Source organism: Tenrec ecaudatus, chromosome 2 (genome assembly GCF_050624435.1).
Source record: "Tenrec ecaudatus isolate mTenEca1 chromosome 2, mTenEca1.hap1, whole genome shotgun sequence".
NCBI lineage: Eukaryota > Metazoa > Chordata > Mammalia > Afrosoricida > Tenrecidae > Tenrec > Tenrec ecaudatus.
In genome coordinates, this window is record NC_134531.1 from 258621361 (window position 1) to 258693449 (window position 72089).

The following is a 72089-nucleotide window of genomic DNA, read 5'->3' on the forward strand; positions in this document are numbered from 1 at the left end:
TCCGGTTGTTCCTCCTTGGAGGTGGGAGACACACACTCTCTCTGCTCAGTCCCTCGGAGACATTGCAGCTGACAAGACCCATGGAACTATGCTAGTGCTCTGAGCTGTAGAAGCCACCTGGACCTACCCTGATGCAAGCAGACTTCTGAAGCTGCAGAAATCATGTAGAGACCCCAACCAGCACTGCTTACAATGCCACTGGATCCAAAGACTTTCTACCCACTGGCCTGCGATTGTCCTGCATTTGGCTTGTGTTTTGTGAAAATGATGAGGATGTTATAATTTGGTATTGGACATATGGGCTAATATTTGACTTAAGGGCTTGCTCTGGATTGGGTTAGGTGGATTTATGGGCTTGGACTAGTCTGGGTTGGGATGCTGTCTTAATGTACAATTACCCTTTGTGTAAGCTCTCTGTTATATACATACACGTTTCTGTGGATTTGTTTCTCTAGTCTACCCGGACTAACACAGGTTCTTTAGTCCTCTTGTTTCCTTCATCTTGTTAGGACTTTCAGAACAGTGTTTAATAAAAGTCATGATCATGGGCATCTTTACTTCTTTCAGTTCCCTTAGGGAAGGCTGTCCCCCTCCCCCATTGAGTATACTGTTGACTGCTTTCCATGGATGCCCTTAGTTATGTGGAGACATTTTCATCCTGTTCCTATTTGGTGAGAGTTTTTATACAGAAAGAGTGTTGAATTTTACTGAATGACTTTTCTGAGAATGTCTTTCCTGTGCTAATTGATAAGAAAAAAACACCACTTATTTTCCTTGGTTTGTTTATGTGGTGCTTTAGGAGTATATTGATTGATATTCTGGTGCAGATGCTCCCCTGTTGTTATGATATGAATCCTAGTTAATCATGGTCTCTGGCTTTTTGGGCAGCCATTATTTTGTTGAAAAGTGTCATAAAATACTTTTAAATGTAATGTTTTATTTACTTTCTAAGTATTTGTTGCTTTCTTCTTATTTATCGTGTTTTTCATTTGTAGCACTACACTATTATTGCCAGAGAAGGTACTTTGTATTACTTTAATCTAAAAGAAAATCTGAGTTTTGTGTCTTAGCATATAGTCTATTCTGGAAAAATGATTCATGTGTGCTGGAAAATAATGTGTATTGTTTTGATACTGGGTAGAATGTTCTACATGCCCATTTGTTTGGACTAAGTTATGGTCTTATTTAAATGCTCTATTTCCTTAGTTATTATCTTTTTAGATGGTCTCTGTGCCCTTGAAAGTAGTGTGCTTCACCAGCCTGTGGGATCACAAGGTGCCAAAAGGATCAGGTATCAGGCATCAAAGAACAAAAAAATCATATCATTGAGAATGAGGGGCAGTGTGGAGTGGGGACCCAAAGCCCATCTGTAGACAACTGTATATCCCCTCACAAAGGGTCATGGGAAGGAGACGAGCCAGTCAGGGTACAGTGTAGCAACGATGAAACTTACAACTCTCCTTTAGTTATTAAATGCTTCCTTCCCGCCCTCCCCCCAACACACAAACTATCACGATCCTAATTCTACCCTACAAATTTGGCTGAACTGGAGGATGTACACTGGTACAGATAAGAACTGGAAACACAGGGAATCCAGGACAGATAATCTCTTCATGACCAGTGCTGAGAGTGGCAATTCCAAGAGGGTGGAGGGAAGATGGGGTGGAAATGGGGAACCGATTACAAGGATCTGCATATAACCCCCTCCCTGGGGAACAGACAACAGAAAAGTGGGTGAAGGGAGACATCAGACAGTGTAAGACATGAAAAAATAATAATAATTTATAAGTTATCAAGGGTTCATGAGGGATGGGAGCGAGGAGGGAGGGGGGAAGGAAATGAAGAGCTGATATGAAGAGCTCAAATAGAAAACAAATGTTTTGAGAATGATGATGGCAACAAATATACAAATGGGCATGGCACAATGGATGTATGTATGGATTGTGATAACAGTTGTATGAGCTCACAATAGAATGATTTACAAAAAGAAGAAAAAAAGAATTTTCTAATTGGACATCCTGGTGGCCAAGTGCACAGTTGTCAGCTGGCAGATCTGGGCCTGCACCGACCAGCCACCCTGCATGAGAAACACGCAACAGACCACGTTCTCAAAGGCTCTTATTCCCTGGGAACTTCATGGGGCTGCAACAAGGCCAGCAGGAAGGTTTTCTAACAGTCATGCTGATCCAGTAGCATTGGGCTTGGCTTTCTCTCCTGGGAAGCACTAGAGAGCCCTCTTATTCTTATTCCACTCCCGACCCCTGACCCCCACTGCTGGTTTGGGGATTTTGTAAGCTTGGTTTCTATACTCAAAGTAGAATATAGGGAAGGGTTTTTGGAGATGCTGTTGAAACTGGTGGGAGTCAACTTTATTATGGAGACATTATGGGGTTCTCTATGATTTTTCTCTCCCTGGCACTCCACATAGACACTCCCACAGGGTCTTGGTAAGGGCCCCATTCTTTTCAGTCAGAAGTATTCACCTCCCTTGTTTTCCTTGAATTTCCTCATGGTGCTAGTACCCACCCGTCACTGGCCCAAACAAGATTCAATGGTAGTCGACCATGGCACAAGAGTCTCCTTTTGCCTCTTCCAGTCATGTGTTCCATGCAAGTTCACTCCCACTTTATGACAACATTCTCAGATTAGCTCCTTTTGTGTCCTGTGTTTGGAGTGTTACCAGACCTGGTTCCCAAATAGTTGCAATCTGCGATCCCTCCTGATGATGGCAGGTAAGATCACCGAGCTTCTGACCAACCCCATTGCTTTCCTTCCTGCTCTGCACTCACTTGGATTCTCCAATACTTCAACTGCTGTCTGGAGCTCTGAGGTCTCAGTTTGTACTTGTTTTTAGTTGCTGTTCCATGGGATAGGTGCTGAGGCAGAAAATGGGAGTGTTTACTCACTTTGGCATCTTAAGTTATCTATATGTGGTAAATCTTATTGTCTAGGAATGGAAATATGGAGGAAAGGATTGTACATGCAAGTGGAACCCTTATATCACTATTTTTTCTTAGAGAAAATAGAATATATTCTATGCATAAATGATTATTTGTCCCAGAAATTCTTTTTAATAAATAAATATACATAGAGAGGTGATTTTCAGGTCATATTCCTTTGTGTTCATAAAAAGAACTTTGTAGATTTTTATACTTTTTTATATAGTAGTGAAAAGATAAGCTCTAAGTGTTAGAGAAGGCAACTAGAAAATAGGGATTTAGAAGATATCTTAGAATTTATCTAAATGACTGAGCCTCAGAGGGAAATGAACATAGGTTCATCAACTTTTTCCTTTCAGCTTCTTCTCTAAAAAAAAATTGAAAGAAAGGAAGGAATATATGTAAAAGTAGAGAGAATATTATAAAATCCCACAGTTTTATATATTAGGTACTTTCCAAGTGTGGTTAAAGTACACGGCAAATGGTGGTGGTGACACATATTGAAATTATAATAATTTGGCCATATTGCATTAAATAAATGTATTTTAAAAGAAACATACTCTTTTACTTTCTGCCTTTTATCATACAACTACTAGAAAATTGGAATTTACAGATATGCATAATTTTATATTTTATTTGGGTAGCAATGGTATAGAAAACCCTATTGCTTATTCACTTATTTCAATCATCATCAACCCTTGGATCAACTTGTTTCCTTTATATTCCATGAATTTTAGAACTTACTATGGTCATACAGATAATTGGTCTCAAGTTTGGCATGAAATACTTGCTTATTGGCTATTTTTCCCCATTTCTCCACTTTTAAATGGAATTCTTTGGGTCTATGCTAGTTGATCAACTATATCCTATTCATTTAAGATTAAATTCTGTGGTTTACCAAATTTGACAGGATTTCAATGTGTTAATTCATTTCCTTCACAGACTATTAACTTAATTGATAAAAGTTGTTGAATCAAATCTTCCATTTATTTTACTATGTAGTAGACTCATTTGTAAAATATTGCTCATCTTTGCAAAATCACCTAAGGGCAGTAAAGAAGGTAGTTTCTTCTCAGTTATAAATCTCTTTTTTCTTTTTCTTGCAACATTTTGTTATTCTCTTAAACTAAATGTTTTAAAAATATATTTATATATTAATTAATAAATTAATTCAAAATTTCAAAATTAATTAAAAATATTTATCATATGTATATACTGCTCCCTATGTGTATTATATGGTACCATTCAGAGAGTATTAAATTTTGACATGAGAAAAGAAAAGAGGAAGCACACATTTGTTTTGAGACAAATTGGTTCTAAAATATCAGGGAGAGACCAAACAGAAATGTCTGAAGATTAGCAAGTGCTGAACTACAGGGTATATTGTTTTCTATTTGAACTTTCTCTTAAGTAATAACTCCTTGTGACAAAATAATAATAACTTATAAGTTATCAAGGATTCATGAAGGAGAGGGATGGGGAGGGGAAAAATGAAGAGCTGATACCAAGGGCTCAAGCAGAAAGAAAATGTTTTGAGAATGATGATGGCAACAAATGTACAAATGTTCTTGATACAATGGATGTATGTATGGATTGTGAAAAGAGTTGTACGAGTCCTCAATAAAATGACTTAAAAAACCCAAAACAAAACAAACTATTTATTAAAGTAAATATGAAATCACCAGAAATATGTACAATTAAAATGCTGCATGTGTTTTTATGTTCCTTTATATATGTTAGGAAATGATAGGACTTTATGTTTCTATAAAGAGTTACAATTTTTTAAACCCACAGAAGCAGTCCTATTCTGGCCTATAGGGTTGCGATAGGCCCTTAGTGTTTCAAAGATAGGAACTGGAAGCACAGGAAATCCAGGACAGATGATCCTTTCAGAACCAGTGGTGAGAGTGGTGATACCGGGAGGGGGGAGGGAAGGTGTGATTAAAGGGGGAACCTATTACAAGGATCTACATATGAACCACTCTCTGGGGGATGGACAACAGAAAAGTGGGTGAATGGAGACATTGGACAGTGTAAGACATGAATAATAATAATAATTTATAAATTGTCAAGGGTTAATGAGTGGGGGGCAGGGAGGGAGAGGGAAAAATGAGGAGCTGATACCTAGGGTTGAAGTAGAAAGGAAATGTTTTGAGAATGATGATGGCAACAAAGTAAAAATGTGCTTGATATAATGGATATATGTATGGATTGTGATAAGACTTGTATGAGCCCCCAATAAAATGATTTTTTAAAAATCAGGGCAGAATTAAACAAGTGGGAAGACAAGAGAACAATGCACAAAATCACTGAAGGCAAAAGCTGGTTTTTCAAAAGGGTTCTTACAGACCCCTGCAAGCCTAACAAAGGAAAGGAAGGTGCAAACATCAATAGCCAGGGTGATGGATGAAACAGGGGAAATCACAACAGATCCCACTGAGATGAAAAGGATAATCACAAAGTACTATGAAAGTCTGTACTCCAATGAATTCAACAATGTGGAAGACATGGACAAAAGCTTTGAAAAATCAATTCCTCCCTAGATTATCCCAAATAGAGGTCAAGAGCCTCAATAGACCCACAGCAAAAGAAGAAATACATATAATTATGAAGGAATTACCTACACTAAAAGCTCCTGGACCAGATGGTTTCACAGGAGAATTCTACCAAGCATTGAGGGAAAAGCTGACACAGATCCTCCACAAATTATTCCAGACTGTAGAAAAGGATGGCCAATTCTGAAATTCATTTTATGAAGTCATTATAACATTGATACCCAAACAGGGCAAGGGTCCCACAGGAATAGACAACTATAGACTGATATCACTAATGAACATAGATGCAAAAATCCTTGACAAAATATTGGCCAATAGAATACAAAAGTATATCCACCAGCAGAAGAACATTAGTGGTATCTGATTTGGAGAGGAGGAGGTGAAACTATAGCTATTTGTAGATGACATGATTGTATACATTGAAAATCCCCAAAGTTCCACAACAGGAGTACTTAGAGTGATAGAGGATTATGGAAGAGTGGCAGGATACAAGACCAACAAACAGAAGTGTATTGGTTGGCTACATACGTCATACAAGATCACGGAAGAGGAAATCAAGAACGCAGTATTCTTTACAATAACCAAGGATAAATGGAAATATCAGGGACATATTTAACAAAAAAAGACTAATAAAAGGAAAACGACAGGATTTTACTATTGGAAAGAAAAAGTGACCTCCGCAAATTGAAGACTATCCCATGCTTGTGGATTGGAAGAATTAATATAGTAAAGATATCAATCTTACTCAAGGCACTTTATAAGTTTAATGCTAACCCAATTCAACTATCAACAACTTTCTTCAAATAATTGGAAAAAACTGACCACCAATTTCATATGGAGAGGGAAGGAGCCCAGAATTATAAGAGAACTACTTAAAAAGAAGGACAACGTTAAGTGTTCACCTTACCTTACTTTATAATCTTCACCTACTACATGGCCACAGTGGTTAAGAGAGCATGATACTGGAATAATGACAGATACTCAGATGAATGGAAAAGAACAAACATCTTAGAAATAAAACTATCATCATATAGACAACTGGCCTTCCACAAGGGCCCAAAAAGCATCAAGTGGGAGGTGGATGCCCTTTTTAACAAGTGGTGCTGGAAACAATGGATATCCACTTGTAGAAAAATAAAACAAAACCTTACCTCATCCTATGCATAAGAACAAACTCAAGGTGGATCACTGACCTAGAAGTAAAATCCCCAAATATCAGGACCATCAACAAAGAAATTGGGACAAATCTAAAAACCTTGGCTCAGGGAATACATAGGCTAACTGCAAAAGGGAAGGTTGCACACGTAGGTGAACCTGAAATTGACAAGTGGGATATACTAACGATAAACCACCTATGTACATTGAAAGACTTCATCAAGAGAGCAACAAGAGAACCCACAGACCGTGAGAGGAAATTTAGCAACGACACAATAGATAAAGGGCTTATTACTAAAATTGATAATACCCTCCTAGCCTGCAAAAAGAAGAAAGCAGCTAACTCCCTGAGAAAGTGGGCAAAAGACCCGAAAAGAAGGTTCACTAGGAAGGAGACTCAAATGGCCAATAAACCTGATAAAATGCTCCAGATCATTAGCCATCAGAGAAATGCAACCATTAAAATTAAAAATTAAAACAACCATGAGATATCACCTAACACCCTTGAGGACAGCCCACATCAGAAAATCAGAGAGCAACAGATGTTGGAGTGGAAGTGGCAACATAGGAACCCTCCTCTACTGCAGGTGGTCATGTAGATACATACAGCCTCTGTGGCAAACATCCTGGTGATATTTAAAAGCAAATAGAAACTGACTTACCTTATGACCCAGCTCTCCCAGCATAAAGCCAGAAAAGGTAAGAAATAGACCACGACCAGTCATTTGCACCCCAATGTTTATTGCAGGACTATTCCCAATTATAGGGAATTGGAAATAACCTGTTTCCATCGATAGACAAGTGGATCAGAAAACGGTGGCACATACACACAATGGAGCACTACGCATCACTAAAAAACGTTGATGCTCCCATGAAGCATGTCGTTTCAAGGGAAGGGTTGGAGGCAATTTTGCTAAGCAAAGTCAGCCAATCACAAAAGGACAAGTACAACACACGTCCAGTGATGCAAGTATAATCAGCAGAATAGGTATAGAAGAAAAGCCACCAATCGCACACTACACAGATTGAGGTACATGCAGTCAGGTGGGGGACAGGCCAAATCCAAGAATGTACATGTCATTCCAATGTAAAGAAGGGGAAAGGAGGAAAGGGGGGGGGGGGAGAAGAGGAAAAAAAGGGTGGGGAGACTTTGGCCCTGGGGGAACAGGGTACTAACCACCCAGTGGGAGAGTATTGGTTATGTCTCCACAGAATTGGGTGTGTGCATCCAGAACCCACACAGTGCATCAAACCTTTAGGGCAACATAACCACATGAAACAACTCATGAACAGAGTGGCCTACAGGGCCGGCCCCAATCAGAGCCAAACTTACCCACTCCTTAGAAGTATGTGCTACAAAAGACAACACTAAACCTAGAGGTTGGGTAGAGGGGCTGGCCTGCCATGGCCACATGGAAGCAAACCAAGAAGGAAAAAGTGTGAGGTTCTAGTCCCCATATCGGCATGCCAAGCCCTAGGGACGATGTCCCTGCGTGGAGTTGCTAAGGCACTAAGGAGGACTGTAGGGCTGACAACAGCTCAAGACATGATGCCTGACTGGAGCATACAGAGGACAGTAGTCGGGACATACTGTGGGGAGTGAGTCTAGTCTGAATCCCCCACAACAGGGCAAACCAAGAAGGGAACCTAACAGATCAGCAATGGGAGCAAAGCCAAGACAAAGAGTTCCTGAGGAGTCTCCCAGTAGACTTCAGGCTAGGAGGGCCAGGTCCCAGAACCCCACCTGCTCCGGTGGGGAGATAGTCATAAAGGTCAGTGTTCAGACCTGGAATTATCCATCCTTTTTGTTAGTTATTATTATTTTTCTTTATATATATCATATATACTTGAGTATAAGCTGACCCGAATACCAGCCAAGGCACCTAATTTTACCATAAAACTTCATTAAACATGTGCTGAGAAACTCGGCTTATACACGAGTATATGCAGTATATATTTTCTATTTCTTTTTCCTCTCTTTTTATTCAATTTGTTGTTTTATTTTTGTTTGGTCTTCGTAATTGTTGGTTTGCCTACTTATATAAGATAGGCATGGGAAGCAAGCTTGAGGAGAAAGCAACAGGACTGACAGTTCTGGAGTACCTGGAGGGAGAAGGAAGAGGAGGAAGGGATTGGTGAGCAAGCAACGCCATAGACAGGGGAACAACTAGGGAATTAAAATCAACAATGAGGAGGACATAGTGATCCTGGGGGTGTTGAAGCAACAGCAATCTAGCTGAGAGGAATTGCTAAGGGGCAGAAGAAGGGCAAATGTGATGGTGGGGCAGGAGGAAGTTAAAAGGAAACAGAGGAAATATCTAAGAAGCAAATCTATGGATAGAGGTATAACCACAGGCATATACATATGTAAGTGTATAAATTGATAAAAATAGAGGTATTGGCCTTTGTACATATCATATATTTATATGGCAATACATTGAGGAAGTGGACAGACTTTGGGCTTCTGCTCAAGCCCTCCCTCAATGCAAGAACACATTGTGCTCACCCTTGTGACATGATTGCTGAAGACAAAATGGGGGCATAAAAAATGCGGCGAAGAAAGCTGATGGTGTCCGACTATCAAAAGATATAGCATCAGGACTCTTAAAGGATTGAAGTTAAACAGGCGGCCATCTAGCAGAGAAGCAACAAGCCCACATGGAAGAAGCACGCCAGCCTGTGCGGTCATGAGGTATTGATGGTATCAGGTAACAGGCATCAGAAGACCCCAAACAAGCCAAAAAACACAAACAAAATCAACATATTGTTGAGAAATATAGGGATCAGAGCAGAAACCCCAAACCCATCTGTAGACAATGGGACATCCCTTCAGAGAAGGGTCTCAAGAAAGGATGAATCACCCAGGGTGAAGTATAGCACCCAGGGTGAAGTGTATTGATTAAACACAATATTCTTCTGGTTCCTTGAGGCTTCCTCCCTCCCCACTATCATGACCCCAATCCTGCCTTTCACTGTGGGCTAGGCCAGAGCATGTAAACAGGTACAGAGAAGAGTTCATGACACATGGAATCCAGGTCAGCTAAACCCCTCACCATCAGAAATGTGAGTAGCGATAACTGGAGGGTAGAGGGAAGGTGCAGAGATGGGGGGGAAGCCATGGGGGGGAAGGGAGACAGCTTTCAGTGTAAGATATGAATTAATAATAATTTATAATTTATAAAGGGGTCACACGGGTGGGAGCAGGGGAGGGAGCTGATACCATGGGTTCAAATAGAATGTAAATGTTTAGAAAATAATGATGGCAACATATGTACACATATGCTTTATACAATTGATGTATGGATTATTGTAAGAGCTGTCAGAGCCCTCAATAAAATGAGCTTAAACATTTTTTGCATTCATATATGAGAGAACATTATATCAAGAAGTAATTATGCATCAATAAAACATCCCAGCCCAGTTCAGATCAAGTCCACAAGTTTGATACTAACCCAGGATTTCCTCATCAGACTCACAGAACACATGCAATGATCCTGAATGCCAGACTATCACAGTCCAGTGAGTGGAATTTCCTGTGGGTCTAATGGCAGTGTACACATCTCCAGGGCTCTGGCTGGCATCATTGCAACTCCAGTGGCTTGTCAAAAGGAATGTGAAGCAAAAATAGTATCACATGTCCAGGGAGGAAAAGAGGAAATCTCCCTGAATCCTTACAAGAAGGCCATAATTCCACCCTTCTAACCTACTTCTCAAGTTGACATGAAATTATGTAACTACCACAACTGGCAATGAGTTTGCTTTTGTATAATGTTTGTTGTGGTTATTATTTTGAGCTGTTTGGCATCCTCATTTGAAGGTATATGAACAAGGACCTATTGTGGTGAAGGAAGAAGTTGAAGCTGCACTGAAAGCATTAGCCAAAAACAGGGCTCCAGGAGTTGATGAAATACCAATTGAAATGTTTCAACAAGCTAATGAAAGACAGGAAGCACGTACGTGTCTGTGCCAGGAATTTTGGAAGATAGTTACTTGGTCAACTGACCCATGCAAAAGAGAGGAGACCCAACAGAGTGCTAAAATTATGAAAAATATCATTGATGTTGCCTGCAAGTAAATTTTTGCTGAAGATCATCCAATACAGCTGCAGCCTTGACAGGGAACTGCCAAAGGTTCAGGCCGGATGCAAAAGGGGACATGGAACAAAGGATATTACTGCGGATATCAAGTGGCCCTTGGCTCGAAGCAGAGAACAACAGAAAGAGGTTTACTTGTGTTTCATTGACTATTTGAAGGCGTTCAACTATGTAGATTATAACACACTGTGCATCAGTTTATCTTACCAAGGATAACCTTGAAAAGAATGGGAATTCCAGACACTTCATTGTGCTTATTTGGAAATTGTACATGGATCAAGAGACACTTGTGAGGACAGAACAAGGAAACAGTGCATGCTTTAAAATCGTGAAAGGTGTGTGACAGTGTTGTATCCAGCCTTTCACCATAATTATTCAATTATTCAATGAACAAATCATCAGAGAAGTTGGCTCATATGAAGAAGAATAGGGCATCACAATTGGAAGAACACTTATTAACAGTCAGATGTATGCAGATCTCGCTTGCTGAAAAAACTCGCTTGCTGAAAATAAAGGGGACTTGAAGCACTAACTGATGAACTCAAGGACTGCAGCCTTCGGTAGGGATCACAGCTGAGTAGAAAGGGGACAAAATCTTCACAACTGGGCCGACAGGTAACGTCATATTAAATGGAGACAAGATTGAGTTGTCAAGGATTTCTTATTTGGATCCACAATCGAAGTTCATGGAAGCAGCAGTCAAGAGGTCAAAAGATGCACAAGACTTCTTTAGAGAACTGACAAGCAAGGCTATTACTTTGAGGGCTCAGGTTCTCCTAACCTAAGCCATGGTATTTTCACTTGCCACACCTGCATGTGGAAGCTGAATGTTCCATAAGGAATGCCAAAGAAGAATTAGGCTGGAGACTACTGAAGGCGCTCCCATTCCCACTTGCCAAGTCCCACTTGTCATTATCCTTGTGGATTTCCCAGCCTTGCCCACGCATTCGTAAGATTCTTTTATTAAACCCATCTCAAAATATCCTAATCAGAATGTACTATCTCTTGTGGGATCTGGAAAGTGTGATTAATTTCTCACCAGGCATTCCATGTCTGAATTCTAGTGTGAGCTTGGGGTCTCAACTTTTTACCTTAGGAGCTACATTTCAATGTGGAAAAGGAATTATTTTTCCATTAAGAGATTACAAGTAAAGGCTATGGAATGACACTTCTCTCATATTCTTTTCTACCTAAATAATAAAATGTATGCATCCCTGGATTGAAAAATAAACAGTAATATTACAGACTACTAAAAAGTGAAACACTACTTAAGGTATAGTGACAATAAAATGAAGGAAGGAGGTGGCAGCTGCAGCCCTGACATCAGTTTCTTTGGATTTCACATTGACGCCACAGACACACTCGGCCTCAAATCACTAGCAGCAGTACTAAGTCCTAGTGCACTTAAGAGCTTCAGGTTTCTAATAAGCATTTTCTTCAAAGCAGTGGCTTGATTTTCAGTGTGATTTTTGTCAAGTACATATCATATCAAAGGATAAGTGTTTGCCAAAGCCTTCCTTCAACCACAAAAAGGGGAGTTTTGTTTGAACAAAGTCAAGTTGCACTGGCCGGCTCCCATGGGGAAGATGAAAGAAATGACTAGGTTTCCGGTGAACTCTGCTGTTGTTGTTTGGATCCCTCAAATATTTTAATCAACATGAAAGGACTTGCCACACTGTGAGAGCAGCGCAGTCTGAGAAAGCCATTTCGAGGCTGCCAACCAGATCTGCAGCTAAAAACGTCATATTTGTCTCTCGTGTCAGACCAGATTCATGAGGGCTGATTTATCAGGCAAGAATGCAGGCATGGAAAGATGGTCAGATTACCTTCAAAATGTATTTTCCTACTATAGAATCTTGCTATGCATTTTGTGTGCTTAAAGAGACAAGATAGCAACTGGAAAGACTTTCTGTGGTCTAGTTACAAAGTAGCATTGAAGCAATCATGATATAAATGGTATATATTTTGTATATGTACAAAGTATATGAATCCAAAATAAGAATTTGAGAATCAAAATTGATATCAATGGTCCATAAGTTACACTAGATCATGATATAAATGGTATACATTTTGTATATGTAGAAAGTATATGAATCCAACATAAGAATTTTATATGAGAATCAAAATTGATATCAATGGTCCATAAGTTACACTATGAAAATATTCATCTTAATTTATTGCTGTGTATTGTTTTCTTATTCAGATACATTAATAGACAATAAATGTTTGGACAAGGAAAGAAAAATGGACTATTTCAAACACATGTTTTTTTGAAATGTTTAAAAAAGTTTTTCTTTTATTATTATTAATTAGGAATCAATGCATATTTCATATTCTATAGTTCAATAATATACAACATAATTGTACATTTGCTACCACAATCAGATTCCAAACATTCCTTTTCTACATGGACTCCTTAACATTGTCTCCTTTCACTACCCTGCCACCACTGTACCTATCTCTCCCTGAATTCCTTATTCTACTTGCTATCTATATCTCTTACTGCTTAAGAAAACAAACAGAATTAGACACAAGGCAAAAATTTTGGTAATGCTCATTCACAAAGGCAAAACTCCACTTGTAGAACTGAGAAATATTGTATCTATATAGGTTCATCAATCCTGGGTTTCATATATCGAAACTGCAAAAACATATAACACACTTCAAGAGGGTCTCATCTTTTATATTTTTATTCTTTATCTCTTGATGGCTATGTGGATGTTGCAGAAAAGCTTAAGTCAAGTGATATTTTAATTTATGGGATATTCTCAGCACTGGGGCCAGTCCTATTTCATTTATTGAAGTACTTCCTTTATTAAAAAAATTTAGGGCAAGTAATCAGTGTACCATATAATCCCATGGTTTGAAAACATTAAAAGTTGTTGTGATATTGTCACCACAATGTTAGATAATTTTCTTCATTTTTGTATCTGTTACTTTTAGCTCCCCATTTCCCCCAACCTTACCTGTCACAACCCTACAAAACTATCAGTCTAGTTGTTGTCTCTGTAGATTTACCTAGCTGAGTTTCATATAAAGAAAATAATCTTCAAAAACCACCGGCAACTACATAATAAAACAGAAAATTTAAATTCAAAAGAAAGCAGAAAGTAATAAAAATTTGAATGAATTAAATATGGGTCAAAAAGGAAAGTAAATGGTAAAATGTTAAATTGTAATATCACTGCATCTGAAGTAATCCACTTTCCAATGAACTCTATCTGACTATTATTGTCCATGATCACTGGCCCAAGCGGGTTCAACGGAGACTTAATTCATGAATCTGCAAATGGACTTGAGCTTTCACTGCCATCCATAGCCTTCTGCAAACCAGGTGCTCAGAATGTAAACTCTACGTTAATTCCATCCTCTGGTCTTGATTTTATTATTTACAGCCATTGGATCACATGGGCTGGTGTGTTCCTCTTGTGTGGAATTAGTTGACACATCATTTAGATGTTTTAAGACCCGCCTAGGCATTGTCCTTTCTGATAGCCTAGCACCATCTGCTTTCTTCACCACATTTTGCTGTAGCATCGGTATCTTCAACAATCACTTCATGAAGGTAAATTTAAAGAAGGGCCATAGCATAAGAACTAATTGATCTTGGGTTAGGGTTTACAATTAAGTGTGACCTCATAATCCATTTGTATATAAGGTCTTTATATATCCTTGGTCTACATGAGAGATAATATTTTCAGCTTTTGATAAATAATATAGGTTATTTTCAGAGGAAATTTGTTAATTCTAATATTATTATCATTAATTTACCCAATAATGCAGAATTTCAAATATTAGTGAGCAAAGAACAAATCTACATATATAGGAAAGCTTGTTAGACTGAAATACATGTAATGTTTGTTTACACAGATTAAATATTTAAGTGACTGTACACTGCTTAAGAAAACAAACAGGATTAGATACAAGGCAAACATTTGGATAATGCTCATTCACCAAGACAAAACTTGGCCTGGAGAATTGAGAAATGTTGCGTAAAACAAATAAAATATGAAAATAGAAAATATATGTTGGTAATAAGTTGTCAGTTATTGGACAACCTTGAAAGCAAGATATGTGAACCAAAATCCAATGATTTCCAAGTCCACAGTGTTTGGGTAGCAGTCATCTGTTTCTTCTCAATCCAGGGAATTTCAGCTCTCAGCCCAAAATAATTCGATATCTTTGATGGATGAAGCAAAGAATTAAAAAACTAGAAACCCGACATTAAATAGAATTACAGAAAATAAACAATAAAATCACAGAATCAGAGAACACGGTAAAAAGCACGGGAACAGAATTGAAGAAAAGGGAAAACCAAATACCAGATGAGTATTTCAAATACAACCAATGAGAGAAATGATCCACCAAAAAGCAAAGGAATCTAAGGAAAACCTAAGAATGATGCAGGACACCAGAGCAAGAAGGAGCAAAAATATACAGAGAAAATAATACAAGGATTCATGGAAGAGAATTTGCCAACACCATAAAGTAGGAGAAATTAAGTTTTAAAAGGCTGCCAGAACACCAATCGGTTAGATCTATAAAGAAAAACATTCTTTCATGTCATAGTCAAATTTTCCAACATCAAAGAGAAGGAGAGAATCATAAGACTAGCAAGGGAAAAATGCAGTGAACTACAAAGGAAAACAGGCTCAGATTAATCAGCAGAACCCAGGCAGAAAAGAAGACAGAGGTGTGTCACATACAAAATCCTGAACAAAAGAAAAAAAAAATCCACCAACCAAGGATTGCGTTTCCTTTGTTCTTAATACTCAATCTGCTTCTTTACAAAAGATAACCATAATATAACTATTTTTGTTTGTAAATACTTAAAGTATCTCCCCCCCTCTGTGTCATATATCTGTATCTGTTGCTTCATGTGCATCTATTTATAACTGATGTAAATGGTATTTTAATGGATGTTGTTCTTATTTTTTTTCACATGCCCAATCCAAATCCATTGCTGTTGAGTGTATTCCCACTCAGGGAAGAACCATGTGTTACAGAGTAAAACTATTCCATAAGGCATCTTAGGCTATAATTTTTATGAAAAGTTTACAAGGAGTTGCTGTGTTATTACATATATGTCTAAGAGAATATTTCCACACTTTTTATGGATGTCAGCCCCAGTGTTATTACATATATGTCTAAGAACATATTTCCACACTTTTTATGGATGTCAGCCCCAGTCACGTTCCTACCTGTAGTCCCTTTCTGATAACATATGTAAGGGGTTTCATAAGTCTGTCAATATTGTGGTGTTATTACATCAATATGTAAACCGATACTGCATTGCTTTCATTTGTACCTTTTGGATGACTGTGAAAATCTCTTCATGTTATATGTGGCCTTTTCTTGAGCAAATATATGGAGCCTACACTCTTTCGATTTTCAGTTAGAATTGATACCTTTTCATTTTTTTTCAGTGTCATCTACATAGATTATTCTTAGTTTTAGATTCTGACAACTTTTTTCAATGTCCTGCTTTTTGCTGGTCTTTGTCGATGGGGTCCTTCCTTCGATACCACGTCCTATGGAGTTTTGATAAGTTAGCATCACCTTGATAACAATAGGTGTTGGGTTTTTTTTGCTGTTGTTAATGTCCCTAGGTTCTCTGAATTATTTCATATATGGAAAAGGAATTTTGCTCTATTTAGTCAACTCATTTCTAGCCCACTTGAAAGGAGACTTGGTGGTGTAGTGGGTTATCAGTAAGCAGCAGCTAGAATCCATCAGCTGCTCTGGGGAGAAACACGAGTCTTTGTTGCAGTAAGACTTACAGCCTTGGGAACACAAAGGGGTAGTTCTACTCTGTGTCATAGAGTTGCTATGAATCAGAATCCACCTGGCTGTGTTGAATCTCAATGGTTCCGAGTTAAGTGTTGCACTGCTTACGAGGCCAGTGATTCAAATTCACCATCTGTCGTATGCGAGAAAGATGAGATCGTCGGCTCTCACAAAGATGAACCATTTTGAAAATCTCAGGGAGCCGGTCAACTCAGTCCTGTAAGGGTTACTAGGATTATGGATCTACTCAATGGAAGTGGATCTGGGCTCCATTCATTATACACTAGCTAGGAAGCTCCGGTGGTACAGACGCCGAGCGTTCGGCTGCTAATTTAGCAATTAGAGATTTGTACCCACAAGTTGCCCTGAAAGAGAACTACATGGCATTGTGCTTCCATAAAGTATAACAGGCTGAGATACCTAACTCAGCAGTTCTATTCTGTTCTTATCGGGCCCATTTCAAGTTGCAATGGACTTAATGGCATTGGGTTTTGATTTATATGCTACACTACAGATGTTAAATTTTCTTCATAGAACTTTGAATATTTGCATTTAAAATAATTCATATAAATTTATGCTATTTAAACACTATTTGTTTTTGTATTTTCTAATTGCTACTCTTATGATAGGTAGCTGCCATTGATTTTTGAATTATACTTTTCTATTGAGAAAGATTACTTAACTTTTCATTACTAATTATAGTTTGTTTTATTGATTTCATTGATTATCTTATTGGAGCAACAACCAACCACAGTTTTGCTACTTTATAAAATTTATTTATGGCATATTACAAATAGACTTTCTCCTTTTGTTTTCTTTGGTTTTGGTGTTTTAGATGACACATAATGTCACTTTTTTGATGACCTTAAATTTATGCAGTTTTGAAGATTATCCTTTTGCTGACAATCATACAACAATGATTGCAGCAGTACATTGAGAGGTAACTGCCAGACGTTCAGAGGATGCAGAACAAGAGATATCATTGCTGATGTCTGATCGATCTTGGCTCAAATTACGGAATACTAGAAAGATATTTACTTGTGTTTTATTGACTATGACACAGCATTTTTCTGTGTAGATCATAACAAACTATTGGCAGCCTTGAGAAGAATGAGGATCACAGAGCCCTTTATTGCGCTCCTGTGGAACTTGCACAGGATCAAGAGACAGTAGTGTGAGCCAAACAAGGGAATATGACATGATTTAAAATCAGGAAAGGTGTACAAAAGACTAACACCCTCTTACCCTCCTTATTTAATCTATATGCTGAGCTAATAATCAGAGACGTTGGATTATATGAAGACCAATGGGGCATCAGCATTTTAGTAACCTGCCACATGCAGATGTCCAAAAGATTTCAGCCTTTATTATGAATTACAGCTCAATGTAAGGAAGACCAAAATCCTCACAACATGACCAATATAATGATAAATGGAGAAAAGACTGAAATTGTCAAGGATTTTGCCCTTTTTGGATCCACAATTAATGCCCATGGCAGGAACAGTCTAGAGATTATAAGAGGAGTTGCAGTAGGTAAATCTGCTACAAAGACCTCTTTCGAGGTTGAAAACTAAGGATGTCACTTTGAGCACTAAGGTGTGCCTCACCCGAGCTATGGTATTTTCAATGGTCACACACACACACACACACACACACACACACACACACACACACACACATGAAAGTTGGACAATGAATACGGAAGACTGAAGAGGAATTGATGCATTTGAATTGTGGTGTTCGAGAAGAGTATTGTAGGTACTTAAAGGACATACATGTCTGTCTTAAAGGAGTATAACCAGATAGATGTTCCTTAGAGGCAAGGATGGAAGGATTTTTCTTAAGTACTTTGACCATGTCGTCAGAGAGACCAGGTCTTGTAGAAAGACACTATGCTTTGTCGTAGAGGGGCTGTCAAAGGAGGAAGAGCTTCCACAAGATGGACTGCTGCATGCGTTCAAGCACAGGCACCATGGTGAGGCTGGCCCAGGTCTGCGCAGTGTTGTGTTCTGTAATGTAAATGGTGGACATTGGTCCTAAGTGACCCCATTACCCCTAATAACAACACATTTATACACCTTTTCACAACTACCTTTGTGTGTGGTGCGTGAGTGTTTGTGTGATGCTGGAAGTTATACCACCAGAATTTTAAATACTCGCAGAGTAAACGATGGTGGGCAAGCTAGAACAGAGTTCCTAAACAAAATCCGAGTAGGGAAAGGAAGACGCAGTTCACTCTAGATATTAGACATTTTTAACATTGTGGACAGCACCATAACATTGTCTGACACCAGGACAGATGAGAAGTCTTGCAGTTGGAAGACACTCAAAATATCTCTGAGGCAGAGCTGCCATCTCAAACTAGAATTGACCTTAGTGATTCCGATGCAGCACAGCCTTCAGTACCTTCACCTGCGAATGGGGCACAACTCACACTGAGAAGCAACAGCTGCAACCACTCATTAATCATCGGAACCTGGAATGTATAAATTATGACTCTTTAAAAATTGAAAGTCATCCAAGCTGAAATGGAGTGCATCAGAGACAATATATAGAGAGCTGAATTGGTATTATTTATTACGAGACAATCCTATGGATTACTATTCCAGGAATGACAGATTCAAGAATGGCATTGATGGCACCACCAAAGACTATTTTCCTATCTATCCCCTTACAAGAAGACCAATCACTACAAGTTCTTAAATTTACTCATGAATCTGTAAAGCCAGAAATAAAGAAGATGGAAACGTTCTGCTGACTTTTTCGGTCTCAAGTTGTTCAAATGCAATTAAGATGCATTAAGGTTTACTGACAATTCAAATGTGAAAATTGGAAACAAAGATCAAGCTGGAGAGCATCTAATAAAGTTTTTCAAGAACAACTAGCTCTTTGATGCAAATAAGCTGTTTTCAACAACATAAACAGCAGCAATACATGTGGACCTCACCAGAGGAAATACACAGGAATAAAATTGACTACATCTGTGAGAAGTTCAACATCACTAGTCAAAATGAGACTAAGAGCTGATTGTGGGACAGACCATCTGTTGCTCATTTTCAAGTTGTGGTTGAAGCTAAAGAAAATTAAAGCAAGTTTATAAGAGCAAAAATATGACTTGGGCTTTATAACACTTGAATTTAGCGATCATCTGAAGGACTGTTTTGACACATTGAAAATTAATGACTGCAAACCAGTGAATTATAGAATGACATAGTGTGACATTGTACAGAAAGAAAGTAAAAGGTCATCACAAAGACACAAAATTAAGAAAAGACCAAATTAGATGTCAGAAGAGACTCTGAAACTTGCTTTTGAGTGCAGAGGAGTAAAGCAAATTGAAGAAATGATAAAGCAAAAGAGCTGAACTGGAATTTTCAAAGAGCAACTTGCAAAGACGAAGTAATTACATAATGAAACGTGTAAACGGGAGTTAGGGAAACAAGAGGAAGGAGCACACTCTCAAACTGGAGGAATTAAAGAAAACATTCTAAACTCGAGTTCCAATATTGAGGGATTCCACGTGTGAAATATCAAATGATGCAGGAGGTATTAAAAATAATATGGAAAAAATGCATCCACTGTACCAAAACTTGGGTGTACATTCAGCTACCAGGGTAACATCCAGTCAGGAATGATACTGAAAGAAGTCTAGACTGCACTGAAGGCAATCATGCCAACCATGGCTCCTGAATCCTAGAGACTACCAATTAAATTTTTATAAAGAACAGGTTCAGCACTGGAAGCATTCACTAATCTCTTCCAAAAACTTCTTTCTGCCTAACGGACAGGGTGAGATCCATTTAGGACCACTCCATAGGAAGGTAATGCAACAGAATGTGCAATTATTGACCAAGATAATTAATACCACACATAAGCCAAATTTTACTGAATAATAATAATAATAATTCAAAAGCAATTGCTTAGTACATCATCAAGGAGCTGCCAGAAACTTAAACCAATTTAGAAGAGGTTGTTGAATGAGAGATATTTTTGTTCACATCAGATGGATCCTGACTGAAAGCAAGGAATACCAGACAAATGTTGTTGTTTTTTTTGTATTTTATTGACTATGAAACGTCATTTGTGGTGCCGAAAGCTGATGCTGCCCGGCTATCAAGTGATATAGCATCTGGGGTCTTAGAGGCTTAAGGGTGGACAGGTGGCCATCTGGCTTGCAGGCAATGGGGCCCACGTGGGGGAAGCACACTGGCCTGTGTGGTCGCGGGGTGCCAAGTGGATCGGATCAGCCATCAAAGAACAAAGGATCGTGTCATTGTGTGCTCACCTCCATGATACGATCACTGAAGAAAAATGGTTGCATAAACAAATGTGGCGAAGAAAGCTGATGGTGCCCGGCTATCAAAAGGTATAGTGTCTGGGGTCTTAAAAGACTTGAAGTTAAACAAGCAGCCATCTAGCTCAGAAGCATCAAAGCCCACATGGAAGAAGCAAACCAGCCTGTGCGATCACGATGTGTTGAAGGGATCAGGTATTGGGCATCATCAAAACAAAAAATCTTACCATAGTGAATGAGGTGGGGAGTGCAGAGTGGAGCCCCAAAGTCCATTTGTAGGCCACTGGGTATCTGCTTGCAGAAGGGTCTCAGGGAGGAGATGAGTCAGTCGGGGTGTGATGTAGCAATGATGAAAAATACAACTTTCCTGTAGTTCCTAGATGCTTCCTCCCCTCCCACTCTCATGATTCCAATTCTGCCTCACAAGTCTGGCTGGGCCAGAGGATGTACACTGGTGCAGATGGGAGCTGGGGGTGCAGGGAGTCCGGGATGGATGATCCCTTGGGGACCAGTGGTGTGAGTGGTGATACTGAGAGGGTGGGTTGGAGTGGGGGAGCCGATTGCAGGGATCTACATGTGACCTCTTCCCTGGGGAACAGACAGCAGAGGGGTGGGTGAGGGGAGAAATCTGACAGGGTGGGATATGACAAAGTAGTGATTTGTGGATTATCTGGGGTTCATAAGGGAGGGGGAAAGGGGGACGGAGGGGAGGAGGTGGGGACCTGATGCCAGGGGCGTAAGTGGAGAGCAGATATTTTGAGGGTGATGGGAGCAATGAATGTACGGATGTCCTTTGCACAGTTGATGTATGTGTGGATTGTGACAAGAATTGTGTGAGCCCCTAATAAAACAATAAAAAAGAGAAAGAAACATCATTTGACTGTGTGGATACCAATAGACTATGGATAACCTCAAGAATGAGAATTTCAGAACATTTCATTTGGCTTATATAGAACCTATACATAGAAAAAGAGGCAACTGTTGGAACAGAACAGGTGGATCTCAAATAATCATAAAGAAAGAATACTCAGGAAAGGTGGATGTCAGGTTTGTATCCTCTGACCGTACTCCGTCAATCTGCATACTGATCAAATAATCTAAGAAGCTGAACTATATGAAGGACACAAGTTAGAGAATTAGAAGTCCAAACTCAGTGTACTGGCTAGAAGGGAAGTTCTTCTCTTTCTGTCTATTCGGAAGAATGTCCTTTTTCTTTTCAGTTTCTTTCTATTCCATGGTTTCTTGGCAGTGTTCCTGGGCATCTATATTTCCTTCCTTTCTCTATGTGTCAGAACTGACTTGAGGGCAGTGAGTTTGTTTTCTGTGCCTAATCTGCTCTATTTACATCTGAAAGGTGACTGGTTTAAAATACGCCCTACACTGAAAAGCTCTTATTAATATAACAAACAAAACCCTGTTCACAATTGAGATTGCATCCACAAATGTCCTGTTGATTCTTACTTCTAATATACTACAAGGAGTTTGACAAAAAGGATGGGTGCAGAAGGAAAAAAAATTCAACTGGTGGTTTTCTCATTGGACATAATAAAGGATTTCAGGGCTGATATATTCACGGCAATAAACTGACAACCTTTGTCTAGTGGATTCAAACAGTCAAATTTCTGGTTGAAAGTTCAGTACTTAATCACTGTACCACAAGAGCTCTTTCTCCAAGTAGTTAGGATTTGCAGCATATACAGGACACATTCAATTCATAACACTTATAGTTGATAACCAGTTTCTTCCCATTTATAAAAGGATCATTAGCTTACAAATGGTTGTTTCTGGATAGAAATAAACTTTTTCTAAGTTTTTTTGATTTTTCATATTTTCAAATTTCCCACAGTTAATTGGTGTAATAAGAAAGCCTATAGGAAAGTATTTAAAGTAAGAATGTAGTAAAAATGTAGTAAAATGTTAAGTAAAGAAGTCAGCACTCGCTAGTGCACTCTATCATTATTTTGTGTATGTTTTTTATTTTCAAATTCAGTGAGAGAATTTTGGCATCTGGGAGCAATATTTATTTTTCAAGTCTCTATAAATAAAATCTATATGAATTTCAAAGATTTCACACTTTTCAAAAATGATGTTAAATATGATATAAAACAGTCAATGTTATAATATTTTCCTCAGTAGCACAAATTTAATCATGGAGGAAGTACATCAGTCTGTGCAATCATGAGGTGTCAACAGGATCAGGCATCAAAAGATTCCAAACAAACAACTTTATCAATGGGAAAGAGGGGGATTGGAGGGGAGACTCAAGGCCCATCTGTAGGTAATTGAATGTCCCCCCACTGAAGTGGAATAAGGAGGGGATGATTCAACCAAGGTGCAGTATAGCACCGATGAATCACACATCATTTCTCTAGTTCTGAATATTCCTCCTCCCAAATACTATGACCCAGTTCTAACTTACCAATCTGGCTAGACCAGGGAACACGCATTAGAACAGATAAGAGCTCTGGACACATGGAATTCAAGAACGATAAACCCCTCAGGATCAGTAATGGGAGTAACAATATCATGAGTGTAGGGGGCTGATCAGGGAGGGGGAAGGGTGAGAAAGGTGAACCCATCACAAGATTGAATATATAGTCCCCTTTCCAAAGGGGTCGAATAACAGAACTGTGGGTGAAGGGAGACAATGAATTGTGTAAGATACTAAATAACAATAACAATATGCAATTGATCAAGGATATACTAGAGTGAGATGGTTGGGGAGGGACGGGAAAAAGAGGAGCTTTTACCAAGGACTCAAATAGAAAATGTTTTGGAAATGACGATGGCAACATATGTACAAATATACTTGATAAATTTGATGTATGAAATGCTATAAGAGCCCCTAATAAAATAATTTTAAAAAGATTTAATCAAAGGGGATAATGACAGAGTTTTTAAAATACCTGGTTCAGAATGGCATACGAAATGAATGTTCAAAACTAGCATAATAATTGTAAAGTAGCATATTGTCCAGACACATCGACTTCTTATAAAGAAAGGCATTTCCCACGGATCTCACCCAGAAAAGGAGAAACAGGGCTTTGCTTTTGACATTCACAGTGGAAGCTCCCATTCAAAATACTAAAGATTTCATGTGTGAAGATCTGGGCGTTCCAGCTAATGGAAACCTTTTTTTCTGTTGAGCTCCCTCACTGAGCACATTTGGACTTCTCCACAGAACTGAGATACATCTGTGATGAGAACTGGGGTACTGGCAACTTCTTAGAGCATATGTCTAATTTGGTATCGACACACACATTTTCATTTGCACATACATTGCCAATGTTTTACTCCGCAAACTTTGTATTTCTTCACACATTTGGCTAACCATATGCCTTTGATGACAATCCAGTCTTAAAGCATGGCTCCTTATAGTGGATGAGAAATATAATTAAGTTAAAATTCAGACTAAGTCAATCGAATGCATTTTGAGTTCCTTGAGGTTCTAGTGCCGTTCACAAACTGTTCCTTGATGTGCAGTATAATTCCAGATCAAGTTTCATGTATGTATGGAAACCTTAATTCTCAAAGTATAAAAATATAGTATTTTTCTTCTTAGATGGTTCCACTAACATCATCTTGCAATTATTAAAATCATGAGAAGTGATACAGAGAAACTTTAGTGTTTTAATTTTGCATTTGTGCTCAAATAAATGAATGATAGCTTTGAAAAATTCAGTCCTATGCATTAATATTATGGACTTAAGATGTCTACATTTACCTGACTTAATTTGCTATTGTTTCTTCACAGGGCCCAGGTGCTGTGAAAGGCAGATTTGGAGGAGAGCATTAGCACAACAAAATAAAATTTTTTTTTACAAATTAGAAATTTGAGGCAATGTATTTTTGCTTCTACTTTTTTGATTCTGAATCTTTATTTACGTATAATTCTGTTGTTCAAACAATCCCATCAAGTGGGGTTTTACAGTCATCAAAGATATTAGCTCTCTATTACCCCACTCCCTCTCTTCTTCCTGTACTCTCAGGGAACCATTGCTCCTGTTACTGTTTCTGAAGAGTTATCTATCTTGCCTTTCATGTACCAAGTTATCTTAAATATATAAATTAGCATATGTACATCTAACATGATTAATGAGGCAAAACAAATAAAACCCATAATACTAAGGGGAGGAAATATTAAAGAACTAGAGGATAGGTTTATGGTTCATCAGTACTCTACCACCCACCGCCTGGATTCATCATCCCTGCCATGTGGCCCTTCTGAGAGAGACTGTCCAATTATCTTACAGGCGGGTTTTGGGTCTCCACTACATCCACACCCCTTCACATCGATTTGGTCATTGGTTTTTGAACTTCTGCCACCTCTTCCCGTCAACACCTCGTTATCACACAGGCTGATGCGTTTCTTCCATGGCACCACTACCTCTTAACTCATGTACAAATTCAGCATGAACACAATGATGCATTCTGAAATCTCCATTCATCTCAAGAATATCTACAGTTTTTTTTTATAGTCCATATAGCTGAATGCCTTTGCATAGCCAGTGAAACACAAGTAAACATCTCTCTGCTGTTCTGTGCTTTTAGCCAAGATCCATCTGACATCAGCCATGATATCACTTGCTTCATGTCCTCTTCTGAATCCAGCCTGAATTTTTGGTAGCTCCCTGTCAACATATTGCTATAATCTTTGTTAGATGATCTTCAGCAAAGTTTTACTTGCATGTGATATCAATGATATTGTTCTGTAATTTGCTCATTCGGTCGAGTCATGTTTCTTTGAAAACTGTATTAATCTCTTACAGTCTGTTGGCCAGTTTGTCCAATATTTTTTGCATAGACTAGTGAGTGCCTCCAGTGCTTCATCAGCCTGTAGAAATGCTTCATTTGGTATTCTACCAATTCCGGGAAGCTTGATTTTTCACTCCCCCCCACCCCCTCAACCCACCTCTGAGTTTCTTCCTTCAGTACCATTGGTTATTGCTCATAAGCTACCTCTTGAAATGGTGAATGTCCACTAGTTCTTTTTGGGACAGTGACTCTGTGTATTTTTTCCATCTTTTTTTGATGCTTCCTGCATCATTCAATACTTTGCCTAATATTGCAACTCAGGCTTGAAAACTTTCTTTGACTTGTTTCAATTTAAGGTATGCTGAGTATGTTCTTCCTTTTTGGTTCTTTAATTCTAGGTCTTTACATATTTAGTTTTAATATTCTCCTTTGTCTTCCTGTGCTGCCTCTTGATGCATCTCATTTGAATATATTTTAAATTTCACACTGGAAACATAGAATTTTTCAATTTCTACATCATTAACTTTAGTGGTTGGTGCAAAATCTGAAGAATAATTGTATTGACTGATTTCTTTGTATGTAGATAGATATCATTCTATCACAGACAGCATTGTACTTCAACTTAAATTTTGAAATGTCCTTTTTGATGGTGAATGCCATGCCATTTTTCTTGAATTTGACATCCACTGCATAGTAAATCATGTGATTTAATTTTTATTCAAAATGGCTAATACCAGTCCATTTCAGTACACTTATGTATAGGATGTCAGTTTTTTATGCACTCGATTTCATTTTTTAATGACTTCCAATTTTCCTAGATTCATACTGCATACATTCCAAGTTGCAAGAATTAATAGATACTTGCAGCTGCTTCTTCTTATTTTGAGTTGTGTCCCATCAGCAAATGAAGGCCCTGAAAGCTTTCTTCATTTATCCACTGTGGTCAGCTTAGTCCTTTGAGAACTCAGAGAGGGCAGCTCTTCCACAGTCATAGTTTGAGTGCCTTCTGACCTGAGGAGCTCATCTTCCGACACTGTCTCTGACAGTGTTCTGCTGCTATTCATGAGGCTTTCCAGATCTGACATTGTTTCACTTTCATTCACAGGTTTTCAATGGCTAATTTCTCAGAAGAGGACAGCCTATTTCTTCTTTATTGTCTGTTCTTAGTCTCAAAGCTCTGCCGAAACATGGTCATTTTGGTCAGCTCTGCTGGCATTTAAAATATAAGTGACATAGCTTCCAGTTATCAACATTTTAATTTCTATCCCACCCTACCCTCCACTACAGAGTGGACAGCAACTCCTAGGGAAGCTATAGCATTGAGTAGAGCTGCTCCAGAGAATTTTCAAGGCTGCTCATACCAAATTTGTGGTTAGAGTCTAATGTTCAACCCACTACATCACACAACAAACAAACAAACAAACAAACAAAATCCCCACTGCCATCAAGTTCTTTCTGACTCAAAGCTATCCCATGTTGGGTTTCCTAGCCTGTAAATCTTTTTGGGAGCCACAGACTAATATTTTTCTGATTAGATCATCTGATGGGTTTGAACCACTGACCTTGAGGTTAGCAGCCAGCACTTCCCCAACAGCACTACCAGGACTCCTTTTTTATGACTCTAGGGTTGTTCTGAGTCGCCCTGGTAGTGAAGTGTTTAGAGCTGGGCTGCTAACGTCAAGGTCAACAGTTCAACCACCAGCATGATGTATTCCTCTAAATAGTTACAGCTTCTAAAACCCACAGGGGCTGTTCTACCCTGGCCTGTGAGACCCCTATCTGGTGGAATTGAATCCATGGCCATGAGTGTTGCCATGAGTAGGAATTGAATCAAGTGCAGTGAGTTTGGGGTTTTTTTTGGGTGTGGTTGGGAGGAAGTGAGCGTTTAGTAGTCCAGATGATACTTTTGCGTTAACATTGGACTACTAGCCACAAGGTTTTCAGTTCAATCCCACTAGCTCCTAAGGGGAGAAAATGTGGTTATCTGCTCATGCAAATATTTATAGCCACATAAACCTTATTTTATGTAGCATTGCTTGGAATGGACCCAATGGTTGTGAGTGGGAGAGAGCAGTGGGAGTGAGCAATTGTGTATCAAGGTCCTTTCTTATTTGCCTTAAAAGAACTTGACGTTTTCTTGAGAGGCCAACTTTTCATGGTAGCAGTGAATTGCTCCCAAGAGACAATTTTTTGGATTAGACAATTTTTTAGATTATAGAGATTATCAGCCTCTCTTTCTGTCATCAAGTCAATCCTGACTCATAGTGACCCTGTGGCCTCCTGAAACTGTAACTTTACACAGGAGTAGAAAGTCTAGTCTTTCTCGGCAGAGCTACTGGTGGCTTCGAATTGATGACCGGAATGATCATAGCCAAACATGTAACTTCTATACAACCAGGGCTCCTTATAGAGATTCTCCTTCTTCCTCTTTTTAATTAAGAGATCACTTTATTGGAGACTCTTACAGCTCTTATAACAATCCATACATCAATTGTATAGAGCATATTTGTACATATGTTGCCATCATTATTTTCTAGACATTTACTTTCTATTGAGCCCTTGGTATAAACTCTTCTTTTTATCCCTCTCCCTCTTTGTGATGTCTTGATAAATTATAAATTATTATTATTTTCCCTTCCACTGCTTCCCTTGCCCCGTGTTTTCTGGTGTTCATCCTCCTGGATGTGGTGGGTAGTGGTTATGTGTCAATCATCTGAATGGTTCCTCTTTCCTTCCCTCCTTTTCCCACCTGCTCCCTACCCTACTGGTATCAATACTCCCATTCCTATTCCTGGATTCCGTGTGTCACGAGCTCTTTTATCTGTACCTGTGTATGTGCTCTGGTCTAGCCTTCAGTGAAAGGAAGGACTGGGGCTATGATAGGGTGTGTGTGTGTGTGGGGGGGGTTGGTTAGAAAGCCTCAAGAAACCAGAGGAATAGCTAAAGCAAAGTCTATGCCCCATGGAACATCCTAAAGAGTTGTACCAAGTGCTTTCTAAATGCACATGAAAGAATGTTCATTAATGCCTTTTCCCCATAATAGCATCACACAAATCATCTAAAATTCTACTCAGATTGTGACATATTCATAAAATTAAAAACCAATGGACAAGAATAAACTAGAGGAACTAAATGGATACAATTACATGGATGGATTTCAGAGACACTATATATTCAGTGAAATGACCCATACAGAAGAGAACACACTATATAATTCTATTTTTAGAAATTCATGAACAGTCAAAACTTATCTGTTGTGATTAAAGTTAGATTAATTTTGAGGAGGATATTGACCATGAGGAAACATACAGGAACCTTTTTATGTGCTCTAAATGTTCACTAGTTTATCAATAATTGTATGTATATGTATATATATATGTATATGGAGAGAGAGAGAGACTTGGTGACACTATTAAGTGATGAGCTGCTGAGCACAAGCTTCGTGGTTTAAGCCTGTGAAAGCCTCCAGTGGAGAATGATGAGGCTGCCTGTTCCCGTAACGTTACAGTCTTGGCAATCCTATGTAGTGTTGCTGTGAGTCAGAATCAGCTTGATGGCAGTGGATTTGGTTGATGTACATTTAAGCACACACATATAAAGGCATATATGTATAATACATGCAAAATTTATAAATTCATTGAGATATATGCATCAGTCATATGAACTTTTCCCCATGCAATTTGCATTCACGTACAAATTAAAAAAATAATACCAGCCAATATCATTGACTTTATTTCAAGTCGTTATGACTCTAAAGAACAGAAAAGAAACGGGTAGCATTTCCAAGACTAAATCTTTACAGGAGCAGACTGGTTCACCTTTCTTCTGTTGAGGGACTGGTGAATTCTAACTGCTGAGCTCATGATTAATCGGTGAGTACTTTAGCCACAAGTCTGCATATAAATAATGCTGGTTGGTGGAAATTACTGAAAGTACTGGAGATGTAGCCTTTTCATTTCTCTTGTATTTCATTAGCATTTGTGTGCATATGCGGTATAATGGAATAAACACTGTACCTTTACTAAAAGAACTGGATTTGAATCATAGCTCTGCTTACTCTCTGGGAGATTGTGTGCAACAATTTTGCTTGTTAGGGTTTCATATTTGTCATTTGTGAAACAAGAGACAATGGTGAGTATTTTACAGGATAGTAATAAGATAAGTAATAAATAAGAAACAGTTTTATACAAGTTCTCAAGAAAGTAGAATCTGAAGCATTTATTAAAATACTAACCTTTTATTTGATAAGTATTACCCTACAGTAACAAAAAGAGAAAGGTTTGCCAAAAATAATTTATACTCTATCTCAATTTCCCACTGTTATCTTCCTAAAGTGAGCATTTCTTTTCTTTTTTATTTCTCAACGTTTAGCTTTTTCTCCCCCCTTTCTTGCCTTTTTGCATTCTTGCTTTCTCTCTATTTTCTCTACCTTCTCTCTTCCTTTTAAATATTTTTTAATTTTTGCTATCAGTATAAATGAAGGTCAGATGATAAGAAAGTAAAACTACTCAGTTTATTCCACATGTCACACGTAATCAGACATACAGTTAAATGTGTTAAAGTATTACAAACTAATTTTTAAAATTTTATATAATGAAAAATTATAAATAACTGGAAGGAAATAGACATTCATCAAATAAATGAAATGCATAAATATCAATATCCTAACATAAGTGAGCTCATATGAACTGGTATTGGCTATTTTGAATTGGAAACTCATATGATTTATTATTCAAGAGGAATGATATTGCATTCCTTTCAATTTAAGAAACTTTCAATATGTATCTTAAAATACCATACTGCCTGTGATTGGACAAATGATCTATCTGTAGAAAAGGAAATCCAGTCAATTTAATTGGATTTTGTGTTAGTATAGCCTTCACACAAATTTTGTGTTAGTCATATCTCAACCTAAAGCATCACATACATTTTAGGTATATAAAGTGGAATAGGATTGAGTAGAGATACTTTATAATTAAGAGCCAATGTACTGAAGAAAGAAGTTCAAGCTATGTTCAAGGCATTAACAAAAACCAAGACTCAAAATATCAGTGGAATACCAACTGAAATGCTTCAGCATGTTGAAGAAATATTTCGAGCACACACTCATCTCCCATGCTGAGAAATCTCCACGCCTAGCCATTGACTGGAAGAGCTCCACATTTGTACCTAGTTCAATGAAAGGTGACCAACAGAGTACAAAAAATTACCAACCAATAATTATATGGAAGTAAATATTTTCTGAAATATTTCCTGAAGTAAATATTTGCTCAAGATAATTCAACAATGGGAGCAGCAGAACATTGCCTGGGGCTGATAGAAATTCAAGCTGGATTCAGAAGAAAGTATGGAATGAGGGCTGTCATTGGTGATGTTGGATGGACATTGACTGAAGAGAGAGCATATCAGAAAGATGTTTACTTGTGTTTATTGACTTTGGAAAAGCATTTGACTATACTATGTGGATCATAACAAACTATAGATACAACTGAGAAGAATGGGAATTCCAGAACACTTCATTTTGCTCATGTACAATCTATCCATGGACCAAGAGGCAGGCATATGAACAGAACAGAATGGTGGATATTGAATGGTTTAAAAACAAGAAAGTTGTGTATCAGAGTTGTATTTTTTTCACCAGACTTTTTCAATCTGTCTGTAGATAATAAGAGAAGCTAGACAATACTAATAAAATATATAAGGATTTGAGGACGGTTTGTAAACAACTTAGCATATGCACATGACTTTCTTTGCTAGCTGAAAGTAAGGATGACTTGAAGCACTTGATGATAATGGTCAACAAATTTTGCCTCCAGAATGAATTGCAACCCAAGGTAAAGAAAGCTAGAATCGTCATAACAGGACCAATTGATGATAATGACAAAGGAAGAAACCATTGAATTTGACAAGGGCTTCATTTTCCTTGGCTCTGCCATAGATATTCATGGAAGTAGCAGTCCCAAACTCAAGGAATTTATGCATCAATTTGCTGCACAAGAGCTCTTTAAGGTGCCCCAAAGATGCCACTTTGAGGACTAAGGGTGACAAATCCAAACCCTGGTGTTTTCAATCACTCCAGATGCATGTGAACACGGGGCATTTGCAAAGAAGGCCCTCACTGAGAGGGATTGAAAGGAACAGTCTGCAACAGCTTAAACATAGTAACAGTTGTGAGGATTGTGCGGAACCCAGAGGCAATGTTCCAGGCTCTCGAGCAGATGGTCACTGTGAATATGAACTGACCTGATGGCACCTACCACCACCACCACCACCACCACCACCACCACCACCACCACCACCACCACCACCACCACCACCAATATTCTAGTTAACATTCTGCTCTTTCTATTACTTACATCATCATCAGTTGTCATAGTCTTGGCTCCATCTTATGGTGGTCCCATATGTTGTAAAGAAGGATCACATTCCACAGGGTTTTCAACGCTCTCATCTGTATGCCTTTCTTTGAGGTGCCTGTGGGTGGAAGTACCAAGCTTTTGTGTAACTCAGGGACTCTGTGAACTTCCTGAAATGGACTTAAAAGGCAATTATGATCTTTTTTATGTGAGAAAAGTCCAAAGTTCAGAAAGTGAGCTAGAGAACTTTGACCTCATTAAACTTTGCCTGGAAATATTTAAAAAAAAGAATAAGTACATTGTATTATTTTTCTACCTCTCTCTCCCCTTTCTTCTGGGTTCTAGCTTTACAAATTGACCATATAACGTTCATGTTAAATTAGTCATACACACACACACACACAGAGACACCCACACACACCCACACACAGACACACACACACACACACAGACACACACATTTTAAGAAAGAAGTGTGCAGAGAGATAATGTATTTAAGTTCCAATAGATTTTTTTCTAGATCATTTAAAAATGACTGATGCAATCCCCAAAGTTCATTCTTAAATGCTACCTTGATAAGACTCCAATTCATGGAATAACTTGTCAAACAACAATAGAAATCCACAGGTTATCTGGCTTAAATCTAGGTACCTTTCTTTAACAAAGCATTTTTATAAAGACTGAATGAGACAATACTTGACAGAATTTTGTTAATGGAAATAATTGCATAAAATGTATTCTAATCACTTATTACATTTATGAATTTCAACTCTCATTTAAAAATCTGTTTCTTGTTCTACTTGGAATTTTCTTAGATACATATTATGTGGTTATTTTCACTTAATAAAAAAAAAACCTTTTCCTAAAGTGAAGATTTTTATTAAATTGGTATAATTGTCAATGTAATATTTAGAGAGGGGAAATTAGTTCTAATAACTGCAGTCCAATTCAGCACTAAATCAATTTATATATCTTGGGCTAATTCTCTTAACTGTACTGCCACTATAAATTCCATATAAGCCTGTGTGAGGTTTATTTGAATTCTATTAATGTAGTAGAACATTTATTTCTTGAATACATTATAGATCCGTTTCTCACTTCCTCAATTCTGAACTTTCTTCAAGCAAGACAAATCATAACAGTGCATATCAAGAATGGGAATCTGATCAAGTTCCAGGGTGTAATGTCTCGTAAGCATCAGAATATTGATTTCCTTATTTTTGCCCATTGAAGGTCAAAAACACAATGGTAAGGATAAATACTTATAGAAAAATATTTATTTCATTGCTGCTGCCAGGGATGCATTCATAAAGAGAATTTAATTAATCAAAGGCAGTGGATTGATGTCTCTTTAAGCTGACTTCTGGAAGGAGAGCATTTGCTTGAATCCATGCTGGGAAGATAAATAGTGAAAACTATTTTCAGATCTGAAACCAACTCTGATAAACTTCATAGGGTGGTATATATTGCAGAAAATTGTGATAAGTACATTTTCTTATTAAACGGACATAACAAAAAATCCAAACTCACCAAAACCCAGTTAATTCCAATTCATAGTGACACTATATAAGTTTCTGAAGCTGTACATCTTTACAAAGCAGGTACTCTCAACTTCCTTCCAGGGAGTGGCTGGTGGGTTTGAATCACTGTTAGTTCCACTTTTACCTGTAAGTGGAGATGGTGGTTCCCAATGAAGAAGTATTTCTAGTCTGAGGAAGAAGGACTAGGATGCTCAGATAAGTTGTCAAAGGAGATTTTGGAGCTGATATCTGTTTATTGACAGGGAAACACCTCACCCCAATTTCAAGGCACAAGAAATAAATGATTTTCTTTTAAGATAAAGTTTGGAGACGTGGGTTGGTTTAATGGTTACTATTTTGGGTTGCTAAAAGACAGATCAGCAGTTCCAAACGCCCAGCTGCTCTGCTAGAGAAAGATGAGGCTCTCATAAAGAGTTAGTCTTAGAAATCCTCGGAGACTGTTCTATCATTCCCTCTTGGGTCCCTATGGGTCTTAAGGGACTCCATGAGAGTGAGTTTGATTTTTCTTTGGAGAAAGTTTATTTCCTTTTGTGGGTTAAACAAATCTTATGGGTACTTCCCAACCTAGTGAATATAACAAATATTTTCTATTAAAGTATACATTTTATAAAATAAGAATAGTAATTAAATAGGGATGAATTCATGTTTTAGCCAATGTTCCATTTATTTTACATGCATTAACTATTTCAACTACTGCAATGATTCTATGATGAAGATACTAATTGTTCTTGTTAAATATCATCAAGTGAGTTAGTCTGGGTAGACCAGAGAAACAAAATTCGTAGACACTCATATTTTATGAGAGAGTTTAATATAAAGGTAAGTGTACATTAAGAAATCATCCCAATTCTGTGCTGCCCAAGTCCATAAATCCAACATTAGCCCTTATGTCCTACACCAATCTACAAAGTCCTCCTCAATCTCACAAAACACACGCAATGACGCTGAATGCAGGAGGAAAGCTGAATCTTATCATGTAAGCATCTCAGCACTGACAGGGGTCTCCACGTGGCTTCTCTAGTACCCAAGGCTACATCAGGGTAGGTCCATGTGGTTTCTCCTCAGGCATGTCTTTCAAGAAGCTGAGATGTCTTGCCAGCTGTGGCAGAGAACTGGCTACGGCAGCCACACACTGGTCCGACCATCAGCGAGCAAAGAGACAGGAAATGTGAGGCTCACAGAGCCATTTATCTCTCCGCCCTTCAATTAATCCCACATGTGTTCATTGGCCAGGTTGGCACAATAAACCTTAACTACCACACCAAGGCTATTCGAACTCATAGTGACTCTAAGTACAGCAGAAAGAAGCATGGCCCATCCCCGGCCCATCCTCACAATTCTTGGATTTAAGCCCATGGTTGCAGCTCATGTGTCTGATGTAATGGGCCTTTCTCTTTTTCATTCCCCTTCTGCTTTACCTATAGTGGTGTCCTTTTTTAGTAACTGACCTCTCCTGATAATGTGGCCAAAGTAATTGAGACACAGTTTAGCTGTCTTTGTTCTAAGGAACCGTTTGGTTAAATTTTTTTTGTGTGTGCCAACATGGCTCCTGCAGGCACATGTGAGTGGAGTTTAGCTTGTCAATCAGGTCACAGCTTTATTGGAAGGTGTGTTGGACAGGGTTCTCTAGAGAGACAAAACCAGGTTGCTAGTAATTATATATAAATATATTTATAAAGATAGATATATAACACAAGAAATGAACCATTAAATTATATACAGATAGATAATACAAGATATTAACAGTTAAATTATAAAGCAGTGAGACAATAGCAGTCTTTTAAGTCTTGATAGCCACCAGTCGCCATTTCCTTTCTGTAGAGAGAGGTGGGATATATATACCCAGGCAGCAAACAGGAAGGCAGGTCACCAACTATCACCAACTGTCAGTCCCCAGCTCCAGAGATGAACATTCCAATCGTGTGGGCTTAAAGGGACCTTAACTTACAGCGACACAGTCCACAGGCTAGGCATCCCACATGTAGTGTACCCTTTAAATTGAGGCACAGAACAAGCAAGGCAACCACATGCAGGTCTGATGATTAAAGAACGAGAGACAAGCAAGGCGAGGCTGACTGAGCCATTTATCTCTCCGCCCTTCAATTAATCCCACTTGTGTTTATCAGCCAGGTTGGCATAATAAACGATTGCAGAAGGTGACCAATATAAATGGTTCTCTGTGGCCAGCCTCTTTCTGTTTATCCCTGGGGATCAGACCAGCACCCTGCTACCTGAGTTAGCCGCTCTGTGCTATGCTGTCTGTGGGCTAAGCAAACCAACGGATTGCAGTGGATTGTTCTGCCATGCCGTATGTGCATTGCGATATCTGGAAGCGCCATCGGACCTGCTTCACTATGCTGCTGCGCTATTGGCCTCTGCTGCATCCTGACATCTCATTTTCCTGCTGTTGCCTCCCACCTTGCCTCATCTGTTGCTTGCTGGACTCCTCTGCTCGACTTGTCTGTGGGCAGACTCCACACCTCCCACTAACCACCGTGCTGCCTGCTTCCTTCAATGCGGGTCAGCAGCTGAGTGAGTTGGAAGGATCTTCAGCACATTAACTGTCTCACTAAAGTGAGTTGGAGCGAGCCTTCTGTACTGCTGTGTACTAATTAGCTATTGAAGTCCTTCTCGCTTTATGAGAGGGTACCCCTTCCCCCCCCCAAAAAAAAAAACACCAACCAGAAAAAAGCTTTGCATGGTGGAGCTTTCATAGTACATATTTTTCCCACTAGGTGAGCATCAAGCAACTAGCTCTGACTTAGTGCACACTTAGTGTTGCTGCCTCGGAATGTTCTCTCTGGTCACAGTGAATTTTTTTATGAAAGCAGTTTCATTCAAACCTTGTTTTTTTTGTGGTGGCCGATTTAAGAGAATAGTAGACAGCTGTGAAGTTTTGTTTCCTACTCAAGAAAAATGCTGCAGAAACTGTTGTGATGTTGAACACAGTTTACAAGGACAGCGCTATGGGAAAATATCAAGTGTATGAATGATTTTCTCTTTTCAATAAAGTTGAAATGTCATTTGATGACAAACCTTATTCTGGATGTCCATCAGCTTCCCGAATGGATGAAAATGTTGGCAAAATCGGTGCACTCGTGCTCAAAGAACAATGGCATTGAGATGGGGAAGTTATCTGGACCATCTTGGAGATCAGGTCAGTGAATTTTAACAGAAGATTTGGGAGTGAGAAGAGTCACTGCAAAATGTGTGTCTTGGATTCTGACTGAGCAGGAAAAACAGCATTGAGTAGAAACATGCCATGCATTGAAAGAACAGTTCTGAAGCAACCTAGACTTTTCCCCCGAGGTCATTACTGTTGGGGAGACATAGTGCTATTCTTATGACTCCAAAAGCAAGCATCAGTCAAGCCAGTGACAGACACCTTGTCCAGGAAAACTCATCAAATGAAATCAAAGATCAAGAAAAATCATTTTTTTATGTGAGCGGGATTGTGCATTTGGAGTTTGTTCCACGAGGTCAGAATGCTAATCAAGTTTAATATTTAGAGGTTCTGAAAAGATGGCATAACAGTATATGACCAAAAAAGGCCAGATTTGTCATAGACAGGGAGCTGATTTTGCCACCAGGACAAGGCACCTGCTCATGCAGCCATCTCAGCGTGCCCGTTTTTGGCAAAAAGCAGCAGCATGCCTCTCTCGCCTTACACATCTTACTCACCTGCCCTCTCTCTGTGTGGCTTCTTTTTGTTTCCCTGAATGAAGAGGGACATGAAAGAACAGGGATTTAATGGCTTAGAATAGGTGAAGAAAAAAAATGAGGGAGGTGCTGTCAGACATCAAAACAGATGAGTTTGAAAAATGTACCCAAGAATGGAATTGCAGGTATGACAAATCTATTAAGTGTGAAGGAGTCTATTTTGAAGGTAATAAGATTGTTTTGTAAAAAAGTAAATACATACTTTTGAAAAAAATTTTTTTGGGGGAATTGGGGGTGTCCCCTAGTATAAAATAAACCTATCCTTTTATAAAAGGATGGTTTTGTTTCTCTAGCGAAAGCTGCCCAACACAGGAACATTCTGACTTTACTCCTTCTGAGACAGGAGCCTCACTCCACTCCAAGGGTCAGAGCACATAGACCGCCTCAATCTCATGCTACCATGAAAACTAACATCCTGCTTCGAACTCATGTCTAGGAGAGAAGAAAGCCATAAGGTTAATGCTGAAACCATAGGGTTAATACTTAATGCTTCTGTGCCCGTCAACTGCTCTCGTACTTTCCCTCCTGCATCTTCTTGCCACATGTTTGAATCAGCCAATCCTAACCATGCACATTTCCCTCCACCGCGCTCCCCTGAAACGCCCCAAGGGTCCCACCCACCTGGCGTCTCCGGTCATACTTCTGAGACCGTTTGTTTGTTTTTGGCAGTCCAGAATGCTGTCAGTGTTCTTCATCAGCACCAAATTCAAATTATTAACCTTTTTCAATCTTCTTAAAGTCAGTGTTCAACCATATGCATAGGAGGCAACTGAAAATACCATGACGGGGCCTGGGGCATTTTCCCCTTTAAAGTAACACCTTGTATTTCAAGACTCTGAATAGGTCTGTGTAGCAGATTTACCCAAATGTTAGGCATCATTTGGTCTTTGGACTGCGGGCTTCCATAAACAGTGTGTAAATAAGCAAGAAGAAATCCTTGACAGCTTCACATTGCTCTCCATTTAGCATGATGTTACCTGTTGGTGCATTGTGAGGAATTTGATCTTCATTACTTGGGTTGTAGTCAGTACTAAAGGTTGTACCCTCTGAGGTTCACCAGCAAGCGCATTAAGTCCTCACTCCTCACTTTCAGCAAGCAAGGTTGCGTCACGTGCACACAGCAGGTTGTTAGTAGTTTTCCTCCAATCCTGATGCCACATAGTCTTTCTTAAAATCCAGCTTCTTTGATTATGTGCTCAGCATACAGATTGAATAAGTATTGTGAGAAGGTACAACCCTGATGCACACCTTTCTTGATTTTAAACCATATAGCATTCCGTTATTCTGTTTTCTATTGCCCTACTGCCTCTTGATCCACGCACGGCTTCTGGATGAACACAGTGAAGTGTTGTGATATTCCCGTTCTTCTCAAGGCGATCCATCCAGAGTTATAATCCACACCGATAAGTGTCCTTGCATAGTCAATGAAATACAAGCAAGCATCTATCTAGGGTTCTGTGTTTTTAGCCGAGATCCATCTGACCTTAGTCATGATAGCACTTGCTCCATGTCCTCTTCTGAATTCGGCCGGAATATCTGCTCGGTCCTTCTCAATGTACTGCTATAACCTCAGTTGGATAAAGTTTTACTTGCAGTGATATCAATGATATTGTTCTATAATCTGCTCATTCTGTTGGGTCGTCTTTCTTTGAAAGGGGTATAAACACGGATTTCTTCTAGGCAGTTGGCCAGGTAGCTGTCTTCCAAATCATTTGGCAGAGACAGGTGAGTGCTTCCAGTGCTGCATCAGCCTGATGAGTCATTTCCGTTGATAAGCTATCAATTCCTGGAGTCTGCTTTTGAACTAATTCCTTCCGTGTAGCTTGAAATTTTCCTTCAGTAATATTGACTCTTGACTATATGCTACCTCTTGAAATGGTTGAATGATCACTAGTTCTTTTTGATACAGAGACTGTATTCTTTCCACCTTCTTTTGATACTGCCTGCATCATTCAATATATTGCCTATGGAGTCTTCAATATTGCAACTAGAGGTTTGATTTTTTTTGAGTTCTTTCACCTTAAAGCATGCTGAGGGATGTTCTTTATTTTTGTTTTCTAACTCTAGGTCTTTGCATATTTCATTATAATATTTTATTTATCTTCTCGAGCTGCCCTGTGAAATTTTCTATTCAGCTCTTTGACTTCATTTCTTCCATGTGCCTTAGCTACTCTTAAACTAAAAGCAAATTTCAGAGTCTCTTCTGACGTCCACTTTGATCTTTTCTTTCTTTCCTGACCTTTTACTTTCTTCGTGTATGATGTACTTGATACATCTTGTACTTGATACAGCTTGTCAGGTCTTCTGTTATTAATTTTCAATGTGTAAAATTTGTTCTTGAGATGTTCTTAAAATTCAGCAGGGATATAGGCATGGTCTTATTTTAGGTATTTTGAACTTGTTTCAATTTTCTTAAAATTCAACTTGAACTTACATTTGAGCAATTGATGATTGGTTCCACAATTGGCTCCTGCCTTGGTTTCAGCTGTTGATATTGAACTTTTCCATCATGTCTTCCTACAGATGTAATCATTTTGATTTCTGTGTATTCTTCTTGGTGAAATCTGCATGTATAGTTACCTTTGTGTTATTGAAAATGATATTGGGATGCATAAATCATAGGTCTTGCAAAATCCTATCTAGTTTGGTTTCTATCACCAAGGCATATTTTCCAACTACTATTCCTTTGTTTCTAACTTTTGCATTCCAACTGCCAATTGGTATCAATGCATTTCATTTTAATGTATGATCAATTTCAACCTGAAGACATTGATACAATTCTTCAGTTTATACATCACTAGCATTAGTGGTTGGTGCATAAATCTGAACAATAGTTGCATTGACTGGATTTCCTTGTATGTGGAATGATATCCTATCACAGACAGAATTGTACTTCAAGACAGATCTTGAAATTTCCTTTTTAAGAAAATCATTTTATTTGGGGCTCATACAACTCTTATTGCAATCCACATATACATCAATTGTGTAGAGCATATTTGTACACTCGTTACCCTCATCATGCCCTCATCATTGTGCTCCACTGAAGAAATGTCCTTTTTATGATGAATGCAAATCCATTACTCTTGAATCTATCATGCCTAGCATAATTTCTCCTATGCATGCTTGATTCAAAATGGCCAATGTCAGTCCATTTTAACTCATTAATGCTTAGAATATTGATACTTTTGATGACTTCAATTTCCTGGACTCAAGTTTTGTACTTTCCAAGATCCGTTTACTAATAGATGTTTGTTAGTGTGGTAGTTACATAATCTGGTGTTAATTTAAGGATTGAGAGTGTAGGAGTGAAGTCTAGCCTGTTAATCAGGATATAGCCAATGAGGCCTCTGTGTGGGCATGGCCTTCTCCTGAGGATTCTGGGAACTTGGGATTTGTCCCCTTTGGAGGGGAAGTTTCTCTCTCTCTCTCTCTCTCTCTCTCTCTCTCTCTCTCTCTCTCTCTCTCTCTCTCGGCTTACTCCCTCTGAGACATCCCTGAGAAGAAGCCACATGGTCCTACCCTGATGTGGCCAGTGCCCTGAAATGGAGGAATAACCTGAAGACCCCTCCCAATGCTGAGATGTTTATAATGCCAATGGATCCTCAAGACTTTCCAATCACTAGCCTGTGATCTTCCTGCATTAGGGATCATTTCATGTGTTTTGAGAGTCTGAAGAGGAATTTATAAATTGGTATCGGATATATGGGCTAATATCAGTCTTATGGACTTCATCTGGACTGGACTCGGATGCTTTCTCAATATTCAATTGCTCTTGTACATAAAGCTCTTTCTTATACATATATGAGAGTCTGTGACTTGTTTCTCTAGTCTACCTAGGCTAAAACATTATGGTTCCTTGGGAGTGGGGTGCTAGAGAAACAAATCATAAAGATGGAGCGTGGATGTGTCTTTGACTTCCCCCTCATGGTAGTGTTTCTTCTTTGGCTAGCCAGAGGTCAGACATGTCCATGAATTTTGCTGGGTTGTATTCTGGAAAGAATATGAGAAGCTAAAGTTTCCATTATTTTCTTTGCTTGTAGTCTTTGGTTATTCATGTGTAAAATGGCAGAAAATGAAAGTTGTTAATGTATATTATTAGGGGTAGAAATCACCCCTTGAATTTCTCACAGACCATGCTTGTTAGAGAAACTGGCTGGCTAAGGTCAAAATGGCTGACCTAAGGCCTGACCCTGGCTTGAGACAGTGCTTTCAGAGGACTAATTCCATATTTTGTATCAATAGAATCATTTAGATAAGGATTAAGATTAGCTAAATAAGGATTGAACTTGACTGCTTTAAGCATTGAGTTTAGTATTTGATTCTACTCTGTTTATACTGATGTCTTCTGCTTATTATTGTTGATATAAGGATTCCCAGAAATGATTATTGGGAAGTGTGAAAATAGAGACCTTGTAAATCCACTTGCCATGAGCCATTAAAATTTGATCTTTAAATGGGTTTAGAACACACCTGCAAAGAAGGTTCTGAACAGATAAGTCCCACCCAGTGCTTTGGAGTACTCAGGATGTTTGTAATCTAAGAGTCTTCCTTAAGTGGCCAGTGTCCTTCAGTAACATACTGAAGAACAAAAAAGGAACTCTGGGTATTTGAATTTTGAACTAGTGGTTTTTTTCAGAAGCTTGAAAAATCTGGAACCATGAAGAAAACTCCTCTCTAAGATTGAACATTAAAGGGAGCCTGTGGCAACTGGAAATGCATGCTAGGTGACCACCTGCATCCACTTGTTGATTGGAAGTGGGATTAATGAAGCAATAAAAAGAGGCATTGAATCTGGTCACCGACACGCATGGATAGGATTTACAGGAACTAGAGGAGAAGAAGACAGTAGGTTGACTGCTCTGAAGTTCATTATCTAGCCCAAGGGGGCTACAGTTGTTGAGAATTTGTGATGGGTCTATGATACAAAGGCAAGGCGACCAAATGGGCATCTCAGTGAGGCTAAATGAGGCAGCCCACATAGATTTGACCAGAACCTGAGAAGATGAAGAGATTTTTCCACCTGTGAACTGGTACATATTGCTGCAGACTTTATGGATGGCTTGTTCTTATTTGACTTGCTTATGGATGCAGACTCACAAGGTAGCACTTGGAATGAAGTTACTTCATGTCAAAAAATATGATTGTCTCCTCAGAGAAATGGTTGATGTAAGTGGGCAGAATAGAACTACCATGTGGGGGAGGTCAAACACACATCCACTCTCCATCTTTACGATTTGTTTTTCTAGCACCCCACTCCCAAGGAACCGTAATGTGTTAGCCTAGGTAGACTAGAGAAACAAGTCACAGACTCTCATATATGTATAATAAAGAGTTTTATGTACAAGAGCAATTGAAATGTTGAGAAAGCATCCGAGTCCAGTCCAGATCAAGTCCATAAGACCGATATTAGCCCATATATCCGATACCAATTTATAAATTCCTCTTTGGACTCCCAAAACACATGGGAAGGTAATGGCATGAAGTGATTGGCTTACAAATTTTCATAAGTGGGGGAATATATTCATAGGATTATAGCATTAAGGATTAGGTGTAATTTAACTGCAATTGTTAGGAATAGGATATTTTTGTTTTATTTAATAGAATGCTATGTTTAAACGAGGGTGGTCCATTTTTGAATTGTATACATATTAGTTTTATCCTATTAGGTACAGATATGATTTTATTTTTGTTTGAAAATTATATATGGCTAAAGAGTTATGTGAAAGTGTCAGATTCACAAGGAGTGGCCTATGGTAGTTACATAATCTGGTGTCATAGTCTGTCAGTCAGGATATAGCCAATGGTGCCTCTGTGTGGGCCTGGCCTTCTCCTGAGGATTCTGGGTACAACTCGGGATTTTTCCTCCTTGGAGGAGTAGACACACTCTCTCTCCTGGCTCACTCCCTGTGTGACATCCTTGAAGAGAAGCCATGTGGACCTACCCTGATGCAGCCAGTGACCTGAGCTGGAAGAACAACCTGGAGACCCCGCCAGCGTTGAGATGCTTACAACATCACTAGATTCACAAGATTTCCAACCCACCGGCTTAGGATCTTCCTGCTTTTGGTATCGTTGCATGTATTCATGAGTCTGAAGAGGACTTTATAGATTGGTATCTGGACAATACGGGCTAATATCAGACCTATGGACTTGATCTGGACTGGCCTTGCACGTTGTCTCAATATTCAATTGCCCTTGTATATAAAGTTCTTTCTTTTTTTTAATTTTTATTTTTTATAAAGTTCTTTCTTATACACACATGAGAGTCTATGGCTTTGTTTCTCTAGGCTATCCAGACTAACATAGTAAGATAATGTAGACACTGGCTCTTCTATGTTCGTAACAGGTTATAGAGGGGGCATGATCTGAAACGAGAAAACCTATAGAGAAAATATAACAGACAAACCATAGGGGTCCCTGAAGCACTAGAAACTCCATGGCGCCAAATTTCTTAGGCCAGGTTTAAATACCCTTCCTGTCATGTAGCCTGTGTCTCATGCCAAGAAGGCACACACTAACAGTTTATAGTTCCTTTCAAGTATACAAAGGAGCATGAACACTCCAACCAAGTTGGTCACAGACAGGAGGGGAGGACCAGGTTGGGAACAAAAAATAACTGATCAGTTTGTAGATGGCTGCTTCCTGCAGCTTTTGCCAGGGAGCAGGAACCAATGTGACCATTTTATCTCAGGTGGAGACAGGCCAGCAGCTGTTTCATCAGCTCTCTTGGATGAGTCATCAGCACCCTTTCACGGCCTTCACCCATGAAAGGTGGTGGTCCTGTCCCATTTGCTTAAGGAACAAACAGATTTTTCATGACAGATGTTTAGAGCAATTTCATTTCATTGTGAGCCATTCTCCATCAGCAAACAAAGATCCCTCAAGCTTTAATACATCCACATCATTATGGTAGGCTTTACTTTAAGAATGTAGCTCTTCCAGTCATAATTTGAGTGCCTTTTGACCTGAGGGGCTCACCTTCTGGCACTGCATCTGACAATGTTCTGCTACCATTCATGAGGTTTTCAGTATCTAACACATCTACAGCTAGCCATAAAGTGTCCAGTGGCTAATTCCTCTGAAGTGGACAGCTATTCGTTCTTCATAGTCTGTTCTTAGTCTGGAAGCTCTGCTGAAACATGATAACTTTGAGTGACACTGCTAATATTTGAAATACCAGTGGCATTGCTCCCGGCATCACAGCAACACCCAAGTCACCAGTGTGGGACACACTGCCATGCGGTAGTTGATGGAGATACTGAGACATGAAAAAGTTGTCAAGGGTTAATCAGGTAACCAGTGCCATGAAGTAGATAATGAATCATGGTGTTTGTTTCAGAGTAGACGTACGCTCCACGCAGTTTTCAATGGTTGATTTCTCTGAACTAGATTTCCATTACTTTCTTCTAGGTGGATGTCAGTCACCAGACTGCCTGTTAGATGAGGGAAGTGTTAATCATTCAAATCCCTCAGGTACTTGTGCAAAAGCTATGCATAGCTTTAAGTAGGAAAATAGGGCACCCTTCACCAGTACTCTGAGTCATTTTGAGCAGACAGTAATTGTTAAGGTTGTGTCCACTTGTGTAGGCCATGAATCTCAATTATTTGGCAATAATGATGTAGTCATCCCCATGATGACTTCTGAAATAATGTAATCACTTCTGTGATAAGATATGTTGTGTCACTCAGTCAGAGTAAACTTCCTTTCAATTGATTGACTGGTAAAGCATATCTTATCCACTATGTGTACATGTTCTAACAAAGCTCTTTTACTTTCTACTGTATATGGATCTTGCATCTGACTCATCCGCTCACCTCTCATTTTTGGGACTCAAGTAAGCATCTTTTGCTGCTACTTTCCTGAAATTCATTTGTCTCAGAAGCTGGTGAGTTAGCAGTCTGACATCTTCACTGCTGACTTTGGATTCATTCACTACTGCAGCCAGAAGCCTGCCATATAACTGCTGATCTTGGTTTTGTCCGCCCTTGGAGCTCTGTGAGTCAGGAGAAGCCTCCAGTCTGACATATGATCCACGGAACGATCCAGCCTTCACAGGCTCCAAAAGCCATTTCCTTGAGTTAAATCTCAGCATATGTAAACTTCCTTAATTTTGGTTCTCTAGATAACTCCACCTAAGACAGTAACTAATAATCACAATCAGTTATGTTCAGACTGAAAGGAAGAAATTGTTTTGGACTATGCCTCTGCATTAGCAATTGCAATCCTTCTCTTTTATCTATTCATTCATATTGTAATAATTTACTGGATACCTGTCCTGTGGAAGGGCCTCAGGCAAGTATTATGACAATACAGAAATGAACCAGATATTTAAGGAATACACAGCTAGAAGGGAAGATGGCATTAAAGCAATGAGTGAGCAAGGTGACGAAACCTTATAGGATAATGTAAGATATGAGAGGAAGAAATGTGTGCTTTTCTTGGGAAAATTATTTTATTTGTTCCAAATCTAAATGTCAAAGTTAGTATAATAGACTACTCTGTCTTAGTTTAATATCTGTTTTATTAATATTAACATGGTATTTGAGGGAAACCATGGAGTTTCATGGACAATAATTCTTTGGAACATATTCAGGTCTCCTTCATTCTGATTTTGGATATAGTTTCCCTTATATTGCCTACACACCTGAACTTTATACCATTCAGAAATGTGGACATGGATAATTAAGCATTAAGTAAAAACATTTCTGCTCGAATAAATTACTTTCTGATGGAAGGAAGCTGTTTTCACAGTATGATTCTAATTACCATTTACTGAGTGGAAAAGATAAATAATGTGTCCTATTTGACAAACCTAATTGCCTGTAAGATTTTTGTATTTTTAAAATCCCCACTGCCATTGAGTTGATTCCAGTTGATTCTATAGGGTTGAATAGCAACCCTATAGAACAGAGGAGAATTGACCCTTTGGGTTTCTGTGACTATAAAATTTTAAGGAAGCAGAGAACCTCATATTTCTCCCACATTTAAATTTAATTTTAAAAGGTTCTTCAATTAAACTGTTTGTTCATTCCCTCTCTTATTTTCTCCTTCATTCCGTCTTTTGCTCTTTTTTTAAAAGGTATTTCAAAAACTCAGTAATCTGCCTGTCAACATGTGTGGAGTCACTGAATTTTTGTCTTTATAAACAAATTAACTGCCATTGAGTTAATCCAACTTATAGGAACATTTTAGGGCAGAATAGAACTGACCTTGTGAGTTTCTGAGACTACAAATATTTATGGGAGTGGAAAGTCTCATCTTTTTCCTGCTAAGTGTCTGGTAGTTTTGAACTGCTGACTTTGAGGTGAAACCCACTCTGTCCCCAGGGATCCTCCCTTTATAAGGATTTATCCATTAACCAAGGTCTACTCTCCATTCATAAACTCCCCCTCAGCTCATTAAGTTGAAAGATAGTAAGTTATATATTTTTAAAAATCATTTTATTGGTGACTCGTACAATTCTTATCACAATCCCGACATACATCCACTGGGTCAAGCACATATATACATTTGTTGCCATCATCATTCTCCAAACATTTGCCTTTGACTTGAACCTTAATATCAGCTGCTCATTTTCCCCCTCCCTCCCCACTCTCCCCTCCTTCATGAGCACTTCACAATTCATAAATTATTATTATTTTGTCATATGTTTCACTGTCTGCCATCTCCCTCCAGCCCTCTTCTCTGCTATACATCCCCCAGGGATGAGGCTATATGTAGATTCTTGTAATCAGTTTGCCCTTTCTACCCCACATTCCCTCCACCCTCCAGCATTGCCACTCTCACCACTGGTCCTGAAGGGGTCATCTGTCCTGAATTCCCTGTGTTTCCAGCTGCTATCTGTACCAATGTACATCCTCTGGTATAGCCAGATTTTCAAGGTAGAATTGGGATAATGATAGTGGAGGGAAGAAAGCATTCAAGAACTAGAGGAAAGTTATATATTTCATCCTTGCTGCCCTGCATCCCAACTGGCTCACCTCCTCCCCACAACCTTTCAGTAAGGGAGTGTCCAGTTGCCTACCGATGGGCTTTGAGTCTCCACTCTTCACTCACCCACATTTACAATTGTCTGTTCTTTGAAGCTTGATCCCTAATCCCTTCCATAGCTTGTGGTCACACAGGTTGGTGTGCTTCATCCCTGTGAGCTTTGGTGCTTCTGAGCTAGATGACCACTTGTTTATCTTCAAGCCTTTAAGACCCCAGACACTATATCTTTTGATAGTCAGGCACCATTAGCTTTCTTCATCACATTTGCTTATGCACACGTTTGTCTTCAGTGATCATATCAGGAAGGTGGGCACCCACTTATATGCTTTTTAGTTCTTTGATATCTGATAACTGGTCCCTTCTACACCTCATGGTCAGACAAGCTGGTGTGCTTCTTCCATGTGGGCTTTGATGTTTCTCAGCTAGATGACTGCTTGTTTATCTTCAAGCCTTTAAGACCCCAGATGCTATATCTTTTGATAGCAGGGTACCATCAGCTTTCTTCACCGCATTTGCTTATGCACACATTTTTCTTCAGCAATCATGTCGGGGAGGTGTGCATCCTGGAATGCCAATTTAATAGAACAATGTGTTCTTGTATTGAGTAAGTGCTTGAGTGGAGGTCCAATGTCCATCTGCTGCCTTAATAGTAAACCTATAAATATATACTTGTAGATCTACTTCCCCACACTCTTATATAAATATATTTACATATGTACATTCCAGTCTTTCAACCTCTATAAATACCCTTTGTTGCCTAGTTCTTTCCTCTATTTTCTTTTACTTTCTTCCTTTCCCACTATCATGTTCAGTCTTCATTTGGATTTCAGTAATATCTCTCGGTTACCTTGCCCTTGCTGAATCCCTACCAGGCCCCTCACACCCTCCTTGCCAGTGATTTTGGATCACTTGCTGCTCCCCAGTTCCTGGGTTGGTCAGCGCCACCTCCTTACCCCTGCCTCCCCCTCTCCCGTGTCCCCCCGGAACCATTGGTCCCATTGTTTTCTCCTCCAGACTATTCATCCAGTCTATCTTATCTATATAGATCTGTAGACATACTAATATGAACCAAAAATCAAGTTATAGCAAGATAGGCGATGAATGAGAACAAAGCGATGACAACAAAAAAGAATACCAATTACCCATAGAAGAATAAATTAATTAAAAGAAAAAAAATTAGAAAGAAAGTAAAACCTGTAAATAGATCAAGGTCTGATTTTTTTAATCTCTAGGCATGTCCTTCAGTCAGGTCCGATGGGGTACTGAGTCTGTCCTTTGTACTCCCTCAGGGACTCCCTGCTCTGCTCCCACCGTTGCTCTGATGCACGCTTTTAGTGGTTTTGCCTTGGTATCCCAGGGTCAGTCTGGGTCAGTCCCGACACTAAGTCTCCCGTGTTATCCCCCTTAGGGCCCTGGGCCATCAAGGGACAGCATGTCTGATTATGGGATCAGCCATATTGTCCACTTTGTGCTTTGGCTCCTCAGAGCATCCTCCAAGCCTGGTGGGTCAGGCTGTGCTCCACTCTCTCTTCCTCCCCCTTCATTTACTCCCATTTGCTGTGATCAGACATTAGCTCCCATTTGCTCTGATCTCCCCTACCTGCAGCTTCAGTGCCGTCCTCTCACGTAAATTATTCTGGGATGGAGGGACAGTTGTCCACGTAGCTGGTATGTGGGTCGAGTCCACAGGCCCCTCCACTGCCTCCCCATCCCTTGCCAGCACACTGCATTTGTCGGCATTGGCTACCTTATGTATCCCTGGATTTGGTCTTGCCCCTGCCATACTACCTGGACCTCACCCCTGGAGTGTTTGTATACAGTAGCTATTTTCCTGTGCCCCTTTTGCATTTACCTTTCTGTTCTTTTTAAATATATATATATTTACCTCAGTGGACTCATGGTCTGTGATCCACCTTGAGTTTATTCTTGTGCATGGAGTGAGGTAAGGGTCTTGCTTCATTTTTCTTCAGGTAGATACCCATTTTTTTCCAGCACCATTTATTGAAGATAGCATCTGATTCCCATTTAATATTTTTTTGGCCCTTATCAAAAATCAGTGGCTTGTATGCTGATGTTTTTATTTCTGTGTCTTCAGCTCTTTTCCATTGGTCTGAATATCTGTCATTATACCAATACCACACTGTTTTGACTACTGTGACCGTACAGTACATGCTAAAGTCATGTAGAGCAAGCTCTCCCACTTTGTCCTTCTTCTTGAGGAGTTTTCTGCTAATTCTGGGTTTCTTCCCCCTCCATATGCCGTTGGTAATCTGTTTTTCCAATTCTTTGAAGAAGGATGGTGGTATTCATATTGGTATAGCATTAAACTTACATAGTGCCTTGGGCAGAACTGACATCTTTACTATATTGAGTCTGCCAATCCATGAGCATGGGATATTCTTCCATTTGTTGAGGTCACTCGATTTCTTGAAGTACTGTTTTATAATTTTCCTCATACAAATCTTTTGGTTTTTTTTAGTCAGGTATATCCCTAGGTATTTCAATTTGTGCTTGACTATTGTAAAGGGTACTACCTTTTTAATCATCTCTTTTGGGATCTTGTCTGATGTGTAGAGAGCAGTCCAATAGACTTCTGTTTGTTGATTTTGTATCCTGCCACTCTGCCATATTCCTCTATTGCTTCCAACACTCTGCTTGTGGAGTTTAAGGGATCTTCAATATATGGAATCATATCGTCTGCGAATAATGATAATTTAGCCTCTTCCTTTCCCAGATGAATACCTTTAATATCGTTCCTTTGTCTTATGTTGTTAGCTAGGACCTCCTGCATGATGCTAAATAGGAGTGGGGACAGAGGGCATCCTTGTCTGGTTCCATTTTTCAGTGGAATTGTTTTAGTCTTTTCTCCATTAACTACCACACTGACTATTGGTTTTTCATGTATGGCTTGTGTAATATTGAGGAATTTTCCTTCTATTCCTATCTTTTGAGTGTCTTAAACAGGAATGAGTGTTGGATGTTGTCGAATATTTTTTCTGCATCTATTGATATTATCGTGTGGTTCTTATAATTTTTCTTGCCAATGCGGTGAATAATGCTGATGGTCTTTCCTATGTTCAACCATCCCTGCATCCCTGCATCCCTGGTATGAATCCCACTATGTCATGGTGAATTATTTTTTAAATATGCTTTTGTATTCTATTGGTCAATATTTGGTTAAGGATTTTTGCATCGATGTTCATTAGGGATATTGGTCTATAGTTCTTGATCCTTGTGGCATCTTTTCCTGCTTTAGGTATCAGAGTTATACTAGCTTCATAGAAAGAGTTTGGGAGTTTTCCGTCTTTTTCTACGTTCTGGAAGAATTTGTATAGGATTGGTGTCAGTTCTTCCCTGAATGCTTGATAGAATTCTCCTGTGAAACCATCTGGACCAGGGGATTTTTTTTGTTGGCAATCCCTTGATTACCTTGTCTATTTCTTCCATTGCTATGGGTCTGTTCAGGTTCTTGACATCCATCTGGGATAGTCTAGTGAGGGATTGTGTTTCCAATATTTGTGCATGTCTTCCATATTGTTGAATTCATTAGAGTATAGACCTTCATGGTACTGTGTAACGATTCTTTTGATTTCATTAGGGTCCATTGTAATGTCTCCTGTTTCATCCCTCATCCTTGCAAATGTTATTTGTTCCTTCCTTTCTTTGGTTAGGTTTTCCAGAGGTCTATCAATTCTGTTAATTCTTTCAAAGAGCCAACTTTTTGCGGCATTAATTTTTTCCATAGATTTATTGTTTTCCCTCTCCTCTATCTTGGCTCTGATTTTTATTATGTGTATCCTCTTGCTATTAGTAGCGTTGTTCTGTTGACTCTGCTGTAATTGGTGTAATTTTTGTGTCAGCATATTATCCACGAGTCTCTCTTCTTTTTTAATGTTTGCCTTTTTGCTATCAACCTTCCTCTGATAAATGCCTTTGCTGTATCCCATAGGTTTTGGTACATTGTATTTTCTTTCTCGACGATTTCTAGAAACTTCCTGATTTCATCTCTAAACTGGGTCAATACCCACTCCTTTTGGAATAGGAAATTGTTCATTCTCCAATTGTTTGTCCTTGTTTTCTTCACAATCCTTCTGTTAATTTCCAGCTTTATGGTGCAGTGATCAGAGAGAGAGGTTTGTATAACCTCTATGTGCTTGAATTTAGTCAAGTTCGACTTTTGTCCCAGCTTGTGGTCTACTTTCTAATATGTGCCATGTGGTCTCTTGAAAAAAATGTGAATTATTTTCTTGTGGGTGGAAAGCCCTGGAAATATCTATCAAGTCAAGTCATCCAATTATGCTATTAGATCTGTAGCCTCCTTGTTGACTTTTCTCCTAATGATCTGTCTTTTTCAGAGAGTGGTGTATTGAAGTCACCAGCTATAATTGTTGAGCCTGTGATCTCTTTTTTCATCTCTTGGAGTGTTTGATTTACGAATTTCGCAGGTCTCTCGTTAGGTGCATATATGTTTATTATGCTCACTGGTTCTTGGTCTAATGTTTCCTTGAGCATTATATAGTGTCCCTCCTTGTCTCTTGTTATGGTCTGTATCCTTAGTTCAATTTGGCCAGCTATTAAGATTGCTCCCCCTGCTTTTTTTTCATTACTATTTGCTTGGTATATTTTTCTCCAGCCTTTAATTCTCAACCTGTTTTTGTCTGAGATGAGTCTCCTTGGAAGCAGCAGATCGGTAGGTTATGTTTTCTCAGGCAGTCTGTCAATCTCTGCCTTTTAATGCCCGAGTTCAGTCCATTAATATTCAGTGTTGTTATATCCATCTGTGGACTCTGATGTCATCTTGTACCTTTTGTGTTAGATATTTTCCTATTATCCATCTTATCCACTTGTGTTGTGTGTGTGGTTTATGTTTGCCTTCTTTCCACTATTGAGCTGATGCTATCCTGGGTGCTGTTTCCTCTTTGTCGTCCTATGGGTGGAGTCGCTCTATGTGATGGTCTATTATTTGCCCTCGGTGAGTGTTGATCTTCTGACCATACTGGATTGGCAAGGATCTTTTGCAGGGCTGGGTTTCTTTTTATGCATTCTTTGTGGTTGTCCTTTTATGGGAAGGCTCTTACTTCTCCATCTATTTTAATAGATAATTTGGCTGGGTAAATATTCTTTGGTTTGCGTTGTTTTCCTTCATTTTTTGGAATATGGTATTCCATTTCTTCCTCTTTTTCATCGTTTCTGCTGGTAGGTCTGTGCATACTCTTACTGGGGTATCTTTATATGTGACTGCTTTTCCCTAGCTGCTTTATGATCTTCTCCTTTTCCTCATAGTTGGAGAATTTGACAATTATGTATCTTGGTGACATCTTCTTGGGATTAAGTCTGGCTGGTGTTCTTTCAGCCTCTTAAATGGTTGCTTGATCTTCATTTATTAAGCTGGTGAAGTTTTACTCTGATAATTCCCTTGCTATTTTTGCTGTTGACTTCTTTGTTGTGTCTTGTTCTGGTAGTCCAATTATTCTAATATTGTTTCTTTTCATAGCATCTGACATGTTTCTTCAGCTAATTTGATTGTCATGTTTGACTGCTTTTCCCGTTTGCTGAGGTCTGCTTGGTTATCCTTCTATGAACTAGCTGCCAGTAGCTCTACTGAGTGGTTAGGTTATCACTATATATTCCTGTGGTTTCACTCTTAGGCTAGCCATCCAGTATTCCATTATTTGGCATGTGTGTTGACTATTCCTCTCATGTGACACAGGTTGGGTTGTTGTGGGCCCATGAGGGCGTTGCTTCCCTGGGCCAATCTCTAAGTAGGCTTCACGGTTCTTGGAGCACGTTGGTTGGCCTGTGGTGTTTTCCTCTGTAACTGGAGTGCTGAGGAGGGCATGTGGGTATATCCTCCTTGGTGTAGAGCTCTGTAGTTGCCAGGGGAATTACCATAAACAGATAGATCACATTGGAGATTGGGTGGATGTTCCCACAGTAGCGTGGAGCCCCACCAGTGGTGGTCTGGAATTTCCCCCAGTCACTTGCAGGACCTCGGGATTTAGGCTGTCAGCTCCCACTGTTTGTAGGGGAGAATCCCCTGCTGCTTTGTGTGTGGAAGAGGACCAACATGAATTCCCTAGCTGCTTGCCAAGCCAATAAGTGTGGGTGGTATCTCCCTCAGTTGGGCCTTCACAATTTCCCTAGTCAGAGGGGAGTGGCCCGGAGGCTGCTAGTGGCTTGTGGCAGGAAAGGGAGTGAAAGGAGAGGAAAAAGAGGCAAAGAAGAAGACACAGACTGGAGCAACAATTCCAAGCAAACCGACACTCACTCACACACACACACACAACTAAAATGCACCGAGGAAACAAAAGTGAAAAGAGTAAAAAAACAACAACAAAGGAGAGCTGAATCTGTTGAGGCTCTGATAGGAGAGAGAGAAAAGCTAGAAGAGGAGAAAAGAAGAAAAGGTGAAAGAACACAAAAAAAGAAAGAAAAAGAAGTAAAACAGAAAAGGAGAGAAAATTAAAAAATAGATCAAGAAACAGCTGAACCCATGTTGTGCTGTGTGTAGCACTGAGTTGTCCTGTGTGCAGCACTGTCTTAGGTGTCAGGCTTCCCACCAGGAGGACAGGGTTGCCCTAGGCAGAGTGTAGGGGTCTGGGAACCAGCTGTTGCATGTGAAAGGAAGGAGAGGGAGAAGAGAGAATCATACAAGCCGAGAGATAAGTAAATGGAACAAATATAGAAAGTGGAAAGAAAGAAAAAGAGAAGAAAGAGAACGACTGAGAACAAATACCCAACTGTGTTCACTAAGATTGGTGTGATGGTAAAGAGGGAGGAGAGAGATGGAGAGAGAAGTGAAACTAAAGAATAAAGAGATAGTTGATCCCTGGTTGCTTGAATGTGGGGCCAGAGGGGTTTAAACTCTTCCTCACAATGGCAGGTTGGTGCGCCCTTTTAATGCCGGGACCCAGTGGTGCTGGGCAGAATTGCCCTAGTTGATGACATCACCTTAGGTGTCCGAGGGAGGTTTCCTCAGCAGCACAGCGTGGTGTAGGTTTCTGTCCCAGCTGCCTTGTGTGGTGTACAGCACTCCCACGGCGGGCAGGCTGGAGATTTCTCTGCTATTTGGGTTGACTTGCCCTAAGCAGAGGGTATTGATCTGGAAGCTAGTAATGGCATATGATAGGAGAGAGTTGGAGAGAAGAGGAGAAAGAGGGAGAAAGAAAAAAACAGGGAAAAAGAAGAGAGCAAAAAAAACCTCAACATAAACCTGAGCTCATTGAGACTCACTGTGGTGGGTAAGATAGAAGGCTAGTGGATAAAGAGAGAAGAATTAGAGTAGTAGGTAAGGAGATAACTGAGACTTGATCACCTGTCCATGAGGTTGGAGGAGTTCCAACTGTTCCTCAAGGTAGCAGGGTGGTGTGCCCATTTGATGTAGCGTTCCACAGATGCTGTGTGGGATTACTTTCAAAGGCAAGATCGCACCTGTGGCCAGTCATCAGTTGAGTGCTGGAGTTTGCTATCGTACCTGCCTTGTGCTGTATGTAACCCTGCAGCAGGGGTAGGGGCTGGGGTGCTCTCACAGCCCTGTCTAGGGCCGCCGGACAGGCAGGGTCTCTCCAGCTACATGTAGACTCACTGAGAGGGAAGCTGGGCTTACTGTCCTATCTAGTCTGCTGGTGTTTATTAGATCCGAGGATTTTACTATTTTTTTATTTATTCATCTATTTATTTATTTATCCCCCTGGTCAGCTAGAGTAAAATCAAATTAAATTGTCTCCCATAGTCTCTGGGATTCAGCTCCATGCTGTTTGATGCTGAGATTTGCTACAGCAGGTCATTGTTAGGCAAAAAGCCACCAGGCCCTGTAGTTCAGTTCTGGCATTCCTTAGCTTGGTTTCTTCTTATGCTGATTTATCTTACCCCCTCCCCTGCACCCCTCCTATGTGCTCCTTGGAGCTAAGCAACCAGACTGGGGTTTGCGTTTTTAACCAATAATATATATTTCACCCCTTTTTTATTATGCTTGTGATGTGCTCCAATTTGGGGGCAGTTGGGCTGACCCCAGAGGGGGAGATCCAGCTTATCAGGGGGTTTGTTTCCTCCTCGGCCAATTGGAACTAAGTTTGCTCCCTGGACTCCCAACTTTCCACTAATTTTCTTCCACACCACGATCTATCTGAGGTAAAAATCTGCTTTTTCATCTACTCTAAATTATGACTACCCGCCACTGTCACTCCCTAGGCTGTGATCCCCGGTGTGGGGCTCTCCTCGTGTCTGGGATTCTGTCCCCTTTAGGGCGTCAGCCTGCAGAAATCACTGCTCCCTGCAAGGGTGCAGCTGGAGCCTGCAGGCTTACCAAAGCTAAAGTGCTTTAAAATATCCTTGGTTTTCTTTGTGAGTGGAAATCACACACAAAAAAGGAGGTTCAGGAGAGACCCTAGTACCCTACTTCTAATTTCAGGACTCCCTGTTTCCCTCACTTTACCTCCTAATTTTCTGGTCTGGCAGCAGGAGCTCCGGACGGGTGAGTCCTATCAAGTCGCCATTTTTTCCCAGTCCCGTGAGTTATATTTTTTAAAGTTTTATTTAATGTAGTTGAGTTTTCCCTTATATAATGATAGCAAAGTGTAATGCAATGAATGGTTTAATATTGCTCTTCTAGTCAAAGTTTTTGTTATGATAAACAACCTTAATATCCTGATGTGTCTGAGTAAGAAGTTGGGGAGAATATACTGGTTGGATTATATGATTTGTTCTGAGTAATTAATAGCAGGGTTAATTGTAATTGTCAACTGGCCGGGTCTGAGATGAGCCACTTCAGAAGTAGAAGAGTATGTGTGCATGTGGGGGGGGAAGGGGAGTTGGTGGGGGGTGGTGAGGGGTTGTTGTCTCACTACTAAGAATTGAGAGGAGCCAGAATGGAACATATACTTTGTACTCTGAGATTTCTAAACATTTAACCAACTTGATAAAGGAGACGTCTTTGACGCCAAAAGAGTGGCAGAGAAGCAGTAGCAGTAGGACTAAGAGCCCGAGAAGTGGACTTTCCAGACCACAGAGCTCGTAAAGCTGAGTTTTAGGGCTAGGGAGCTGGCTTACGTAGTGGCACGCTTCCGGAGACTTACTTGGGGGAGCGGAGTTTACCGACCCAGGGACCTGTGGTTGTGTGCCTGCAGTTTGGGTCTTATAATAGATGGCTTGCCCTTTTGGCATTTATTGGCAGCCATAAATGAACTTTGTAACATTGCCTAAGCTGGGCATAGGGCGGGCCAAGTGGTGAAGGGCCAAAGAGAGGTAGCCTGCCTGTAGACGAAGCAGAGAATAAGAAAGAAATTCTGATTGAATAAATTGTATCCTGAGCATTTATCATCTGAACTGTCACCTGCTAACTTCTTTATTAATTCTCATAATTTTGAACCTCTTCTGTGAGATCTTTATTCTGTTTGGAATAAAGTGAAAAATTTCCATGAGTTATCAAACTCAACCGCAAAAGTAGACAGTCAGGCCTGGTATGGTTTGTGTCAGAATAGGGTGAAAGGATGGTTGGTAGAGCTTTGTCTGCATCTGCCTGGTGGTAATCAGTCTTGAGAGACTGTGGAGGCCAGATGTGGCTTTCACCCCAATTTTCTTTACAAATATATACAATAATTTGATTACATCAAATTTACAGTTGAAATTTAATGAGTCATACTTCTTCACGTCTGTATTTAATGTTGTGTGCCATCAAGATGCTTTTGACTGGAGTGGCCTTCGATGGCAGCATGGAACTGCCTGCAGGGCGTCGAAGGCTGTACATTTTACCGGAACCCACAGATAGCTCTGTGGAGGGACTGGTGAGTTTGAAATGGTGACCATTTGCTTAGAAGCCAAGCACCTTCTGATTCTATACCCCTTGCATACAAAGAAGCCTTGATTACCAGGTTATGACAAAATAATTCTTCAGAGTGTAACTGATAACCAGGTTGAAGAGTATTCTGAATTTCAAACATTTTGAGAGTTTTGGGGATGTATATAAGAAGTGAAATAAATTTTTAATGCAGATGCTTCACTAAAAGAAATTACATGAGGCATTTTCATGAGAAAAAACTTAAAATATTTTAGATATAAAACTTGGGGAATGTTTCTAAGTCTTCTTACTATGCAGAATAACAAAAATTAGTTTGAAGAGTTGTTTGGGATAAAAACAACAACCAACTGAATTATTTTATTTGGCTATTTTCCAACTAGCAGACTCTGAACGTTTGAAATCGTGTCCTTATGTTGTTCTGACTATAAACTTTAAATGAACCCAAATATATTAACAATATTGATATTTTTAAATGAGATGCCCTACTAGTATTACATCCATATGTGCTGACTCTAATTGGGAAAAATTAGATTTAATATTTGCAAGAAGTCAGCCCCCCGATACAGCTGTTCCCAAGGCCTGCGTCCCCTTTGGGCCTACATATGCAAACATCCCAGAATGCATATTCCTGAATCACCAGCAATTATGGAAAAGATCCAGATTGCAAAATTTTTATAAATAATTTCATGGTTGATCTTACAGCATAACAGCGTTTAATTACTCATATACTGGCACAATTGTACTCACAAACAAGCATCTGCATATATAGAACAATTTAAATGATCACGTTTCCACCTAATACAAAATCATGCAGCACTCACAAACCTTAGTATAATTACATGCACACCACTCATGAACGGCAGTGTAACTGTCATGGGACTGGATGTTACTTGTAATATTTCCTTTCTCGTGTTTTTGGAATTGTATCAATGGCTCATCATAGACACATATTTTGTACTTCTCAAGCAATAGACTATGATTTATAATCCCACTCTCGTGATAATTTCCACACAGTATGTAACTTACAGCTTTTCAGCGTTTTAACATAAAAATATTAATATCTATTCAAAGTATCTGCTTATATCTTTCTCTTTCATTTTTTTATTTTACAGGAAGTTCAGCAACTCAATGGATTTATTTGCCTATCAACAAGTTATGGAGTCACTGAACTAATGTATTCATAATTAATTGAGAGGGGACATAAGAGGAAAATTACGATGAGAAATTTGTCTTCTAAAGAAAAATAAGTGTATAATCTATCAATAAATACATTTCAGAATTATATGCATATTTCCTTTCTGATACTCCCACTCCGTTGCAGCAAATACAAATTGCATAAAATACTGATGACTCCGAAGAACTATAAAATAGCTATGATTTTGCTCTAATTCTAAGCTAATGAGTTAGTTACCTCACTGCAGTTTGTGAATTCAAGCTGAAACATGAAACTCAAGAGTCAGACAAAGCTTTATTGCCAACAGCACCGCAGAGCAATTTGAGCTTCATACATGCCAATGATGTTTGGCCCATTTGAAAAGGAGCATGCAAAGATGCAGGTGGATTGTGTGCATGCAGTGGGTTTGTATAACTGAGGTCCCACCAGCTTAAGGAATCCTGGGTTTAAGAAACCGTAGTACATAAGTGGGGACCAACCCATGCTCTGGAAGAGACATTATCTTTAATATATTAGATAGTCTGTTTCATTTATCTCTCTAACTTCTGCTTCCTTGCAACAAGAATCTAGATAAAATATAGTTAGTGTCTTTGCACACAAAAAGCATGGAAATGTGAGACACCCGTGACTGTCTTTCAACAATCTCTGTTCATTGCTCTTACATCATTTTGGCTTATGAAAATAGTTCCATGGCTCCACTACAACAATTAATCTGACTGATAGAGACTGTAACAAAATATGTTCAGATTGTCTTACAATCATTTAATTAAGGATTTCTTCAACTGAACACCATACAGCAAGGTGGGACCAGCCTACATTGTTTAACTCAGTCATGCCTTCCTGAACCATTTGGATTTCTCTCCTATGGGTGCTCCTTAAGTTTCTCCTTAGCTTAAGGAGTTAAACCATGTGCAGTGTTATTGATTGCCTCGACTTAATTTTGTCCTGCAAGGAGATCTGAGGGATATCAACCCTGACCAGTTCATATCAACCCTAGCCTATGTGTTTAGGCAGACCTCAATATTTTCACTGGGATGTGGTTGTGTATCTTTTAAGCATTTGAATGACTTTTAATGAAGCCTATAGTGTGAATATTTTACATTAATGTGGTTGTGTTTCTTTGGGTTTCTGAATTTTTTTTTATGAAGCTACTAAGGTGTAAGTCATTGTGGTAATGAATGCTTTCCCACACAAGAAGGACAAACCTGAGGATCCCCCAGAAAGTGTTACCCCTTAAATGTGATCTACATTATTTACGGGACACAGGTTAAGCATATTTCACTGATGTCACTTTCTGGCTGGCTGCAAGGCTTTAGAGTATAGAGTAGAGTTTTAATTATTAGGTTTATCCATTATTTTTATTTTCATTTTTTAATCTAAAATAAAAAGCATTTATTGAAATGACAGAAACTACATCCAGTATTTTTGATTCTCTTCTAGTTTCTCACAATTCCAGCTGGGAACCATCCTTCCAATCCATAGAATGACTGAGAATGGGATGGAGAGACACCTGTCGGCCTTACGAATGTTATACTCATCTACGGCACTTTCTAATAGTCAGACATCTTGATAACATTAAGAAAAATGACATTCAAATCATGGTCAGGGCCATCTGGAGAGAGATGAAAGACGCAGGATTCCGTTGAATTTAAGGCCTTGAAGTTACATTTGGACGAGTGGCTCAAAGGCATTTTTCTTCATCGGGAAGGGGCTCTAGGAGAGGTTTGAATGGGGTTCACTTATTTCCCTTCTTATCCATTTCTCCAAATATTTAAAGTGTTCCCTTTACAGGTATTAAAGATGTTTCACTACCTTCACATCTTCAAAGTCAATATGTACATGAGATTAGTGATAACTTCACCTTTGTACCTCTATTACCTATTCATACCTAGGCCTTTTCTCCAAAAAAGGTTAAGTGCAGGGGTACAAGAGCATATTTTATGAACTATCCAGAGTTCTAACTGTTCTTCTCTTTGGTCTACATGTGCCAATACAGGAGAACTCAGAGGGTTATATAATACTATAAAATGATCATTATTCTAATAAACATGATAATGTCAAGCTAACAAGAGACCCAGGCAGATGATGAAGAACTCTGAGGCCACCTTTCGGTTGGGAAGAAGGCATGACCGTCAGACCAGTCTGTAGTTGTCATTAGGGGAAAGCAAGTTGCCTCCCTCCCAGAAATGGTGAGAGTAGAATCAGAATTTTTCAAAGTAGCTCTCTTTATCCCATACCTTTCCTCACGAGCATCACCTGGGAAATGGTGGAGAGGGAATTATTCTTTCCTGAGAAACACAGACTCAGAGACCAATGCACTTTGCTAAATTGTGTGGCTGAGAAATATCTATTCATTTTTCGAAGGAGTTTTTTTTAGAGCTGAATAATTCCAGATGCTTTGGAATGGGAAGTGCTGTGGGATGTTGATTTGATATCTTGAATAGCAATCAATTGTTAAATTACTGTTGCAATAGAACAGAGTGGGAGTAAAATATAGAATGTATTTAGTTTTCCAGGAAGTATGTGTAGCAATATTCTGTGTGATGATTTTCCCGTGGCAAGCCAGTCATCTTTGAACAGAAATCACAAATCTGGCATGACTTAGTGGTGATCTTTACAAAAGAAATATAGAGCCCTTTACTTTTTGTTCAATCAGTGGTAGTAGTAGATATGTGGTAGATATGTGCTAGACCTATCTAGGAAGGCCAAGCAATATAATGGTGGTGATCTGGTCAGTCTTGATCAGCAGTTGATTCCAGCCAATCTCATTAGGGAATGTGTCTGCACCATCAAAGAATTAGCATCAACTTGAGGCAGGAAGACAGTTTAATAAGCAATTGCTTCCATAGTTTATATCCTCAATTTGTTAGGTGCCATTGAGTTAATTCCAACTCATAGTCACCCATGTCCAACATAATTTAAATACTAATCAGTTCTGCACTATCTTCACAATTGGTATATTTAAGCCTGTTATAACCACTGTGCCCATCCACCCCATGGATGGTCTTCTTCCTCTTCTTCCTCCTCCTCCCCCTTCCTCTCCTCTGCCTTCCTCCTCTTCTTCTTCCATGGTCCATTTCTGAAACATTAGTTACTGAAAATCTTATGGATAACTCATCTTAGAGCAATCTTTAATTTGCTATTCTGTCAATTTCAAAGTGTCAGAGAGAAGAAGCCAATAAAAGTAACCCAGGTGTTAATAGATTTTTAACAGGATTCATCGGGGGAAGTATTGGCCAGAGATATGACAATGGCCTTGGGTTATGCACACAGACAGCATGATCATACCTGTTTCTGATTTTGTGTAGCTGGTACTGAGGTTGAATAACTGCAGAAAGCCATGGAGTATCATTGGGTTTTAGTTCATCTGAACCAGGTCCCACCAACAAATAAAGTTCAGATGTTTATGGGACTCTCTATAGTACCTGTTGCTAAGCAACAGTTATGAATTCTGAAGGATCTGCTTGATAGCTCTCAAGTTAATCTGATACATGGGATTAAGCTAAAAAAATTGTTACTAAGGTTCCAGTGCATACATGCACAGTTTTATTCAAACAAAATGTGTCTAAACATACCTCTGTGGTCAGAAGATGGCTCCCCACAAATTCTTTCAATGATGCACGTATCTTCTTCTTATTGGGTTGCTTCTTAGGCTACCTATCTACTAGACCACTTGAATGGCAGACACAGAAATCAATTCAAAAATTTATGGCAACTGTTTTCTAAGATTCTGAAGGAGGCATCATTATAGATTGTCTAGAAGAACAAAAGACAAACACAGGGACTAATTAGGAAGAAGTTTAAAGAAAATTGAAAAGTGCTTTGGTGAGTAAATTCCAGAAAATGTGTACACAATATATTCACCCCCCTCCCCAATCACATAATGCATTTTCTCAGTCTTCAAGGACAGCAAGAGCTGGCCTATGAGACCTTTCTCGGGAAACCTTTCCCCATCCATCCTCCATCCCTTTAGACTACTCCTTACCCCATCCACCCTTGCCCTTTCAGATACCCTTTCTTTCCCAAACTCAAAGAACATGGAAAACATTTGTCTCTTGAGGATACCAAAGCCCTACATTGATGTATAATCAAAACTCAGAATTCTTTGGGGAAGGGTTAGAGATATGGAATCACCACCTTCAGAAATGTACTCCTGTAGATTTAGATGGGGACATGTGAGAAACAGTAACTTTGCATTTTGATATTTTGTAAGAAAAGTGACTATGCTGCTGCCGCAATACTTTCTGAGGTACTCTCCTATTTTCATGGAATATGATAAAAGACAAGCGTTAGGGGCAAAGAAATTTAAAGTGTGCACCTTATATATGCATACTTGTCTCAACTCTCATGGGGGTTGATATACTGTGTGATAATATTTTTTAGAAGAATTAATACCAGACTCGTCCCAAGGAGTTGGAGATTAATGATATTCCAAATATCCAATTTTGCCAAGGCACTATTCTGCTCTATTTCTCCCCTACTCTTCTTATGAATATATTCTTTCAATTCCCTGGGTTCTGTGATTTGATGCAACATCCCAGAGAAACTACGATACTTTGAGGAAATGTTTCAAGAGGTGGTTGGTGCGGTTTAGTCTCAAACTTGAAGATCAGGCAGAGACAGTCCAAATGCAGGGGCCAGAGCCATAACCTCCAATGCCCCAAAGAAATGTGACCCAATAGAAGGCTGAACCCATAGAACAATATCACTGATATAATATGCAAGTAAAATTTTGCTGAAGATCATACTACAAAGTTTGCAGCATTACATTGACAGGGAGCTGTAAGATGAGGTTCAGAAAGGCCATGAAACATGGGGTATCATGGCTGACATCAGATGGATCTTGACTCAAAGCAGAGAATCCCAGAAAGTTTACTTGTGTTTTATTGACTATTATAAGGCTTTAAATTTTGAGGATCATAACAAACTACAGATAACCTTGAGAAGAATGAGAATTCTAGAACAATTCACTGCGCTCATGTGGAACCTGTATATGGATCAAGTAGCAGCTGTGCTGACTGAACAAGGGAAAAGTGCATGGTTCAAAATCAGGAAAGTTGTGAGATGAGGTATATCCTCTTATTATACTTAATGATTTTAGAAGTTTATTTTAAAAGTTTCTAAGAATAAAATTGTTCTAAACATTGCAAGGTAATCTAGGTTCTTGTATTGGTGTGTAGCTTGCTACTCTTTCAGTACATAGATTGCACAATATGTGTGCTTTAAATAATCACTTACAAGAACAATATTAACAGTAGTATCATTTTTTATTGCAAATTGGTATTATGACTTGAGGTCTTTTATTTCAATCAACCAAATCTAGAATAAAACTATTTGCTGTAAGTTCTAAGATTTAAAATATGTAGAGAAACAGTGAAGAATTTCCCCAAACCACAACTTTGTCAAGCAAATTAAAAATCAAATGTCTATTTTTATCAACAATCACCAAAAATACTTAAAAACAATATTATAATGATCTCAATTCTATATCCAGAGACTAATAATTTTGCTGTTGTAGACTCAGTGAGTAGATAATAAGAAAGAGAAAGTTTTTATGTGTAGCACCAATAGCTTCGTGCAGAAAAAAGTTACAAAATTCTTTGCAAATAATTAAATTTCCTAATTCTGAGTAGTCTTAGATTAATACATTTCAAGGCAAAGCACCTCCAGAGTCTTGTAACGTGGTACTGTGATAATACCACAGCTGATCCTTCATTGTTCCAGTTGAAGATTAATTATCTCTCTTCCTCCTATAATATCCATTTAATGTCTTAGAAATTGGTTTTAACTATTAGCTCTATTCATTTATTTCCTGTGAAGATGGTCTAAGCTTTATCTACTTGAACGCTAGATTTAGTATCACTTTTCATTTCCTTCTTGCTAAATACACGCTCTTCTAAAGAGCTCCATTTTAATGTCTTTTCCCCCATCTCACTCTCGACCCCCCAAAGAGACAAACATACCTATATTCACACACTGATACCCAGCTCTATTCCTGTTTTTCTTGGTTGCTTTGTTTAAGGTTAGTGTATTTGTCAAAGCTGTAAAAAGGATCACAAAATGGTAAATTTATTATGATTTATAGTTTTCTCTCACTCATACTGATCTCTTAGCAAAACAATAATCACAAAGACTGAGAAACAGGCTGGACTTCAATAGCTGTTCATCTTCCAAACTGAGGCCATGATGGAACATCCAGTTAGGTTATGCACTGTGTAAAAAATATGATAGACAATATTTTGAATTCTATTTTCATGTTGAGGAGGATGGGATAAAGCTAATGTCTTGGGCTGAGTTCTCTAGAGAAGAAAAACCAATGGAATTGATTATTATAATAATATATATAATTCATATAAATGTATATATATAATTACATACATTTAATCAAGAACATTGCTCATATAGTTGCAGAAATAGGTGGGTTCTAAATCTAGGCATGCTCTAAGTCTGTGACTCAAATGTTAGTTAGTTTAGAGGCTTCTTTGGCACAACACCCTAACTGTGGAGATGGTGAGAAAGAATGGTCGGTATCTCGATAACCGCATGGCTCATATCGTTCTACGATATCTCCCCTTACACAGTGTGCACTTTCAAAGAGATTGGGGATCAGAGGATGTAGTAGGTACATTGCTCATAGTTGCGAGGAGGAAGGATGAAAGAACTAAAGGAAAGTTATATGTTTCAATGGTGCTACACTGCACCCTGACTGGCTCATCTCCTCCCCACCACCCTTCTCTGAGGGGATGTCCAATTGCCTGCAGATGGGCTTTGGGTTTCCACACTGCACTCCCCCCTTTTTAAATGATATGATTTCTTTTCTTTGGTGCCTGATAGCTGAGCCCATTGACATCTCATGATCACACAGGCTGGTGTGCTTCTCCCATGTGGGCTTTGTTGCTTCTCAGCTAGCTGGCTGCTTGTTTATCTTCAAGCCTTAAGACCCCCAGATGCTACATCATTTGATAACCAGGCATCATCAGCTTTCTTCAGCACATTTGCTTATGCACCAACTCTGTCTTCAGCAATTGTGTCAGGAAGGTTGAGGGAGTACTTGAGTAGAGGTCCAATGTCCATCTGCTATCTTACTACTAAACCTACATGTACATAGATCTATTATTTCTCTATCATCATATAAATATATTTACATATGTACACGCCTGTATTTAGACTCCAATGATGCTCTTTGCCCCCTTGTTATTTCCTATATTTCCTCTTACTTTCCTGGGTTACATTGGCCTTCATCTAGCCCAACCAGGCATCCTATGCCCTCCTTGCCACCAGTTTTTGATCATTTGTTGTTCCCTTGTCCCTGATTTTGTTGGCACCCACTTCCTTTCCCCTGCCTTTCACTCTCCCATGTCCACCTGGTACCATCAATCCTGTTCTTTTCCCCTCCAGATTGTTTATCCCACTTATCTTATCTAGATAGACATGCAGAGACAATAATATGCACAAAAACAAGACAGAACAAAGCAACAAAAGAAAAGAAAAAACAACAACAACAAACCAATGACACAAAAAGAAAAGCTTATAAATAGTTCCAGGTCTATTTATTTACCTTTAGGAGTGTTTTCCCATTGAATCTGATGGGGTCCTCTGCTCTGGCCCCACAGTTTATTTATGCTGTTCCCCAGGGATTTCATTGCTCTGCTTCCCTGGCTGTTCTGTTGTACGCCCTTAGTGTTTTCTCTCGGTGTGGTGGGATCAGATCAGGTACAATTCCTGCAATATCTCCAGTGTTGTTCCCTGTAGTGAACAGCAAGTTTTCATTGTGAATTTTTTTGGGGGGTGTTGTATATATCAAATCATCATTTTTGTATCATGCAAATTTAACAGCTTATCCACTCTCTCAATAACTTACCCTGCCTGCCTCCTTTCCTATGTCCTTTTTGTTGGATATTACCTTCCCTTTCATCATGCTAACACACGTCTGGGGAGCCCTGGTGATGTCATGGTGACACATTGGGTGACACATAAGGTCAGGAGTTTGAAACTACCAGCTACTCCCCATGCGACAGCTGGAATTTTCTAGTCTCCTAAAGAGTTACAGACTTGGAAACTTCTGGGGTAAGTCTGCCCTGTCCTGTAGGGTTGTGATGAGTCTGAATCCACTCTGTGGCAGTGAATTTTCTTTCTTTTTAATGCCAGACCCAGTGGCTTCAACAATGACCCAAGCACAGAAACACTTGTGAGGATTGCGCAGGACTAGATGATGTTGAGTTCTAACATACATAGGGTCGCTATGGTTTGGAATTGACTCAATGGCACTAACAATAAAGCCCTCTACTTTATTACTTCCCCATCTCTCCATTCCCTGTACCACCTTTGGTAACCTTCAAAGGATCTGCATATAGCCTCCTCCATGGGGGAGGGGCAACAGAAAAGTGTGTAAAGGAAGACATTGGACAGTGTAAGATATGACAAAATATTAATAAATTATCAATTATCAAGGGTTCATGAGGGAGGGGGAAGTGGGGAGGGAGGAGAAAAATGAGGAGCTGATACTAAGGGCTCAAGCAGAAAGCAAATATTTTGAGAATGATGATGGCAACATATGTGTAAATGTGCTTGACCCAATGGAAGTATGCATGGATTGTGATAAGAGTTGTATAAACCCTCAATAAAATGATTTTAAAAAAAGAAAGAAAACCCAATGGAGTGTCAGAGGTCTTCTCTGACATATACATGCTCCTCTGGCTTTATAAAGCCTCTTAATGGTATAACAAACAGTATAGTGTGTTTAAGTAGGTTGACCTTAGAGTCGGATTAAATGGGTTCACAGTTTAGCTTTAATATTACTAGCTGTGTTATTATTAACCACTGAAATTCACTTTCATTTGTCATCTCATCCATAAAATATATTTAGTAATAAGAATGTCCTCTGCATCACTTTAAATGAGCTACGGATTTAAAGTGCTTAGAAGAATGCACACTCAACCCATGAAAACATTTTGTAAGTATTAGTGATTGTGATTTTTATGTAACATTAATAGAGACATGGTAAGCTGAAATTATAAAACCACTGGCAGTACATGAAGAACCCTAGGTTTTAGTGATTGATAGAAGGTAGCATTAATCCTAATGAAATCAGAAACACTTCCCAATGTGATGATGCTGTCCTCCAGTGACATAAGGTATTTTAAGAAAAAAAAATAGGTGTGAATATCCTGAAATATTCACTTATTTCCTATTGTCTTCCAAATCCTGAACATCAGTTTTCCTTCTTGTTGTACAATAAGCTTATTGCACTAAAAATTATTGCTTCTCATGCAGATTGCTCATTTCTCATTGGAATTTTTTGAGCTGATTTTGTTTGTCTGCTTTCTTATTAATCATTTGTAGAGATTTACATAGACATTTTTAAAAGATATTATTTCCCCCTATAGTTGTACATCTCAGTTCTCTCTTTATGCCTTTCTCTTATTTTGGCATCAAGAAATATTGAGGTCGTACAGGGCAGGGGTATTGTCTCTTTTTATAGTGTTATTCTTTTCTGAAACTGTGATTCAATTTAAAGAATAAATTGCATTCTGTGTGAAATGCTTCAGGGTAAGGTTGACCAGATGACCCAGGTTTGTAGGCTTCTTATGTGCGTGTATGTTTTGTTTTGTTTTGTTCTTTTGGCCATTGTTAATATACGTTTGGTACTGCTCTTTGAAATAAAACACGTTCCATATGCTTAGTCCTCAGTCAGTCATTGTACCGTCTTCGTTCTAGAGCACAACATAGAGGGGCAGAGAAAACTCGTACAACTTTACTTCTAACAATTTCTCCCTCTGACAAGATTCCTTACACTTTTTGAGATATAGCTGATTAGATTATACTGTTTTATTTTCATTATCATAGTCACTATGGAATAATTTACTGCATCCAAGGGAATTTAAAAAATTTTATTTAATAGAAGAAGTTTTAGCTGTTTGGTGTTTTAAAAACCTGGCATATGAGTTTGAAGGGATGTGTGTGTGTGTGTGTGTGTGTGTGTGTGTGTGTGTGTAAATTATAGCCCCTTTCATTGCCAAGAATTAGGACTAAATATGGTGATGGGGGGAGGTCATTGAGGCTTTAATAAAATTATAGCATAACTTTAATAAAATTATATGCATGATTCAGGCATGATTCAGACATGCCAGAGATATTTTTCTTTCTGAAGAAGTTACTGCAATCCACTGGGAGCCTGTAATTGTGTTCATGTCCCTTCCCTAGAATGTTCCTGATAACCCACTGAAACCCCTGGGTGTCAATCGGAACTTGCCATTATTCGCAGAGTAAAACCATGTTCAGGTGGTTTTTAAAGATATGGTGTGTCATTTCATATGCCTTCCTTTCTGTATAACACATTATTTATATTTATATTATGTGAAGTACATTTGAATTAAAGTAGTTCCAGGAAGGTCACAAACTCGGCAAAAATCCTCAGTTAGTATGTTGCATATCAGTTTCATTTTTCTTTTATTTAACTGCTTATGTCTCCGCCTGAGAATTGCTCTTTGGAAGAAAAGTATTTCAGGACATTATTTGCATTTAAATAAGTTTTGAAGTACCTGGAATGGAAGTAAAGTCTTTTAAATAAAAATACATACCACTGGGAAAAATGGAGGATTTTGCCAGTTTCTAAGCTTTACAAAACAATTGTCATAAACTCTTTATTTACTTCCAAAGAGACCATTTAATTTGCTGACACAATCAGAAGGGTAAAGCCTATTACCGGTTCAGTTAAACAAATTATATTGAATACATGAGACAGTGTTTTGCTTGAAAATGGACACCATCTGCTACCTGAATTTGTAAGATTCTTCATTACTTGTTAATATAATATATAGTTTCAAGCTTTAACACATCAGTTTAGTAATAATGTAATTAACTTTCAAAGTGACAAATTTTCTGATAGTGCTGAAATTCTAAATTATTTAGACTCAATTTAGTTGTGTTAGCCGAGTGTTCCCTTAGTTTAGACTATTCAAGTAATTAAATTGTCTATATTTTATTTTATTCATTTTATATTTTAAATCATTTTATTGGGGGCTCATACAACTCTTAACACAATCCATACATCACCAGAATCAGGCCTGTTTGCACATATGTTGCCCTTGTTCTCTTCTAGGCATTTACTTTCTATTGAACCCTCAGTATCAGCTCTTTTCCCCCCTCCCCTTTCCTCCACGAACCCCTCGATAGATTGTACATTGTTATTATTTTTGTCTCTCACACCGACCGCCATCTCCCTTCCACCATGTTTTCTGTTGTTCTTCCCCCTGTAGAGGGGTGAGTGGTTATGTGTCGATCATCATGACCGATTTTTCCTTTCGTCTTTCCTCTCCCCCATTTCCCCTTGCCCTTCTGGTATCACTATTCACACTCCTGGATTCTGTGTGTCCTGAGCTCCCGTCCCTTTCTATACTTGTGTGCATATTCCAGTCTAGTCTGAATTGAGAAGCAGCACTGGGGTCATGGTAGTGGTGGGTGAGGAAGCCTCAAGGAACCAGAAGAACATAGTGTGTTTCATCAATGCTTTACTGCGCCCTGGCGACTCATCCCCTCCCTGTGGCCCCTCTGTGGGCAGATTATTTCATTGTCTACAGATAGACTTTGGATCTCCACTCCAGCCCCCCTCATTCTCAACAATGTGTTTTTGTTTGTTATGTATATTTTATTTTTTATTATTTGAGCAGTGACCTTTAAATGATTCATTTTCTGAATCTTTTGTTGCCAATTCATACCAAAATGCAATAAATAATTACCAGTGAAATGAGAATTAAATGAATGGATATTAGTAACTGTAAAGTGTTCATGAGGGAAGATTCATTCAGCCTTCATCATATACAAACATGACATTGAAGTTAGGAGGAAAGTCACAGATAAAAAGAGCAAAATGCCTGCGAAAGAAAATTATATGCAACAAAATTATTAACTTCCTGGTCTTTGACTTCAGCAATGAGAGTATTATGTTACTTTTTTTTAAAAGAGAGACCAGTAATATAAAACAGTGACCCAGATTCTTATTCTATAAAATTATTGGGAGAATTACCCTGTACAGGCAAAATATATTCTATAGAAGTATGACCACAATTATTAGATGCTTTCTTTGAGATGAATTAATTTCCTGGCTGTTTAAAATGAATTTAAAAAAAGTTCTTTGAAACTACTCAATAGCAAAGCAGACTAAAGAGAAATACTCTTTTCATGGTGACTTTTACTTCTTTCACATAATTAACTGATGCACTCTTTCCCCCTTTTTAGTAGTATATTTTACTATGTTCATTTTGGTTTTGAAAGCGAGGTCAATAATTTAGTTCAATACGAGTGTGGATTTGGATTCTATAGAGCATCTCTGTCCTTTATAAATTGTTTTCCATCCAGAAAGATGAAATTGCAGTTATTTCCGCTCTTTCTGAGAAACAAAAAGACACACTTATTGGACTTCAATTTGGTAAAATTAGAAACTCCAAGCTCAATTTTAAAAGCTCTATGTTTTTACATACTCGGTAACTTTGAACATTTCTTTGTACACACATGTGATTGTTATCAAGTCCGTCCGAGCAGTCAATTGTCGATTTGAGAAATGAAAAAGCTATACTGTTAGTAATGAAAAGTTTGTTCCAATATTAGTTTTGCCACTAGCTAACTTCTCAACATTCTTTAACACCCTTAACTTCCTTGGGCTTAATTGCTTTCAGTAACAGAATGAGAAGGTGAGATATATTGATATTTTTGTTGCTGTTTTCATCATCTGAGCAGACTAACATTTGTCACTGTCATGAAATTCTCACAGTTTTATAGAATGAAAATTTCAATAGGAAATTTTTCTGCAAAAGACCTCTTTAGAATGTTAAACAGACGTCTCTTTCTGGACTAAGGCATGCCAGTCACAAACCGTGATGTTTTTCAATCATCTCATATTCAAGAAAAACTGGACAACAAATAATGAAGACCCAAGGAGAACTTCCTTTGAGTTATGTTGCTGACAAAGAATAAGAAATATGCCGTGGGCTTCCAGGAATATGAACAAGTATGCCTTGGAAAGGGTCCATCCAGGATGCTCTCTAGATACAAGGAGAGTGAGATTTTGCCCCACCAACGTTGACATGTTATCAGGAGCAACCGGTGCCTCAGGTAGGACATCATGGTTGGCAAGATTGAAGGCCGGTGAAAAGGTTAAAGATTCTCAATTAGATGGATTGACAGTGGTTACAACAACGTGTTCAAACCTAACAGGGATTGTGAGGATGACATAGTACCAGGCAGTGTTTTGTTCTTTTGTACAAAGGATTGCCATGAATTGGAACCAGCTTCATGGTCTCTAACAGCAAACAGCAGTCTCCTGGGATTTTCCACCTGCTAGGATTCCTTCCAATATCACCACAGTTGGGGACAGATATTTATTTGAGGTTTTACTGTATTTAATTCCTGATTGATGGGGATTTTGTGATGTACACAACGTCCATATTTTGTATATTTAATGTGCAGAAGTAAATATTTGGCAATGCTCATTTATTTTAAAATATTTCTTTTCTACTCTGCCTTAGGCATTTTTGTAATGACTTCAAATACATCTGTATACAAAAATAGGCAAAGCTTATATAACATTCTATTTCAATGAGGAGAAAGGAACAACAATTTGTAAGTCCTCCCAACTACCATGATCCGAATTCTACCTTGCAGGGCTGGATAGGGCAGAGGTTGTACACTGGTGCATATGGGAGCTGGAGGCACAGGGAATCCAGGGTGGACGATACCTTCAGGACCAAGGGTGTGAGGGGCGATGCTGGGAGAGTGTAGGGTGAGTGGGTTGGAAATGGGGAACTGATTACAAGGATCCACATGTGACCTCCTCCCTGGGAGATGGATGGCAGAGAAGGAGGGGGAGGGAGACTCCGGATAGGGAAATATATGACAAAATAACAATGCATAAATTACCAAGGGCACATGAGGGAG